Source organism: Macaca nemestrina, chromosome 8 (assembly GCF_043159975.1).
Source record: "Macaca nemestrina isolate mMacNem1 chromosome 8, mMacNem.hap1, whole genome shotgun sequence".
Classification (NCBI taxonomy): domain Eukaryota; kingdom Metazoa; phylum Chordata; class Mammalia; order Primates; family Cercopithecidae; genus Macaca; species Macaca nemestrina.
This window is the reverse complement of record NC_092132.1, coordinates 17,055,035-17,127,123: the sequence shown is the minus strand read 5'-3', so window position 1 is coordinate 17,127,123 and position 72,089 is coordinate 17,055,035. Positions and strand designations below refer to the sequence as shown.

At 42.1% G+C, this 72,089-nt stretch overlaps 1 long non-coding RNA gene across 1 annotated transcript; it reads left to right on the top strand.

Annotated features, from left to right (window-relative positions):
• The first annotated feature begins 20,327 nt into the window (after nt 1-20,327).
• Nucleotides 20,328-58,496, top strand: LOC139355749 (uncharacterized). The gene is made up of 3 exons (XR_011606741.1): nt 20,328-21,092; nt 23,949-24,048; nt 53,257-58,496. It is a non-coding gene; the product is annotated as an uncharacterized lncRNA (long non-coding RNA).
• Nucleotides 58,497-72,089: the final 13,593 nt, after the last annotated feature.

The following is a 72,089-nucleotide window of genomic DNA, read 5'->3' as shown; positions in this document are numbered from 1 at the left end:
GGGGTTTCACCATGTTGGCCAGGCTGGTCTCGAACTCCTGACCTCAGGTGATCCACCCACCTTGGCCTCCCGAAGTGCTGGGATTACAGGTGCGAGCCACCACGCCCAACCCCCTATTTCTTTTCAACCATCTCCATGGATGTCTTTCTGCCTCTTCACCATACTAATTTCTCTCATCCGCATTTCTCTGTTTCTGTCTCAGGTCTCACAACACATCTTCCACTGACTGTTTGTCATGAGAAAATAATGTTTCTTTCAAGTCTACAGGTAATTGCCAAACTCATTAGCTTTTCTTGTCTCCTAAATTGTGATAAATGCATCAAGTTTTTATTTCCTCTCCTACTGCAAAAGGGCCATCTGGTTATATCAAGTTTTATTCTGTAAAATAAAGTTTTATTCTGAGCAAGGTCAGCAAACTCTTTCTGTAAAGGATCAGATAGTAATTACTTTTTGGCTTTGTTGGTCATACATAGATCTCTGTTACAATTACTGACCTTTGCCATTGCAATGAGCAAAACAGCCATAGGCAATGTGCAAGCACACAATGTGTCTGTGTTTCCAATAAAACTTTATTTGTAAAGATAAAGTAGTTTGCCAGTGTCTGTTCTAGAATATTCCTTGTGAATGATGAGGTGACTCAGTGTATTTCTGATTTTCTTACTTGGTTTTACCCTCTTGGTGTGGTTGCCCAAGATTGCACAGTTAAAAGTGTGACTAGATTTGAACCAGGTCTGCCTGAATCCCAGATCATGCTTATTCCTCCTTCGTCACACTTCTTCTCCAGGGAGACAAGTATTTGCTGAGGCAGAGTGGAGTCATTTTTCCTTTACAAACAATTTTAATGGCTTTTCCTTGCCCATTTAATAAGGAGTTGTTTCCTTAGCCTGGAATCTAAGTCTCACTAAAGTAGGGTTCCAACCTCTTTTTTCAAGCTTCTGGTCCACTGGGCCTTTCCCCAGAACTTCCACTGTGTCTGTTCCCATTTGCCCACTGACTCTTCTCCAGCAGCTGAAGTGCATTTTCACTGCTGCTCCAAGGACTGCATGGCCCCCCTGCCAGGAACACCTCCCCCTGTTCCTACATCTGTCTTTCTCTACTTTCAAGACAAGTTGAATTCCACTTAGGGAATCTGGGTTAGATACTCTCCTAGGTATTCTAGTACAACACTCGTCTACCTAAAACTCTCCAACACCTTTCCATCATACTCACCATGGCTTGTAAAGTCCTCTGTGCTCTGTCCACTGGTGACCATAGCTTCCCCTACAACCAGACCCCCTCACCTCCACTTACCCAGCTCTACATGTACCTGGCTTTGTGGCTGTATGTGAAACATTCTCCCACCTCAGTGAATGCTCTTCTTCTTTTTGTCCTGATAGTTGTATAACTCACTTCCTTCCACCATTCAGGTCTCTCCTTAAATGTCATCCCCTTCAATATCCCTTCCCTGGCTACGTGATCAAACACAGCATACCCCAAAGCTGTTATGGGGCCTTGTTTCAATTTACTACCCCGTATGCAAAACCTGATGATACAGTGTATGTTCATTTATTTATTGCCTTCTCCCCAACTAAATGGAAAGCCCCTCAAAAAGAAGGCTCTTCATGTTTAATTCACCAAATTGATCAACTGCTTAATCAACATTTGTGGACTGAATGAGGCCACCAGCAGAATAAAACTCATTCTGGGAAAAACATAAACAAAAGATAGAGCAATTCCAGCATCAGATACGTGGTTGAACCAAATCCCTTCACAACCCTTCTGATTCTAAGATTTGATGATTTGAGGTGATACCATCTCTCTCTGAAAATCAGATCATTCCCTTGACTTCTGCGTTTCTGTTGATGGGTCCACTGTCCTTTCAGTCATTCAAGGTTTAAAACACATCATCTGTCAGAGCATGTTGTCAGGCCCCTTCTCCATCCTTCAGCCTGGCTTCCTCTGTGTGTTGGCTTCATGCCACCTGGCTGACTTTCTCTCTGGGGTAGAGAACATTTCTGTATAGATTTCCAACTTGTTTCCTCCTAGTTTAGCAACATCAGCTGAGAAAAGACTTCTCTTTCCCAATATCTGTGTATTGATCCAGAAAAATATTCTAAGTGGCTCTTGAGGAATCTGCTCACCACTGGACTGGTCATTATGGATTGGATGGGTTTTTATGATGGACCTTCTTGCATCCACTCCTGAGACTGTGAGACTACCCTAACTGAAGACCTATTAGACCCATTTGGAATGGAAAAGGCTGTGGTTCCTTCAAGGAAGTAGAAGGACTGGGAAGACAGTAGCAGCACATGTCTCCTGCATAGTTGCCTATAAATGTTCTTAAGATGCACTTTTGATTGTGTTACTTCCTTGCTGAAGGAAGCAGAAAGGGCCAGTGCCTCCGTGTGGAAGTCGTGGCCAGATCCATGATGCTCTAGCACTGTGGGTGTAAGAGGTTTCTGGAAGAGCTGGTGAGTTTGCTGAACACTTGAGGTTAGACTCTTTCCGCTCCTGAGCACTGTCTTTAGATGGCTGTCTAACTAAGCTTTTCTGAAATGCACCACCCATTTTCTGTCTTTCTTTCTGTTTGCTTCAAATGCTTCTTCTTCCTGGAATGATTTCTTCCTCTGTCTCCATCTGAACCCACACAGAAGTGCTTTACTCCAGTGTTTTCTAAACACTTTCTGAAATCTTTTCTGGTGCCCCTCCTTTGAATATTCATAGTCTTTTTTTTTTTTTGTAGTGCATTTGTATTGGCTCTTTTACGTTAACAGGTTGAGTGTAAGGACTTCTTTTTTTTCTGATTTATTTTTGTATCCCCTCCTGTTCCTTTACTGTTCCTGGAAGGCACAATTAATATTCGTTGGACTGAATTTAATGAAACAGAGTTAAATATATCAGTCTACCTAACATCTACAGTCTGTATCATTCATTTAGCATTTACATTTGCCAACCTCTATTGTTAATTACTTCTTTATGCATATTTGTCTAGGCAGGATTACTATTATCTAGCATGGAGCCTTCACTTTAGGTTGCCAAAAGATGTTTCGTTCAATGTGATACATATTGATCGTGTGCCTTTTATATGCTGGGCACTAATGTCGGGGCTACGGCTACAACAGAGAACATGGCAGACCTGCTTGCTGCCTTTATCGAGAGCCGAGTCTATTCTGGGAGTAAGATACTGAAATGTGCATTTGTAGAACTGTGTGCTGAGAGCTGAGATGGGAGAGGGGAGCTGCCGGAGAATATGGGTGGGTTGGGGAAACGTTGCTTAATCTGTGTTTGTGAGATGAATGACTAGGGAAGTTATGGGTGAGAAATAGCCATTTTCTTTCTTGACTTTCTTTCTTGAAGATGTCCTCTTCTTCAACTTATACTAAATCCCTCACATAGGGCTAAGCCCCCTCTTCTATTCTTCTGGGTTTCCATGCTGCTGTCTTTTTTCCTTTCTTATTGCATTTAACACATTATATTGAAATGTAGGTGTACATTTGTAGTCTGCTTACACACAGAAAACAGATTGTATCATACTCAACAGGTCTGTCCCTGGCATCTAGCACTATGCTTGGTACATAATGAATGTTCAAGAAGTATCTACTGGGTGCAAAAAAAAAAAAATGAGCTAAACAAGGTGAATCTGAGTTGTGTTGGGGAAAATGAGAGGTTTATCAGAAAGGTGCGTTGATGGGGGCACCTTAAGGCCAGGGTAATAAACTCTAAGAGTTTATGGAACATGACTCTTTATTACAGAAGAAGGGGTAAAGGTGACTGGGGACAGTGACAAAGACTGATGTTCTGATGTTGTTTGAAGCGAGATAATTTCGTAACTTCAAATAGGGAAGCACATGACCCTTTGTGCTAGACCAGAGGACAATAGACCTTGACTCACAACCACAGAGGTGGGAGAGATGCAGTTATTATCTTCTGTCAAGAGGTTACTCAAAATTAAACCTTCCTCCCAACTCCCAAAAGCCAGGGCCATGGCCTTGTCTGGGACTTGCCTTGTTTTGAAGAAGTTTATTCTTTGGCACATGGGTTTGTTTTCGTTCTTCAAAAACAAAAATAGACTCAGTCCTTGAGTAAACTATTCTCAGGGTAAGGGTGGGGGTTTTGAAGTGCAGTCAGAAAAATGGGTACTGAATGAACATATGCCCTTGGGCACTGTCAGGAGTGCCCCAGGCGGGGGAAGTGGGGAGAAGTGAGAGTTGTGGTGGTTATCTGATACCACCAGGGATGTGATAACTGCCAATCATTATTATTGTTATTTTCTCACATTCATTATGGTATAACCATATGCCAGGCACCATGCTGAGCCCATGACGTGGACATTGTCATTTGTTTCAGAAAACAACCTCCTGTTGTAGAGACTACCAGTATCCTCATTTTGCAGATAGGCAATTGAGGCAGGGAGTAATTTACTGGACATTAATTTGTGCCAAATAGAATACTGAGTGGCACATAGAGGCCATGAAATTCTCCCAACAGCTTTGTAAAGTAGGTACCATGTAATACTTCTTGGTGAGAGGATAACTGGTATCAAGTTTCTGTTATGCTAGTTATCTGTCAGATAACTGAGACCCTAAGATGTGAAGTCACTTGCTCAGAGTCACACAGTACATAGTGTTGAAATTGGAACCTGTGTTCCAATAAGTGGACCTGGAAGCCCCCCTAACCTTCCACTCCGTGGCACAAATCTGCCTCCTAGACCAGGCATGTGGCTATGGGTAACAAGGAGGCGGTTCTGGGGAGTGACTGCGGGCACTAAGAGTGATCGGGACACCTGAAGTTCAGAGACCTGAACTTAAACATAGTACTAATTGTTAATTTTCTGCTTCCTCTGTTCAGGGACTTGATCTAGATTGTGTTGAGTTCTGGCAGCCCTTCTTTAATAGGGCAGCCATCATCCCCATTTTACAACATAGGAAAGTGAGACTTCAGATGGCTAAATCACCTGCTAAATGTTACTAAGCAACTCACTGGGGAAGCTGGGCTTTGAATAGAGGTCCACCAAGAACTTAAGCCAGTGTGGACTCTTTTAAGAGACCTTCCCTCTGGTTCTCAAGTCTATACACATAAACCCTACTTTATCTGCCAAAACAAAATATATCTGCAGAACAAAATATATCTGCATGTACAGGGCAAAAGCCTCTAGGAAGGTGAAATCAGATTCAGAAAGCTGAAATAGTTTATGAGGGTCAAAACATAATTGGTAACACAAAGCACATATAGTCAGAATTACTACCCAGAATTACTTCCCCTACTACTTGCAGGTTTCATGTGGGTGTGGCAAGGGCAGGCACACATGGCACCTTGCTCAGAAGAGCCCCAGGCTTGGTTTAATGCTCTGCTGTCACTAGCTTGAAACTCTCACAGATTTTATCTTTGAATTTGAGTTTTATAAGTAAAGTCTGATGGGGTAATGCGGCATGTAAGTGATGAGAGGAGATAGGCACTGTATCACATTTCTTGTGAGGACAGAATTCTGGTGGACCCACAGAGCCCAGAAGTTCGATGGAACTCACGGCCAGTACGAAGTAAGTGTGTAATGAAAGCCGCCAGCCATTTTGACTGTTGGTATAAAGTGTGAGTATTGAAAGGTAAAATCAAAATAACTGAGTTTGTTTTGGGCAGTGTTTTTACTCTTTTGGTAAGAACAAAATATTTGCGTGTATAGGCTAGAAAATACAAATTGGGTCATTCTCGTGATTCTTTATATGGATTCAATGCTCTTATACTTGCACTTAAAACTGGAATTGTACAATATAAAGATGAATGATAAAATTTATGCTGATGATTTAAAATATTTATAATGCTTTACTTATATTTATATTAAATAAAAAATTTAAAAGAGCATGACAAGTCAAAAGAGAGACTGACAGAAAGGAAATAGTTTTATATTTTATTAATAGTACTTTGAATGATAATTTCCCCATGCTTTTCCAAGAAGGGGGCCCTCAATTTTATTACGTTGTCAGCTCTGCTCTCTTGTGAGAACAGCAAGGTCAGAGAGGTCAGTGGCTTGTCTTAGGTCTAGGAGTTGATAATCATCTAAGTGTTCACAGTCTGATTTTACTGGCCTGCTGGGTGTGGCTGGACTCGGAAGCTCTGAACAGTTGGGTGGTGACACTTCTGTTTCAACACCCCTTTTTACAGACTAGCTCGCCCGTATCTATCGACTGGTTCTCCCTAGTGGTAAGGAGAACAGAAATAGTCAGGAACTTGGATTCTTCTCATTTGTCCTACTTCTGTTCCTATCTGTAGACAAACTTATCTCTAGACCAACTTGAAATATGATGAAGAAACACTGGATGAAGAAACTTAGAAAATATGCACGTGTAAGTTAGTTATTGTTAGTTGTGGGTTCAAGTCGCTGTTATATCCCTTCTAGCTGGGAGACTTTGGGTATCTGCTGAAAAACCTCTAACCTGGAACCATTTGTCTTCTGATTCTCCATCTTTGCATCTTCTCATACTGAGGCCAAGTGTACCTCCTCCCTGAATCCTTACCTGATTCTACCTGAGAATACTGAGATGGAGAATTGAAGTATAGACTTCAGGTCCCACAGCTTAATCGGGGATTCACATCTATCTATGATGTATATTGTTTCATCTTCCTGACTATCTTATTCTTTTTCCTGCCTCAGAACCTTTGCACATGCTGTTTCCCAGAAAAATCCCTCACCCCACACCCAGCTGGGCCTTGAAGGCAGCCTCCTGCTGATCCTTCAGTCCTCAATCTCATTGCCCCTGCTACAAGCAACCTTTCCTATCCTCCTATCTGGAGGTTGCCATTTTACTCTCTCTTCTCTTCTCTGGCACCCTGTTCTCTTTTCTTCATGATGCCACCACAACTTTTAATCCTATACCAGCATCTTCATTTGTTAGTTAATGTCTATGTCCTCTATCAATTCTACAAAGACAGGGACAGTGGTGTTTTTATAACTTGATCACCATTACCTGGCCCTTTATCATATCACAGAATTGTGCATGCACAATTAGTTAACTTTTTTTATTTTTATTTTTGGTGGGGGTCAGGATTGAACAAATTAAGAAGTTGTAAGTACAGCGAGAAAAAGGAGGACAACTTGGGGAATGCAGAAAAGCTTATTCTCTCTGATGGAGTTTGGTGATGGAGGCAAGACAGCAAGGTACCTGGGCACACCTGTGATGCTGTTGTGTGCTCTGTGGCTTGGCTATTCTGCAATCACAGGTTCCTAAGGGTGCTGCTGTGGCGACCAGGGAGTGTCTCTGGCGTGGGTGGCCCTCCCTGCAGTGTGCAGCTGCTGTGCAGGCCAAGGCCCAGCAAGAGCTCGTCTGAGGCCCGATAGATGGAGCAGCCCACAGCATTTTTCTTGCCTGGTTGCTGGCAGCTCTCTGACTTCAAAGCTGGGACATGCTGACCCAGAACATTGTGACCTTTGGCACAATTTCCTCTATCCTCTCCCCTGCTCACCCAGCAAGGAGGAGGGAGCCCAGCTCCCTTGCACTGGTTTTTGCTGCCTGGAGGGCAAGTTTTCCTTTGATTCAGAGACTGAAGAAAGGGAGACATAAGGGAGGACCCGAGGCAGTTGCCTTCTGAGTATCTGGGAAGCCAGACTGGGTTCCACTGTGCTTGGAATTTGGCACTTTGGTAAACTGGGTGGCAGCCCGGGAGATTTTCTCTTTCTCAGCTTGAAGTGGGACCTGTTGTTGGAAGTACCTGTCCAGACTCTGGAAAAAGTAGGGCAGGGCCACTTCTTATCTACCAGCCCTTGCCATCCACCCTCCCAAGTGCCACCTGATTAGATGAGTCAAATTGCATCCTGATTTAGCTGAGAGTTACTAAGGGTTCCCTGAGTAACTGTTCTGTCATCTTTGAGATGTAGATAGTAACAGAAACTTTCTAGAACCAACATGAGGATTGGAGCTGTGGGCATAAAGTGCTTAAGCACAGTGTCTGGCATGAGGCAGAAGGGAGTTGATAAGTAGTAGCTTCCATCACCATCATCAGGGATGCCATATTTTCTCTTAGGCTGCCCTATCACACATTAGCTCTTTTATCCTTACGGATTGACACAACCCCTTCTTAGCAGAGGAAATTGAGGTTGGGAAGTGATCAAATTACTCTCCCACAGTCACACTGCTAATATATGTTAAAATAAAGGCCACAAATCCAAGTCTGTCCCACTCCATTTTGGGTCTCCCTTGCCTTCCCTTCTCTTCTTCCCTTCTTTCCTCCTTCCCTCCTTCCCTCCCTCCCTTCCTTCCTTTTTTCCTTCCTTCCTTCCTTCCTTCCTTCCTTCCTTCCTTCCTTCCTTCCTTCCTTCCTTCCTTCCTTCCTTCCCGCCTTCCTCCTTCCTTCCTTCTCTCTCTTTTTTCTTTCTTCTTTCTCTTTTTCTTTCTTTCTTTCTTTCTTTCTTTCTTTCTTTCTTTCTTTCTTTCTTTCTTTCTTTCTTTCTTTCTTTCTTTCTTTCTTTCTCTCCTTCTTTCTTTCTTTCTTTCTTCTTTCCTCTCTCTCTTTTATTATGTATTTATCTATTTATTGCCTTGGCTTATCTCCTTGAGCCATGCAAGTAGAATCTAGTTTATGTTGTTGGCATCTGCTGAAGACATATGATTGTCACTAAAACCATCACTATCAATAACAGAGAGCAGACAGAGCTGCCAACACTAGCAGAAGACTTAATAGTTTATGAGGTACTTTCACCTACACTGCCATTTTGGCATCCACAATCTTGCCTTTGTAGATGGAAAAATGAAGAAAGTATTAAGACAGTGACTTCATAGAGTTACATCCTTCTACATAGTTAAGGCTTTATTTGCCTATGCCAAGGAGTGATTAGCTAATTCCTGGGTTATGTACTTATGTGACCTCTTTTAATCTCAACTCTACCATTCAGGAGCTCTGTGACCTCAATCATTCTGTGTGCCTTTCTTCATCTATAAAATGAAGATAATTATAGCAATATGAGACAATATATAACAACTGCTTATCACAGTGTCCAGAACATACAAAAGCTTGATAAATAATAGATACATACTACTATCGGGTTGGAAAAAAACACATTCTGTTGCTAGAATTTTTTATTTCTTTTGCAGTGATAGTAGCTGGGTAAAATTAGACTTAAAAATATTAAATTCCACAAAAGCAAAAACTGACAAATGGAATCTAATTAAAGAGTTCCTACAATGCAAAAGAAACTATTAACAGAATAAACAGACAACCTACAGAATAGAAGAATATTTTTGCAAACTATGCATCTGACAAAGGTCTAATATCCAGCATCTAGAATACACTTAAATTTACAAGAAAAAACCCCAAACAACCCCATAAACAGGTGGCAAAGGACATAAACAGACACTTTCCTAAAGAGGGCATACATGCAGCCAACAATCATACAAAAAAAAGCTCAACATCAGTGATCATTAGAGAAATGCATCAAAACCACAGTGAGACACTGTCTAACATCAGGCAAAATTGCTACTATTAAAAAGTAAAAAAGTGCCTGGGCACGGTGGCTCATGCCTGTAATCCCAGCACTTTGGGAAGCTGAGATGGATCACCAGAGGTCAGGAGTTTGAGACCAGCCTGACCAACAGGAAGAAACCTCATCTCTATTAAAAATACACAATTAGCTTGGCATGATGGCGCATGCCTGTGATCCCAGCTACTCGGGAGCCTGAGGCAGGAGAGCCGCTTGAACCTGGGAGGCAGAGGTTATGGTGAGCCGAGATGGTGCCATTGAACTCCAGCCTGGACAACAAGAGTGAAACTCCATTTTTTTTTTAAAGTAAAAATGTAACAGATCTGGCAAGGTTGTGGAGGGAAAAAAACCACATTCACTGTTGATGGAAGTGTAAATTAGTTCAGCCACTGTGGAAGACACTGTAGTGATTCCTCAAAGACGTAAGGACAGAAATACCGTTCAATTAAGCAATCTCTTTACAGGGTATACACCCAAAGGAATATAAATTGTTCTATTACAAAGATACATGCACTTGTATGTTCACTACAACACAATTCACAATAGCAAAGACATGGAATCAACCTAAATAAAGACTGAAGAAAGAAAATGTGGTACATATACACCATGGAATACTATACAGCCATAAGAAAGAATGAGCTCATGTCCTTTGCAGGGACATGGATGGAGCTGGAGTCCATTATTCTTAGCAAACTAATGCAAGAACAGAAAACCAAATACTGCATGTTCTCACTTAGAAGTGGGAGCTAAGTGATGAGAACACATTGACACATAAAGAGGGACAACACACACTGCAGCCTTTCAGAGGGTGAAGAGTGAGAGAAAGGAGAGGATCAGGAAAAACAACTAACAGGTACTAGGCTTAATTACTGGGTGATGAAATAATCTGTACAAAAAACAACCATGATACAAATTTACCTATGTTACCTGCACTTGTATGCATAAACTTAAAATAAGTTAAAAAATTAAGTTAAAGAATACTAAGGAAACCTCTGAGCACTGGGGGGATTAGGCAGAAACCCACTGCTTTAGGGTAACTAGAAATAGCAATGCTCAATGGTGTGGTTTTGGTTCAGGACCAAGGACAGCACCATGCTTGCTCCCCTGACCCTCACTTGGGACTTGGCCTGTGGGACCTGAGTAAGAAATCTACCTCAAAGCTTCCTGTTCTGTATTTGCCACATGTCTCCTGACTTCTCTGCACCTGCCTGTGGCATACTTCCCACCTGAAATGCTTTTTCCTCTCTTGTCATGAAATATTTTCAACATAACAAGAAGCATAGGGAATACACTAATTACCTTTGCACCTACCACTCGTATTTAACAGATGTTGACATTTGCCACAGTTACTTCTGATCTTTTCTCCTTTAAAATGAAACTTGGCAGAGGCCATTGTAGCTTTTTTACACACCTCCTCGTCAATATTTCTCCTTCCTCTCTAGAGATGACTGTGGACCTTCACTATCTCCCTCTTTTCTCTACCCCAGTTATCTTCCATTCATCTAAGTCCTCCACCTTTGAAAGAGCTAGGTCAAGGCCTCTGTCCTCCATCTTATGATGACCTTTCTTGCACAGCATTATTGCACTCGATTTTGGAGGGCTTATTGTGATTTATTATTTATCATCCTAGTCATTCATTCAACCTGTGCTGAACAGACCCTACTTTGATGCAGCACTCTTCTACTTGCTGGGGTTGCAAAAATGAGTCCCACGTGGTCTCTGCTTCCAAGAGCTCACAGAACATGGCATGTGGGTGAACATTATCTTGCAGTGAGAAGGAAAGCATGTTGGGAGAAGGACTTGTCTTTAGAAGTCTGCCACGGCTTTTACACAGGAATTTGATCTCACATAAACACTTGTGGCCTTGTGATCATAAGACTGGAAATGGTGTGAGAATCAGAAGCAAGGTAGAGGTGTCTGCCCCATGTCAGGCCTTATGCAAGGCTCTTGAAATATAATATTTCATTAAATGTTCCACAAACCAGCAAGATGAGTGTTATACCTTTCTTTAACAGATGTAAAATCAAGGGTTGGAGAGACTCCAAATCTGGTCAGAAGTACAGTTCACATTTGAACTGAAGCTCTTTAATGTCAATGCCTGTATTGATCTGTCTCCCTCTTTAGGCCATAATCAACTCAAGACAGACTGAACCTAATTCATCTTTGTTTCCCAGACCCAGCACTGTCTCTGAGCAGATATTTGATGTGTGAACATATATGCTGCAGTAGATCTCTGGAATTAAAAGGAAACAAGGACACATGGGCCTTGCCCCCAAGGAGCTTACCATTTAGGTGGGAGGGCAGACTTTGGTAACAGATGCAAGAAAGCAGTACCTAAATGTCTGTCACACAGCAAGGGCTTTCTACTCTAAATGGGAGGGGGGATGATATTCTCTTTGCTGATCTAGCCTTTTAATTGAATCACGCCAAATCACTTGGGTTTACAGAATTTTCTCAGGACCCCTGTTTTACTGCAGCTAAGGTTGCCTCTTTTCCCCCAAACTCTGACATTCCTGGCTCTATCCCTGTGTTCTCAATCTTCCCCATTGCTCTGTCACTCTTCAGACTTTGGGCTCAAACTTGCCACACAGATTCTCCGCTCTCTTCTTTCCCTTTGGTGTCTCTTGCTGTCTGGATGAGAATCTACTGCTCCAACCTCAGGGTCCCCATCAGCTGGACCAAACTCCACTTCACCACCTCCAAAGTCAGGAAAATGTGGTATGCATACGTGCGTGCACATGCACACACACACACACACACACACACATATACCCCATTTATATAGTAGTAATAATAATAATATATAATATATATAATCCGTCTTCCAAGAACCCATGTGTTCTTCAGAACAGAGTCTGGGGCAGCGGCTCTTCTGGGTGGCATAGACCTTCTTGGCAGATTGGTGAAACCTATGATCTCTTCTCAGAATAATGGCTTTAAATAAATTAAATAAAGATACATGGGATTTCAAAGGAAACTAATTATAGCAAAAAACTGTTACAAAACAGTACACACACACACACACACACACAAATATATTAATTATTCATCGCTGAGCAACAAACAGCATATTAGAGCAACAGGCATTTATTATCTCCCAGTCTCTGCAGGTCAGGGTCTTGGGCATGGCTTAAACAGATCCTCTTGCTCGAGGTATCTCATGAGGCTGCAATTCAGGTGTCTGCCAGAGCTGTAGTCATCTTGAGATGGTCTAAGGATGAGCCTGCTTCCAAGCTCACTCACAGGCTTGTGGGCAGAATTTGGTTTCTCACAGGACATCTAACTGAGGGCCTCATTTCCTCATTGATTCTTGGCCAGAAGCTGCCCTCAGTTTTCTTCCTGCGTGGACCTCTCTGCGAACAGCTCACAACGTGGCCTCTGGCTCTGTCAGAGTGAGTAGCTAAGAGGGAAAGTGAGTATGAGCAAGACCGAAGTCATAATCTTTTCTAATCTCCTCATGGATGTGACACGTGACACCTCCTCATCTTTGCCCTGTTCTATCCTTGAGAAGCAAGTCACTAGGTTCAGCTCACAGTCAAGGGAGAGCTGAATACGAATTGTGAAAGCCAGAAGGCGGAGTCATTGAAGGTCATCTTAAAGGCCTGACTACCACAAGTGCTCTATATGCTATTTAAAGGCATCAAGGAAGATCTAGCAGAAGTCCAGTAACTAATGTAACTTTGAAATAGACATGAGGGCAATATTTCATGATCTCTGCCACAGCTGACATATGATATGAGATTATCTGTCATTTCTGTGGGTGATAAAAATCACAGCTATTGCTAATAAACTATGTGTTGTCTACATACACAAGTGATAGAAATAGTAAATTTCAATTAGAGATGAGTGCAAATCAAGCTGTATTTTTTCATTATTCTTCACAGGCCTCCAGGCATCTACCTTCTGATCCTTGAAGAGTTCATGGACCTAAGTTAAGAACCTCCCCTCAAGAGACTGAATGTAGGCAGAGATGGCTTATTGGTTCATCACAGATTATGCAAACTACCTACTGTAAGATCCCCAGATTCCGTGGGGCTAAAAGGTGTCCCAAGAGGGTTTACAACACGGCCAGAAGTTAGTGGGGTCACTTCTGTCCAAGTTCTTGTTTTCAGCCTTGTGTGTCTAAAAAATATATTTTTTCTTCTATATTCTAAGGTGAGCAGGGTTTAAGATTAGACTCACATTAACTAGATTTGTAAGAGGCAGATGTATAATACGTAGTTTATTCACTCAATCACTAATCTAGTCAATCATTCATATAGTCTTCCATTCCTTCAGAGCACATTGTTAGGTGCACACTGATTGACCACTACTGTGTGCCAGGCACAAGATATGTGCTAGGATCAGTGGTCTCTGAATAGTAGTTGACATAATCCCTGATCTCTAGGACCTCATGGTGGTTTACAGTAGTCCTTGACTTCCCTTTTCACCCATGACACATGCATGACCACGATATTTACTCTAGGGAAAACCATTTTACTTCCACCCATTTCTGGATTAGCTCACTTCCAAATAGAAATTCTTGTAGTCTCAGAAGAATTGGGGAGGAAGCTTCTATCCTGGTCTGCTCTTCCCCATGAAAGAATGGCTTTCAGAGTCACGGGTGTGTTCTGTCAGCTTCTACCTCTTCTGTAAGGTCAGTTCCCTGGGACAACCCTTGCCCTGAGTCAGGGTGATAGGAGGGGTGGAGAAGAGAAGCAGGGAGGAAAGGAAGAGAGAAGATTACAGTTTTCTAGCTGTAACTGTGTAAGTCATCTCTATCAGAAGAGGCAGGAGTGGGAAACCTGTTTTTGACTCATTTTTAAGCCATGTGTTCTAATCCATATTTACCAGCATAGGGAAACAGTTCATCCCCACCTTACTCTCAGGTCTACGGCTCATTTGAGGGGGAAAAAAGTATAATTATCACCAAACATTTTACACCTTTCTATGGCCATGTCCAGGATGACACCCAATTCTCCATGTCCTAATTACAACTCCACACTTTTTTTCCCCAATGCATGAATGGCATTATTAAGTCTATAATTCACTTTAATGGGTCTTCATTCAACAAATATGTATTAAACAATGGGCTAGATGCTAAGGATTGAGGCAGGAATAACGTCAAGGAGAAGGTGCTGCTCTCGTGGAGCTTACATTCTGGGGGACAGAGACAGGTTACAAACAAGTAAACCAAGATATGGATGAGATCCTGAAAAGTTCTTTAGAAAAAATAGTCCACAGGCTGGAGAGAGAATAACCAGATGACGTTTATGTTGACAAGGTGGCCAGGGAAGTCTTCGCTGAGAGGAAGGCATTTGACCTGAGACCTGTAGGACAAGAAGCTGGGCAGGAGAAGGATGGGCAGAGAACATTCCAAGCAGAGAAAACTGCATGAGGCCTGAGTTTCAGCTGAAGCTTGGCATGTCTGGAGAAAGAAAAGGTTTGCATATTTTTACTTAATTGTGTTCAAAGAAAAATACATGTGATAATCTTGGTTTGATGTACAAGTGGTATGAATGCACAGATTACTTCTAAAATATTTTTTCTTTATGTGTATATACATTAATAATTTTACCTATCACACTTTGGGAAAACTAACCACTTTTAGGCCCATACTAGAGAACTTATGGATAATTCTAGAGACTTGAATATCTACCAACCTCAGTGACTGTCTTTCTAGAACAGCACTGGATAACGCCTGCCTTAGTCTTCCTTTTATCCTAGACTCTACAAATATTCTCTTCAAGTTGATCCATTGACATACCTTAGACTTCTAAACAATCCTTTCAAGTAGCAACCATCATGCAATGTCATCCAAAAAGATGTCTGATTTCTATAAAGTTTTGGCCCTTCTTCCTGTCCTTGGTGAGATTCCTTCACCTCTAAGGACCTCTGCAATATTATAAATATTCAGCATTTATTATATATAATTTTTTCCTCTACCTGTTTTCAAGTTCCACTCTGGGAGCAAGCCGTACCCAGCACTTCCTCTTCTCCCTCCCTGTGTCCCCTGCCACTGAGTGAGGCCACACTTAGTCCAGCTGGCAGATCTTTCTACCCTCCCTTCCCTCTAAATATCCTTGGCCTCAAATGCTAATTGAAGAGCTCAGAAAGAGGACATTAAGAAGGGGGCTTTCTGGTGGGCAACAATGAATCACCGGCAGAATCACTGTTCAGACAGGCGGAGACGGGTCTTTCTTGCCATCTGATGAGTCATCACTGTGGTGTGGGGGAGTGAACGGTCAGCCAGACAGATAATGTGTCAGTCTCTCTCCTCGGCCTGACCCTGGACATCAAAATAGGCTGCAGTTCCCTCCTTCTGGGCCCGTTGCTGGCATTTGACCTAACGCTATAGAAATTTAAACCAACAAGGACGGTAGTCAAGTTCAGCTTTCTAGGCCATTGAACTTAAGTTTAAACATTGTAACAGAGATACTTAAGAGAGGCTTGTCACCCTGGTCAGCGACTACCTAAGTAATGTCTTGCTGAGTCAGGCCATCCTCTCCACTAATATAAATGCTCTGGGCTTCATCTAAATGTTCTCATCATTGAGGTCTCGTTGCATTTGACAGTGAACAATGCAGAGCAGATGAAAACCACTTTCTACAAGGCAAACAATAACAACAGCTTCTGTGAATTAAACATCTACTGTGCCAGGCACTTGGCAAACATCATCTCATTTAATTCTCACACCTTCTCAAGTAGGTATGGCTCACTCTATGATAGAGACCATGAAACTGAGGCTCAGAAGGTTTCAGCCATTTCCCCCAAGTGCTCATGGGTAGGAAAGGGTAAAACTGACTATAGAATAAGGTGATTATAGAACTTATCATCCAAAACAGGGCACTTTTGAAAGTAAAAGGGAGAACTAGTAATAATTTCACAGCCACAGATGCAAAGGGGAAATGTCCCAGCAAGCCAGAATATAAAAATGCCTGAGTTTTGAACCAGTGTTTGTGGCTCTATACAGCCCATTCACCCAGTTGGTTGTCAGGAAGGTAATAGGAGAAATTTGTAATCAGCTCCCCTCATTCTCTTTTGACATTTTTGCTTGCTGTTTCCTTTCCCTCTCTTTTCATTATGAGATAGTAGGATGAAGCCCAAACCTCTGTGCTTTTAAGCAGCCCTGTGGATGATTCTCCTGTGCTGCCAGGCATGGGCACTCCTGAGGATATGCTCTTCGAGGACAGGCAGTTGTTCTTGTTCATCATTGTATCTTAATAAGTAACATACAGACATGCAGGAAGTGCTTAATAAATGTTCATTCAATGAATAAGTTATTGAATGAATGCAATGATCTGCAGAAGCAAGCAAGGATGAGTATCACTGTGTATCTGAGTAATAAAAATGAGTTTGGGACATCCATATAAAGAGAAATGAGAAAGAGGAAACAGTGGACGCATCTGCCAGGTTGAGCTTCAATTTCATCTTTAAGGCAGAGCCACCCATCTCTGAGTAGGAAAGTGACACAGTCTGATTTGCATTTTGGAAAGAACATGTCTGTGGTTGTGTTCCAGGTTAAGCCTGTGAGAAACTAGACACTGGAGGTATTTAAAACATGTTTTCAAAAGGGCTACTGAGTGCCTAGCATAATATAACCTTTTACATATTTGAACAATCTCCAACCTGGGGCTAGTACCACCCCTGCTTGGAGTCAGAATCTGGACACACTCTCTGGACCATAATTGGTCACCTCATTGGGACACCTAAGAGCCACTCTGTCAGGGGAATACTTTCTGTCTGTTTGTTTTCTGGCTTCTTCCTTGATATTAGCAGTTCTACCATGGGGTGGCTGGGTGGGTGGAAGGGACCCACCACATTCAGGAAAGTGAGGGGCAGTTTCTGTGATTATAGCAGACTCATTCACTGGACTTTTTCCTGACATCTCTCCCTGACCTTTATGCCTCCGAGGGCCTGGACACAGTGCAGCAGCTCTCCAGCTGGGACAGGGCACACGAGGGGTTATCATACATGAGTGTTCCACCAAGTGGGGCTGTGGCTATTATTGCCCCTGCAGAGCAACCCAGGGGACCTTGCTGTGCACAACCCTATGTCCTGGAGTTTCCCGCAAAGCTTTGCTTTGTCTGGTGAGAAGGCTGCCAGACAGTGTGAGATGAAAGACACCGTTCACGCTTAACGGTGACTGGAATGTGCGCCATGTAAATCAGATGATGTGGAGACCAATTCATAACCACTTCACAGTTCAATGATGAATGGTGGTTCCCTTGTACTGACTCTTTAACTAGCTCCCTTCCAGGGACAGGTGGCTTCTGAGATCGTCTTAAAGCAGTGTGGGATGTCCAGGCCCTGCCCAGGTCCTATCTTTTCTTCCAGCACCATCCACCTCCCTGAAATCTTCTCACAGCACCTGGTCCTCACCTCGTTCCTCTTGTTGAATTCTGTTTCCTCCTTGATCTCCACCTTGCTACATTCATTCCACAGGCATCTCTGTTCTATTAGGCAGTCCTTTCCCTAAGCATTCCCATGGATATTATAACCTAACCTTCAAGCTTTGTCAGCACTTACCAGCAGAATTCTGCTTGTATCTTGGGCCAGAATGAGTCACAGCACACCCCTAACTGCAGAGAAGGTTGGGAACTCTGATACTTGACTTCCCAGCTTCCATACAAGAGGTAGCAACGGAGAGGAGTGTTGGGAGAAGCTTTTAGTAGGGAATCAACAGTGTTGACTCCAGGGCTACCATTGTCATTCTGTTTTACAGATTATAAAACCAAGTCACATGGAAGATAAATAACATGCTCAACATCACCCAGCCAGAAGTGCCAGAGACATGACTGACCTCGCAGGGGACAACTCCTGAGTCTGTGCTAGGAACAGCCAGTCTTCCTGTGAAGGTCCTCACAGAAAGAGGAAGAAGTAGATGAATTCATGATAAAGTAAGAGGTAGAACCATGGCCAGTTGTCTTTGGCAGAAAGTGGGATCAAGGACAACTCCAGGATTCTGTCTGAGATGGGACACACTAGAGCATTACTTGGGAATGTAAATAATAATATCAAATTGCTGAATGATTTCCATGTGCTACTCTCTTTATACACCAGTTCTAATTCTGATAAGCTTGTATCGTTATCTTCTTTTTGAAAAGCGTGAAAACAGAGGCTCATAGAGATCATATTATTTTCCCCAAGTCGCAATGATGGTAAACACAGATGACAGCTGGACATCAACTGGGTCTGGGTGGCCTCCAACTCCAGTGACTCAATGCTGCTCCACACGGCCTTCTTACAAGGAAAAATGAGAACAGAGGCCGCAGGCCGGCTTCTGTGAATCGCGTGTTGTTGGAATTCCTGTCCTTCCTTGACCCAGATTTGTAAACAGAGGCTGTGGAAGCCAAGGTACACATGGGCAGATGCAAACGAGCCGTCTGATGAGGAGAAAGTCGAATGTGCTCAGGGTGGGTGCGCATCTGCCTGAAGCACGTGTCCCTGAGGCCTCCTGCTGTCTCCCCAGCCGGCTGACTTGGGCCCGGTGGTCTACAGATGGCCGCGAAGTGTCTCTGGGCTGTCCAGCTGCAGCCTGGGCGGGCTGGCGGGGATTTTTTTGTTGTTGTTGGGGAGTGATGCTGAGGGCTCTGGGTGGCCGCTGACAGAGCTTCCTTCTGCTACTTTTAGGCTTGTTGCTGAGTGCTTCTGCTACTTTTAGGCTTGTTGCTGAGTGCTTTTAAAGGGAAGGGGGGGAAATAAGCAGTGGTATTTGCTGTGACCCGGAACTGAAATGCCTCACTTTAAAAACAATTGTCATTTCCTCACTCATCCAGCAGGTTGAGCCCCTTCAGAACAACAGGCCCTGTCCTCAGTGCTGTGGACGCAGCAGGGATGCACACAGAGTACCTGTCCTCAGGGAACTTTCAGTTTATTGGATGGAGACAGACAACCCATAAAGATTTGTATAAATGTCTAATATGTGCTACAGAAAGAGAAGCAGCAAAGTAAAGGGGTGAAGATTGAAAAGGTCAGGGGATACTGCTCTGATGAAGCGACATTTGAGCAGAGACCCAAACAAAGCAAAGCAGTGGGCCCAGCAAATATCCGAGGCCAGGATGGTTTCTGGCAAAGGGAACAGAGAATTCAAACGCCCTGAGCAAGGCGGGCCTTCACAGTCCTTCACAGCCGTAGGCGTTCTACAGATGTGTAAAGAGCACCATGCTTGGGGAGGATCGGGAAGCCACGGCCTGGGAACAAGTGAGAGAACTGAGGTGTTTAGGGCAGAAAAGGGAAGCCTTGTGAGTAGCAGGCAGCTTCCCTCACATAAAGCGTTCAAATGTGGAAGAAGGATAAGACTTTTTATTACATAATGCCGGAAGTTGGAACCAAAGACCAGACCAGCTGGAAGTTGCTAGAGGCTGTTTGCAAAGGTGTGTTGAATAATGCCCAAAGCATCAACTCTAAAGATAAGGGACCCGATATTAGTGTGCTAAGGCCGCCATAATAAAATATCATAAACTGGAGGCCTTACACAACAGAAATGTATTTTCTCACAGTTCTGGAAGCCGGAAGTCTGAGATGAAGGCGTTGGCAGGGTTGGTTTCTTCTGAGGCCTCTTTCCTTGGCTTGTGGGTTACCATTTTCTCTGTATGCCTTCACATGGTCCTTTGTTGGACCATCTGTGTCCTAATCTCCTCTTCTTCTTCTTCTTCTCCTCCTCCTCCTCCTCTTCCTCCTCCTCCTCCTCCTCCTCCTCCTCCTCCTCCTCCTCCTCCTTCTCCTTCTCCTTCTCCTTCTCCTTCTCCTTCTTCTTCTTCTTCTTCTTCTTTTTTTTTTGAGACAGAGCCTGGCTTTGTCACCCAGGCTGGAGTGCAGTGGTGCGATCTCCGCTCACTGCAACCTCCGCCTGCTGGTTTCAAGCAATTCTGCCTCAGCCTCCCAAGTAGCTGGGACTACAGGTGCACGCCATCATGCCTGGCTATTTTTTTTTTTAAATTTTTTTTTAGTAGAAATGGGGTTTCACCATGCTGGCCAGGCTTGTCTCAAACTCCTGATCTAATGACCCACCTGCCTCAACCTCCCAAAGTGCTGGGATTACGGGCATCAGCCACTGCGCCTGACCCTAATCTCCTCTTCTTATAAGGACACCAGTCATACGGGATTAGAGCCCACTCACACGACCTCATTTTTACGTAGTTACTTCTTTAAAGGCCTTATCTCCAAAAACAGTCACATGCTGAAGTACTGGGGGTTATGGCTTCAACATCTTAATTTTAAAGAGGGGACACAATTTAGCTCATAACAACCTTTTCCTCACAATTTAAATTTATTGAAGAAGCTGAGTTGTTTGTTCTGCTCTGAGTTATTCATTCTGTCTGGATTTCTCAGATTGCGCCTCTGTGGTTCACTGTTTTTCTGGTAAATGGTACTTAGATCCTTGATTGAATTTAAGTTTGATTTTCAGGCAAGCATACGACATCAGGTGGTGGTGTATACTTCCATCCAGAGGCAAATGATATCTTGTTTCTCTGTAATGTACAAAACAATTTTCAACCAGAAATGAAGATTCTGAAGTACCTAGTGAGGATTCTGACATACTTAGAATATTTGGATGACTGCTGCTTGAATGGATGGCCTTGAGACACCTGAAGACCCTGATGTGCCTTCTGAATCAAACCGTGACTCAATTACATCCATCATTTAATAACAACAATTTTAGAAGGTACTTATTTTGTAGATGTCATTACATTCATTTTGAGACTGGAGTCTGGAACAGAACCCCCCAACTAACCTGTCATGCAGAAGGGCAAACATAAACAGGCTTCAGGGTGGGAAGGAAATATTCCAAGAGCTGGCTTTGGATCCTTATCCTGACCTTCCACATACTAGAATGTGATCCTAGCCAAGCGACCTAAAACTTTGAGTCCACATTCCTTATTGGTGAAATGTGTATTGCATTTCCATCTTCAAAATTTGCTTCAGGTGTCACCTCCCCCAGGTAACCTCCTCCTACCCTTCTTGCCTGACAGCTCATCCCTAGGATATCCCTCTCACTGAATGCTCATCTCCAGCATGCAGGAGGTGAGCTATTTTTGCTATTTACCTGTGTGTCTTTCCTCAAACTAGGAGTTCCTTCAGGTTCAGGGCTGTGTCCTCAAAACGGTTTTCAAGACAGTTGCTTGTTCATGGTAGCTGCTCAGCCAATAATTCAGTGACTAAAAGGGTTGTTCCTGAGTAGTGTTCTAAATCTGAAAATCCCAGGAAGTTGTTTTTTTTTTTTTTTTTTTGAGATGGAGTCTCACTCTGTCACCAGGCTGGGGTGGAGTGGCACGATCTTGGCTCACTGCAACCTCCACCTCCTGGGTTCAAGCGATTCTCCTGCCTCAGCCTCCTGAGTAGCTGGGACTACATGCATGTGCCACCACACCTGGCTAATTTTTTGTATTTTTAGTAGAGATGGGGTTTCACCATGTTGGCCAGGATGTCTCGATCTCCTGACCTCGTGATCTCTCTGTCTTGTCCTTCCAAAGTGCTGGGATTACAGGCGTGAACCACTGCGCCCGGCCAGCTTTTCAGCAATTACTGATATACCCCAGGGCTCAATGCTAGAGCTCTCCAGGTGGTTCTAATATATAGCCAGAGTTGAGAACCACTGTTGTAGGGCAGTGGTTCTTAAAGTGTGGTCCTTAGACCAGTGCATTGGCATCTACCTGGAAATTTGTTAGAAGTGCAATTCTTGAGTCCCACTCCAGACCTACCCAACAGAATTCTGGGTCTAGGGCTCAGCTACATCGTTTTAATAAGTCCTCCAGGTGATTCTGATGCAGGCTAATATTTGAGAAAAGTTGTGCTAGGGCAGGAACCAGCAATTATTTTTCTGTAGAGTGCCAGATAGTAAATATTTATGCTTTGTAAATCATACTGTCTTTGTGACAACTACTCAAGTCTGCTGTTACAGCAGGAAAGCCGCCATAGATGACATGTAAATACGTGGACTTTTTTTGTTCCAATAAAATTTTTTTTTTACAAAAACAGAACCTAGGCCCAGACCTTGGTTTGCTAATCACTGTTCTGGGAGATGGAGTTGGTCAGTCGTCGTTATATAACAAGTCACCACGTAAGTGACTTCCTATCCACTAATTTGCACCATGTATTCTTACTGAAACATCTGTGGTTAGCTGATGTAGACTAGGTTTGCCTGAGGGGAAGAAGTGGGGAAATACACCCCACCTTTAGGGACAACTATAAGTCACATGGCAAAGAATGTAAAAAAGGGAAAAATGAAAGATGAAGAACTGAAATCAATAATCCATTCTATACCAGGGAGTAAGTGAAATAACACACTAAAAGTGCCCAGAAGTATCTGAGCATATGATCCATGCCTTGTGAATGCTGGCTATTGTTATTATTATAATTATCAATTATCATTCTTTATTTCGTATAATCCAAGGCTAGAAATTGGATTCAACTGTCCATTCTTTTGGGAAGGCTGTTTCAGACATCCTCAGTGATTAGTGTCACTTATCATTAGCACTTGTGACAACAGGTGTACAGAGTTGTCCGTGCTAGCAGCCTGCTGGTTGACAGAACAGTTTGTTCTCAGTGCTGTGGGCTGTTTATTCAGAGGAGGCCCCAGGACAGGCTTGTCATGTCATGAGCAGTTGCTGCTGAAAAACAGGCAAATCATTTCTGATAGCTGATGTTCAGTAGGGATGCGCAACTTAGATCCTGGTTTGAAAGAAGAAATGACTTGTTTGGAACTCAAGTAACTGGATATTCTTAATTAAGGAGAATATGTTTTTGGTATGTCTTAGGGAAAAGAGGCACATGAAGAGGATGCAAATTGGCCTTAGAGATTTATTAGTAATGATTAACTTGGCAACGTAGGTCCTGGGCTCGGTACAACTTCCATCATCCTGGCTCCTTCACTGTGGTTCCCATGTGCTCTGTGTAGACCGCTTGCATCTGAATCACCTGGGGGATTAGCAACACATACTCATTTCTGGGGTCTAAGTCTAGAGTTTCTGATTTGGGAGTGCGAGGCGAGATGCTGGTTGTAAAATCTTTCTGTGCTGGGTGCGGTGGCTCATGCTTGTAATCCCAGCACTTTGAGAGGCTGAAGAGGACAGATCATGAGGTCAGGAGTTCAAGACCAGCCAGGCCAACAAAGTGAAACCCTGTCTCTACTAAAAATACAAAAATTAGTTGGACATGGTGGTGGGCACCTATAATCCCAGCTACTCAGGAGGCTGAGGCAGGAGAATCGCTTGAACTCAGGAGGCAGAGGTTGCAGTGAGCCGAGATTGCACCACTGCACTCCAGCCTGGGTGACAGAGCTAGATTCCATCTCAAAATAAAATAAAATAAAATAAAATAAAAATAAATAAAAGCTTTTGGTACTTGTGATGAACCATCCTCAAAGATGTCACTGATCTCCGCATTTGTACACTTACATATATTTACACAATTGGACAGAAACTGAAGTTCAAACTCACAGCTGATCAGAACTAGAGAGCTCTGACTTCCAAACTCTCAAAGTGTGAGAACCATGTCTTATTCATCCTTGTATCCCTGGCAGGGTGTCCTGAAGGAGTACCATATTGAATCCAGTGTTTATGGGGCCTTCGTTTCATGGGATTGGAGTTGGAACCCAGAATGGCAAAGTGACTCACCCACAGGTACGCCCCTGATGCACCTTAGGATTCTCTGAGTCCTCTATTGTCTCCTGCCCCTTGGAGTCTGGCCCTTCCAGGCTTCTCCTTGGGAAGGAAACTCCTGTGTATAAAACCCTCTGACATGTTAGACGTTGTGGTAGGTGATTTAAACCTGCGATTTCATTTTATTCTTCAAAAAATAAAATCTGTCAAATTGACATTATGAACTCTACTTTATGAAAGAGAAAATGTGCTGAAAGTCACATGGCCGATGAGTGGTGGAGGTTGAATCAGAATTGAGGTTTGCTTGATGTGTGCAGTGATTGAAATGGAGCATGAGGGGGTGGTCCTGGGGGCCTGATAATGTCCTGATTCTTGATCTGGATGTGGGCAGCTCAGGAGAGAGCTTCAGTGTGTAAAAATTCATCACCATATACTTGGGCTTCCTGCACTCGTCTGTGGGTATTGCTCTTCAGTGACGAGGTAGATAAACAAATCCAGGTGTGTCTGGTTTGCAAACTCATGCTCTCCATTATTTCCTCCTGCTTTTTAAAAATAAGAGCTTGGTTCCTTCCCAACCAAGTTTTGGGACAGCTCCATGTGAAGTTACACGGTGTGTAAAAGAACAGTCTGAGCTAGAACCCAGGTCTCTTTCTTCCTCAACCAATGTCAACTGATACTCTTTTTTCCCCACTAGTCACCTCTGGGGAAGCTCCAGCAGATGCCTCAATGTGCCTGTTTCTGGGATAGTACAGGAGCCCATTTTGCACAAGACTAAGAAGTTTTCATTAGAGGCCAGGAGCAGTGGTTCACATCTGTAATCCCAGCATTTTGGGAGGCTGAGACAGGTGGATCACTTGAGGTCTGGAGGTCAAGACCAGCCTGGCCAACATGGTGAAACCCCGTCTCTAGTAAAAATCCAAAAAATTACCTGGGGATGGTGGCATGCATGTGTAATCCCAGCTACTGGGGAGGCTGAGGCAGGAGAATCACTTGAACCCAGGAGGCAGAGGTTGTAGTGAGCCAAGATCATGTCACTGCACTCTAGTCTGCATGACAGTGCGAGATCGTGTCTTGAAAAAAAAAAAAGATGCTTTTATTACAATTGACACCTATATCTCTATGTCCTTTAATCCCAGGGTTTTCTTAAAACAAACACTTCATTTAAGTGTGTATATTATATACTTATATTTAAAGTGTGTAGTTTGGTAAGTTCTGACATATATCTACACACATGAAATTAAGGTAATGAACATGCCAATCACCCCCAGAATTTTATTGTGACCCTTTATAATCCCTTCTTTCAGGCTGTCCCTGTTAACCCTCCTGTCCCCCCCATCCCCAAGGCACCAACGATCTGCTTTCTTTTTTTTTTTTTTTTTTGAGACGGAGTCTCACTCTGCTGCCCAGGCTAGAGTGCAGTGGCCGGATCTCAGCTCACTGCAAGCTCTGCCTCCCGGGTTTACGCCATTCTCCTGCCTCAGCCTCCCGAGTAGCTGGGACTACAGGCGCCCGCCACGTCGCCCGGCTAGTTTTTTGTATTTTTTTAGTAGAGACGGGGTTTCACCGTGTTAGCCAGGATGGTCTCGATCTCCCGACCTCGTGATCCGCCCGTCTCGGCCTCCCAAAGTGCTGGGATTATAGGCTTGAGCCACCGCGCCCGGCCCACGATCTGCTTTCTATCATTGTGATATTAGTGATATTAATTGTCACTTCCTAGAATTTTGTATACAAAGAATTAGCCATCATATACTCTTTAGCATGTGGCTTCGTTCATTCTGCATAATTATTTTGCAATGCATCCATGTTGTAGCATATACCAATCATTCATTCCTTTTTGTTACTATGTGGTATTCCATTGTATGTATGTACCATGATTTGTAGATCCATTTGTTTGTTGATGGACATATGGATTGTTCCCAGTTCTTGGTTATTTCAAACAAAGTTGCTATGAGCCTTCTTGTATACATTTTTGTTGGACATATGCATTCATTTGTGAAAACACCCAAAAGTAGAGTGGCTGGATCATGTGGTAGGTGGATGTGTAACTATTTAAGAAGCTGCCAAGCTGTTTTCCAAAGTGGTTGTACCATTTTACATTTCCACTCACAGTGTAGGAGAGTTGTAGTTCCTCCACACCCTTGCCAATGCTGAATATGGTCGGTCAGTCTTTCCCACATTAGCTCTTCTAATAGGTATGTAGTGCAGACTTCTGCAGTTCTTTGTGCAGCTCTTTTCTGTTTGGTTCTGGGTTCTGTGAGCTCCAACTACATTGTTCTACTTGGACTCACCTTCATCTCCCCAACTCAGCCTGCCTGCTGGGCTCTGCCTAGATCCCCCTCCCTGTGTTGAGACCTGGAAAACTTCTCAAAGTGGTCATCTGGTGCAATCATAGGACCCACCTGAGCTAGAACCCCAGCCTTTGCCTCTCCATTCAATATTCTTTATATTTCCGTAGCATGCCTCAGGTATGTGTTATTGTCCTTTGTTGCCTGATGTCAAGTGTTTTCCAAACTATTGTTCATATTTGGTCCTTTTTTTTTCTTTTTTTGTTAAGTGAGAAGGCAGATCTCATCCCTGTTACTCTAACTTGGCCAGAAGTAGAAGTTTCCTCTACTTCCAGGGTTTTCAAATCTCTCAGGCTCTCAGTGGATATGACTCCATGGGTATCCATGACTCACAAATTTTAGAGCCCTTTGTATGTAATGAGAGTTCAAAGCTTATACTATAATTATACTCTTAGGATGAAATGTAAGCATCCACCTGTGGGTATGGTAATTCTTGCCCAATCTGGTTTATGAAAACGAACAAATAAACAAACAAACAATAACAACAACCACAACAACAACAAAAAAAAAAAAACAAGAAGTGGCTCATGAATTTAACAGAGACAGCTAACACTGATGATTAAGTAAAGCTGTACTGGGTACCACTTTTTTTCCCAGACGTCGTATTAGGCTATGAAGATCTAAACACGAATAATGACTATATTCAGTGAGCTCATAGTCCATTGGCTACAAAAATTCATGGACAAGTAATTACAATCTAGTTTTAGAAGTATAAGGATTTGAGTAGGTGTTAGGGTGGTTCTGTGTCTGTGGACTAAGAGCTGAGCAATCTGCTCATGGTGGTCAGTCAGAGACCCTAACTGATGGTGCTGATGATGCCTACCTCCCAAAGGCGGCTCCAGAGACCACCCTGATAACTATTTCAGTGACCTAGAAGGAATAGAACATGAAGGAGGTCACCCAAGGGAGGTTTATAAGGGCCAGTCCAGGAGGTGGTGCTTATCTTACCTGCTCCGTTCCCACTGGCTAGAGCCCAGCCACGTGACCACACCTAACTACAAGGAAGACTGGGAAATGTAGTCAATCTCTTGCCTGGGAAGAAGAGGAAACAGATTTCAGTAACCTGTTCACAGAGTCTGTCAGATTATGGATTTCTCTAATATCAGTTTGAAAATTTACTTTTTTCTAAGCTATTGGTTGCAGTGACTCTTACTCGCATTTGATGGGGGGGGAACCATCACTGTCATGTGCATTTGACATTGCCATGTGGCATTTCTGAACTCAGAGGTGTGAGGAAAGGAGCAAGTGGAGTATAACCCTGTGTCCAGATGAGCAGTGGAAGTAGGAATGTGAGGCACACCTGTTTCCCACCTTTCATGTGGAATTAGCAGCCTGCCACAGAGGAAGAATGAGGCCCTTTAGTGACATGGCATCGAAGCCGCATCAGGGCAAAGTAACAAAACCAGAGTCCAGAGAGACAGCAGTCCCCAAATCAGCCCTGCGCTTCAGTATATGACAAAGGCAAAGCAGCTATGTGGTTATCCCAAACTCTGACTTTAGGTCACTTTTGGGTCTTGTCCATCTAACATGTCAAACTAACATGTTATAGATGAACTTTGGAGTAAGGTAGACCCGGGTTTGAATTCCAGCTCCCCAATTGCTAAACTTAGGAGGTTACTTGACCCCTCTCTGTATCTTGGTATTATTATTTTTTTGAGACGGAGTCTCACTCTGTCACCCAGGCTGGAATGCAGTGGCGCGATCTCGGCTCACTGCAACGTCTGTCTCCTGGGGTTCAAGCGATTCTCCCTGTCTCAGCCTCCGGAGTAGCTGGGTTTACAAGCACTTACCACCAAGCCCAGCTAATTTTTGTATTTTTTAGTAGAGACAGGGTTTCGCCATGTTGGTCAGGCTGGTCTTGAACTCCTGACCTCAGGTGATCTGTCCCCCTTGGCCTCCCAAAGTGTGGGGATTACAGGCGTGAGCCACCGCACCTGGCCTGTATCTTGGTATTCTTATTTGTAAAATAGAGCTAACAAAATGCCTACTCATCACACTGTTGCATGAATGAAATATGTTTATACTTAGAAGATACCTGGTATAGTGCTGGGCACATGCTAAGCATTCACTTCATGACAGCAATTACTGTCAGTAAATTGGGAATTATAATTCCTGTCTTACAGAGGTGTTGTGAGGATCAGTGGGAGAATGTCACAGAGCCTGATCAGAGAGCAGGCATTCAATAAGTAGTTGTAATTATTATGGCAGTATTACCAGCCACATACACCAGCAAGGCCTAAGATGCCCCGGGGGACACCCAGAAAGTAGGACCCAGAGATGGTGTTCACATATGGTATGTTGGTGGCTGATTCATGGTGAGGAGAAGAGAAAACAGTTATTAATACCAAAAGGAAGAAATGAATTAAAGTGTCTTTCAATGGTGACTACTACACAGCTGAGGTCCCAGGAGGCCTAGAATGGTCCTAGCCATTTCCTCAATCAAAGTTACTCAGCTTACTATATTTTCAGATTGCCTTCTCAAAGACCAGTGCAGTGGATTTTCTTCTTTATCTTCCCATCAGCTTCCTCCAACTTGTGTTATTCTTCTGGGCCTAGCATCCTGTTACCAGCACTATTGTCACTGAAAGCAGCTCCCTGCATTGTTTGGCTCTTTATCCTCATAAAAACCCTATGCTTGTCGCTCCATATCCAGCTCAAACGCTACTGCCTTTTTGATGTCCTTCTTGGCACTCCTGCTGATAACAGTCCATTGCCATATCCCATGGTGATTTAGACATAGCCTTGTTGTGATACTTACCACCTTATATTAAAGTCATTTGTTTAGGTGCCTGTCTCCCCAATAAGCTAGTGGCCCTGCCACTTTAACTGCAGAGTTCCTAGCCCTAGCTTGATGCATTCATGCATTAGGTGCTCACTCACTGTGTATTAAAGACATTTGTGGAATGTTCCCATTGTACCTGGAGCAAGAAGAGAGTGAACCAGAGTGGTCAACACACCATGCGCAGGCAATATCAGGTCCTCCTACCCTTACCTCCAATATATACTCTACTCCACTCTCTTCTTCCCATATGTATCACTGTCATTCTATTTCAATCAATTCATTCTCCATCATCTCACACCTCCACTCATTCTTTTCTCTACAGCAGCCAGACTTAAGTACATTAAGTACATTAAGTACACAGCCAGACATAAGTACACATTATATACTTCTTGAGTTAAACCCTCCAATTGTCAACATATCATATTTGGAATGACATCCCAACATCTTTCTATTTCTCATAACGCTGAGCACTCTCTGACTTTCTGACCTCTCCAGCCACGGAGGTCTCCTTTCCCTTCATCCAACATACCAAGCTCTTTCCTCCCCTTGCTCTTGGCAAGGCTGGCTCCTCCTTGCCATTCAAGTCTCAGCTCAGATGTTGCCTTTTCAGGGACTGTCCTTGACTACCTAATCTAAAGTCATACCACACTTTTTCTATCACCTCACCCTTTTATATTTTTTTTCAGCATTTGACACTATATGTGTTCATCTTGTTCATTTTCCCGTTGAGTTGTTTATCACCTGTCTCCTCCACTTGAATCAAAGTTCATTCTGCAAGAGACTTTATTTTAATCATAGTTGTATTGCCATGAGTGTCTAGAACAATGTCTGGTGCACAGTATATATTGAGTTATTGTCGGTACTTTTCTAAGGATTTTATCATTCTACATTTCTTTACATTGGGTTCTCGGGTAAAACTATGTCTTAGGGGCTCAAAGGCTGAGTAGATGCTAGGCTTCCAAGCCAAAATGCAGAGTATCAAATTCTGTTGATGCAAGAGTTATTTTTTGAATTATCAACAGCATTAAGTCTCATAAAAATAGTGCACGAATAAACAAGCAATAACTACACCAGACAAATGTTCTAATCTTGTACGAGTTGTGTTCTAGCAGAAAATGGCTCCTTCAATGTACTGAGAATAAATTTTTCCCTGAACACTGGTCTTCAGGGAGAATTTGCAGACGGCAAACTAGTAAAGAGACAAAACCAGTGTGGCAGCTTGACTCTGTGGTTATGTTTCAACAGAGTGAGAAGTGAGGCTCATTGGTGCACTGAAACTGACTCATTGGCTCATAAGAACCAATTATGCTCACATCTTCCCAGCTCCTCATGTTGCTAACATGAAATGAACGTGGTGAAAGTGTTTATGCCCTGGAAATTGGCACTGTTACAAATCAGGGCTTTGAAGAAATTGTGTGTGTGTGTGTGTGTGTGTGTGTGTGTGTGTGTGTGTGTGTGTGTTTGAAGTGCTGTTTCACTAGTACACAATTTCAAATCTTCATTGTGTTTTGGCCCTGGGGAATGGGAAAGAATGAGGGGGCAGTGGATGGCTGGGCAGGACTCAGGATTTCTAGGTGCTGTGGTGACTGGCAATATTAGCTAAAGTGCTGTATACACACACATAAGCACCTATGCACCTATTACCTAAGAGTAATTGCAGCATTTTACTCTGAAGCAAATGCTTGACTGTCATTCTGATTAAGCCACTAAGAGGTTGTTTCTGCAGAGGCAGGCTGGGTGACAGTTCTGTAGGGCTTATAAAGAAATGAAGCTTAGAGTTTTTCAAGGAGTTGGTAATCCCTCTGGCTCCAGGATGATTTTTTTCCCCCGCTTCAGACCCAGAAAATAGAGGTTTGACAATTTTTATCCCTGTGATTGTGACAGATTGTAGTAGAAAAAGCACTGGAATGGGAGTCAGGCATCCTACAAAACACCTGGATGACATTGGACAAGTCAGTTAATTTTTCTTAGCCTCTTCTTTAGTATCTATAAAATAGAAAACATGATCTGACCTGAGAATTCATTGAATAAAGAGGAAAATTTTGCAAACGGGCATGGAGCCCATTGGGATGCCCATACACATGAAGAGATGAAATAGTGAGGGGTGGGACTGAGACTCCTAGAGAGTGTAAGAGAGATGCTGAGGGAAAGCCTTTGAGGAAGCTGGAACATGGACAGATATCAAACTGGTCTCTATAAATCTTGGTGAAGTCTCTGATAGATGACAGGCTTATCAAACAAGTTAATTCCTGCTATTTGTTGCTATAAAATAAACTACCCCAACCTTTGTGGTATAAAACAACACCCATATATTATGCTCACAGATTCTTCAGGATTCCATGGATTTGGACAAAGCACAGCAAGAATAGCCTGTCTGTGCCGCATGCTATCTGGGGCCTCAGCTAGGAAGACTTGAATGGCTGGGGATTGTTCAAATAACTGAGGGGTGGAATTTCTCTACTAGATTAACTGGAAGCCAGAAATCAACTGGAATGGGCTACCAGGTACCTACAGATGGCCCTTAGATGTGACTTGGGCATTTGATGGGGCCGGGGGGAAACCATCAAATGCTTGCTTCAAGCATGGTGGCTTCAAGATGGTCATACTTCCCACATGTCTGTTTAGAGCTCCAAGATGAAGTGTTCCAGTAAACAGGACAGAAGAACATGACCTTTTATCACCTAGCTTTAAAAGTCGCACAGTGTCTTTTATATTCTACGCTACTAGTCAAAGCTATCCTAAACCTGCCCAGAGTCAAGGAGAGAGAATATAGACTCCACTTCTCCATGGGAAGAGAGTTTAAGAATTTGCAGCCATTGTTTTAAAATCAATGAGCTAAAAAAGTCTTCTTGAAACAATAGGATTATAAAAGTAAGTTGTGTGCAAAAAGTAGTAATAAAAATAATGACAATGATAGCTCACACTGTAGTGCTTATGTATGCCAGGCACTGTTTTATATACTTTAATTTACCCAATCCTCATAGTAATCCTAAAAGATAGAAGCATGGAGAGGTGAAGTCACTTGGTCAAACTCACACTGCGAGTGACTGACAGAGTAGGAATAGCAGCAACTAACGTGTATCAGGCACTTACCATGTGCAGGCACTCTGCCACACACTTTTTATGGATTGTCTTACTTAATTCTCAAAAGAATCCCATAACATAGATATATTGTTTCTACTACCTTATGGGTGAGAAAACCGAGGCCCAGTGAGTTTAAATCATACGGTTAGGAAGAATTTAGTTCTCGACTCTGCCTTCCCCCAAAGCCTTGTGCTCGGCATGTATGCAATGTAAGAACCCACAAAGGAGAGCAAGTGAAGGGCCTGGGAGCAATGCTGCTGGGGCTGCTGGTGGAGCGGGGTTTATACAGAGGAGTTCAGTGCTTTGATGGAAATGAAGGAGGAGAGTATTCTGAGGTGAGATGATAATAACTGTATGTCTCTGAGTGTGTGTTGTGTGTGTGAGAAAGAAAGCTCAACTCAATGCAGCACATGTTGATGATACTCATCTGGTGTGTCCATCCTTGTTCCAGTCTCCACGACGAAGGCAGAGGAGCATCGTCCAGGAGAGAACTGACCTGCACCTACTCATCCCTTCCCAGGGCTCAGCATGTTTGTATTTCTGTATATTCTCCTGTGAAATCTTCTAGAGTCTCAAGGTTTGGTTATTAGCATCTTAATTTTACAGACAAGGAAATGGAAGCCTGGAGATGTGAGATGAGCAATATGAAGTTAATATGAAGTCACTCAATATGAAGATCAGAGCTCAGGCAAGAGAGACCTTGGTCGTTGTGACACTCCAGCCCCCTCATGAGATCCAAAGAGATGAGATAACTTGCTCCAAGCTTTCACAGACAGAGGTGGAGTATGCACCAGAACCCAGGTTTCTTGATTCCAGCTGTTCATTCATCTCACTCATCATTCCAAACACATATAGATTGCAACCTGCTTTTGGAAGCCTTCTTACCCCTCGATCGACCGGAGAAGTTAAACATTTCTATAACAGGGAAGCATCTTCCAAGCTCTTATTGTTACTCTTATTACCCTCTATTGCCATGTATTTCTTACTCTTCTGTGGCAATGAGGACAGGGGATGAGTAGCTGCAGGTCAAGTCTCCTCTGGACAATGCTCCTCTGCCTTCTTCATGGGGACTAGAACCAGGATGGACACACAAAGTGAGCATCATAAACACTTACTTGATTGAGATGAGCTTTCTTTTAAACACTGCATCCCAACATCTCCACAGAACCCAAGAACAGAAGGTGCTTAGCACATATTGGCTAAATGAATGATAGGATGAATCCATGAGTAAACAGAGTAGGGTAAACAAATCTGGTCGAACAAAAGGGAATCGAGGGGGTCATCTTTGAAATATGACTCAGAGTCAGGGAGGCAGAGAAGAGCAAGAACATTCCCAATGGGGACCAATTCAGGAGCAAAGTCCAAAGGTCACGTGGGGCTCCTGATAAGGGCATCCTAGAACAAGACTGCAGCCGTTTGCATCTTAGTTTGAAACGAGGCCGGAGATGGAAGCAGGAAGTCACGGTGGGTCTGGGAAATGTCAGATAGCATGGGCACTGTTCTTGTATCTGGAGCTGCTGTTGGTTTAGGCTTCCTCTTTGATTTGGAAGTCGCCATGCTGAATCATGCCTCAGTCACTGGCAGTCTGGATTCCCCTTCATAAGCACTGGTATTCTAGAAACCCCCACTCTTTCAAGGCAGACACCTCAGCTGCCATTCCCTGCTTAATTAAGGGAGTGAGTCAGGGTGGTGGCTTAAGACACAATTTCCACTGTTCTCCATGCTCCCTTCCTCTTCTCTCCGTCCGATGTTATTTCAAGCACATAAACTCACAAGACTTTGTGAGGAGTGGAAAGAATGTGGACTCTGAGCTACCAGACCTCCTGGGAAATCCCAGCTCTGTAGTTCACTTGCTATGGGACCCTGAGCAGAGACCACATCTACTCTGGGTCTCAGTTTCCTCAACATAATGTAGGATTGTTGTGAGAATGGATTGGTGTTAAACATAAAGGACTTTGCAGAAAATTTGGGGTACGGTGATGTGCAGTAAGGACCAAGAGTGCCTTTGGTTTGAGTCTGTGTGCCCACGTTCTCACCCTTCAAGATGTAGATGGCAGGGCCATTTCGATAGAGGTCTCCAGCAGGATTCTGGGAATAGTTTTCTCCTTCCTTCTTTCTGATTGGCCATTGTGGATCATTCCTGCAAAATTACTTTCTGTGGTTCTCCAGGGCTGGAGGGCGTAGCTCAACTGCTCTTGAAACTAAACCCTTTCACAACCTCCTGGGCAGCTGCCAGACCCTGGTGCTAGCAGGGCCATATGGGCCAGGTTTCTGCTTTGAGGATTTTACTGAATTGTCCAAACACAGTCTCAGGTCTTTTCTCTTATCAACTCTTTGGTGACGTGAACAGGCACCAGAGTAAGGTCCCTTTACCTGAATGCTCCTGCTCAGAGTTGGTGAAGCTGTGGAATTTGTTTTTGCTTCCTGACTTTTGGATGGGCCTTCAGACTCGGCTGAAGGACTCACCGACCGGAGGCCCCCAGATTCTTGTGTGGAGTGCCTACTCTTCCTTCCTCACTCCATTCCTCACCTAATGTAATCTCCTTGGGTTCAGACAAGTGCTAGTGGTTTCCTGCCTCTGGTACATCCAGCCTGCCCCAGACTGGGCATGCATTGAGTGTGCACACTCTTTTTATGAGTATCCTTTGCTCAATCCATTCAAAACTGTCCTGTTTTGTACCTCCACCAAAACAGCTATAACACATAGAGCTGATACACTGAACTGAGAGTCATAAAACTCTCATTCCCAGCCCCACTACTCACCAGTTTTATAATCTTGGGCAAATCACTTATTCTCTCTGAGCCACAAGTGTTCATATTTGGAAGGGTGGGGCTATTGATAATTGCCCTATTTCCCCCACCTACCTCCCCACAGTTCAATTTACTGTGAGAAACAAATGAGATAATGTCTGTGAAAGTACTCTGTAAGCCAGAGCTGTTATTATACAGAGGCGACCTATTATTATTAAGAACTGGTTTTCCTGATTCTTCCAGCTCCCGCATCCTCTCCATCCCCTGAACTGACTTGAGGCTGGAGATCTGTAGAAGCACAACTTTGGGATCAGAGCCTAGAAATCATTCTGCTTTGCTTATGAAGGAATCGTCTTAATTCCTCGTATTTAAACATGTGGAACCAAAGAAGAGTTGAAAAAGTCTGACACCAAAATCTTTCTTTCTTTGGTTTTTTAAAATCCTAGTGCAAGCTACCACGTTAAGCCCCACACGAAACCCAGACAGAAAACTCTGTTCACGCAGATGCTCTAGGTTTACATCCAGAATGAATGTGCTTGGCCGACACTGCTCCTAATGGTTTCCCCAATCTGACCACTTTCTGGGTCCCATTGCCACTCTCTTTTTGGGGCCACTACTATTTTCCAGAAGCCTCTGCTTCCGGGCTTGCTCCCTTCATCCATTCTTACACCCATGTGAGCTCTCTAAATGCTTGTCTCTTCATATTACTTCTTTGCTTAAGCCTCTGCACCATGAGTCCACATTCTCCTCACAGTAAAGTGTACTTGCTGTAAAAGGGGCTCCTGATGATCTTTCCAGAGTTGCTCCATGACCTCTCACCCCCTTGTGCTTGATCCTTAAGTAATTCTGCTCACCCAGCACCTTGTTCTTTGTTCTACCTCTTCTTCCTGTAGGGCCCAGCTTAGATATCACTCACTTATGGAGCCTGCTTGAACTCCCCTTGACAAAGTGAGGAGCCCTGCAAATTGCTTCCATAGCATCCCTCTTTTTGCCTGTAGTACCCTTCTCATCCTTGATCATGGTCATGTGTTAAAATCTGTCTTCTCCAGGAAGCTGGAAGCTCCATGAGGGTAGACGCTATAATTGTCTTGCTCATTCATTTCATAGTCATGGCACCTAGCCCAGTGCCCAGCCATGAACAAATGAATGGCATAAGTCAATGTTTAAGATTTTTGCTGTGGAAGTCAGGGCACTTAAAAACTTCATGGATAAACACAGATGAACTCATTTTAGAGAAGGATGAACGCGTTATGGAACAAAGTACGCAACGCTTAATTTTCTTCTCCTAAACCTCTCAGCACATGCCAACTAGCTAATGTTGCCTAACATTTATTGAGTGCTTCATTTGTGCTAGGCACGCTAATGAGCATTTTACATAAGTCAACTCCTTCAACCTTCATCGCCATACTCAGAAGTGAGTGTTATTATCCTGCAGCCACCAATGAGACACTGTGATTCAGAGAGGCTGAATCACTCGCTTAAGGTCACCCAGCCAACAAGTGAAGGATAACTGTTGACCTGAGTCTGTTCTCCTCTAAAATCCATGCTTTTAATCACTGGTCCAAACTGCATGGGCTTTGGCACCAGAAATATATAGGTTTAAGTTCTCAAGAGTTACTAGCTGTGTTCATTGAAATAAGTTAGGTTTCCTTCTTGTGCCTCATTCTTTATTAAAGTGTCTGTGAATGAAGTGAAATAATGTTGTAGAGTGCTTGGTGTTTAGTAGGTTCCCAACTTTCATTGCAAGTCAGTAAGTTAGAGATAGAGCTTAGATGCTTAAAATTCAGGCAGTCCTAAGAATTAAGACTGATTGCTTTCTTCTTTAACATCCCTGTACAGTGGGGAGGTCAGCATATAATTGAGCTTCTTGCATCCTGGGGCATTTATCACTCCTTGAGGCACATTAATCTGTCCTTTGACAATTGAGTCTGTGAGAAAATGCTTTTCATCAGAAGCCTGCTGCCTTCTTGTCCTACTTGCTCAGAGCCTTTGGAGAAAGTCTAGTCACTGTGTCACCAACACCTTCCTGGCCATCTGAGGGCAGCTGTCATGCCACCACTTCAGCCTACGGACTCTCACTTTTCTAGAGAGGAGGATGCCAGTTTTTCCACATTTTTTTCTCATGGAATGAGTCTTAAACTCTCATCATCCACCCAATTGCTAGTTTAGAACAAACTCCAATGTATCAACATTGTCTTAACCTATAATAGATAAGACAAAGACTTAGCAACAAGGATTTTCACTGCAGTATTGATTACCTTGTGAACAAATGCCCAGCAACAGAGAACTGGCTGAACAGGTTACAGCTTATCCAGATGAACTAATGGCCATCAAAAATGACTATGGGAATGAACATTTATTGATCTAAAAGATGGTTACAATGTAATAGTAAATGTAAAAACCACGTTATAAAATAGAATGTAATGCATGATCTCCAATTTTGAATAATAGTATTCATTTATATATGGAAGATAAATCTGAAAGTGTTTAAAAGAGTAAAAGTGTTTATCTCAGGGTCACAAGATTATGAGGGATTTTCTTGTTCTAAATTTTCTATTAAGGGAGGAAGTAATAACTTGGTGGTTATGAAAATGGACTTCAAAATCGGGTAGACTTGGTTTTAGTCTATTTTCTGCCACTTAGCTTCATCACCTGAGTTTCATAATTTGTAAAGTAAGGCATATAATAGAGTTTGCTTTAGTATTGTGGAGAGATTGATAAAACTAGCTTTGTTTTTGGAGTGCTTGCTATGGGCTAGGCACTTTGTGAAGCAATTTACATGCTGCTTTTTATCATTATTCCCATTCTCTATATGAGAATGAGGCTCAGAGAGGCTAAGGAACTTGTCCCAGTCCTACATCCAAGGGGTTGGTGACTTTCCCTATTCTTGGCACTTGAGTTATTTCAATGTTGTTAAAGTGGAAATCTGTTTTCCTGTCATCCACATCTCCCTGCTGACTCATTCTGGAACCACTTTGACTAAAACCCCCAGATATTTTCATACTGGCCATGTCTCCTCTATTCTCCGGTTGTGCTTTGTCTTATGTTTTTGGACTTAAGTGAACTTATTATTGAGCAGACAGGTGGATGACTATGAGGAAGTCCAAGAATAAGCCTTGTAATTTGTCAGTAAAAAGTTGCTGATTAAATTCTACTATAATTTGGCAGTGAAAGGTGCCAATCATACTGTAGAGCCACAGGAGTAGTAAAATGCAGGAGCTTTGCATTTTCTGTTTTTTGCTCATCTGGAAAGAGTGACACTTCTGATGGAAGAATGAATAGGGGAAGGTGCCAGGATGGATCCAGCAAGGAAGTCATTGGCCAGGGCTCCCAGGAGAAGCTGGAGGATGGGGTCCTTGGAACGGAATGTGGGGTACATTTGTGAGAGTGGGAGCCAGATCCCTGGCAGACCACGATTCTAATTCCTGCTCTTACTCACCTGTTATGTGTCCCTGAGCACCTCACTAAATTCTCTGAACTTCATTTTCTTATCCTCAAAATGTGATAGGGACTTGGCTGAGTAGATTTCAGCATATCCATATGAACAAATGCTAGGCAGCCATCAAGAATGACTACAGGAATGAAATTCATTTACTTAAAAAGATGGTTATGATGTACCGGTAAAGGCAAAAAGCAGGTTGGAAAATAGAAGGACATATATAGTACTCATTTATAGATGAAAGAAAATCTGAAAATCAGTGGTATAATTTGGATGTTCAGCTTTCTATAGCCAGTAGTACTTTTTTGTGGGGATTTTAGGAGGATGAAAATGAGATTGTGCAAGGAAATGGCTCAGACAGTGCTGGGACCAGTTTCAGTCTCATCTCTTCCCTGTGAGCCCTTCACTCCCTCCTGAGAGACCTGATAAGTGTTGAAGAGCAAGGGAATAAATTCATGTATCAAGAGGCTCCACGACAAAGGTGGGAAAATTACTGTTAGAAGTATAAGGGAGCTGGCCCAAACTCATCCTGTGTTCTCATTTTGATAAACTTATTACTATTTTAAATTTCCAATGTGTTGGCCCAAACTCATCCTCTGTTCTCATTTTGATAAATTTATTACTATTTTTAAATTTCCAATGTGTTCACAGTACAAAAAAATCAAACTATACAGGAACACTTAGAGAAAATAGTAAAAATTCCTCTTTATGGCTCTTCTAGTCTCTTTTGTCTCTCCAAAGATAATCACAGTGAAGAGTTCTCTGTGTATCTTTCTAGACATTTTATTAGGGATTTGAAACATGGGTGTTCAAATGTACAGACTTCCTCACCAACAGTATGAATGGTCCGTGACTTGAATGTTCATGAAACTTTTGTGATGAAAATAAAATGTTGGCTAGAGAGAACAGTCGAATGGGCTCCACATCTTAATTGTTTTTCCATGACTTTTTGGCCTGGGTTTGATATTAACAAATCCAGATGCCTACCAAATTTAGAAATGGCGGGAATCCTCTTGACATTCTAATATTTCCATATGGCCAAAGATTTTAGCTCTAGTTACTATGTTTCTGCTTTGGAAGCCGTGGTCTCAAACCAGATCTCTCTCCTGAAGGATTGCCTCCTTTAGCCAGACTGATCCTTCCCCATTCAAGGAGAAAGGGGACAGGCCCAGGAGGAAATATGTGCCTGAATGACAAATTGCATGAGTCAAAGACATTTATGAAAATGACAAACGCTATTTCAGAGGAGGAAGGTGGTTGCTTCTGCTTTCTTTTTTCTTTTGAGAATGGGTGGAAGGCCTTCAGAGATGGTGCTGAACACAGCACTTTGCAATGAGTAACATTTCAGGGATAATATTAGCATTAATGCTTCCTTTGGTTCCTCAGTTTTGGAGAATATTAGTAACTGGGGCCAATCCAAAGCACTGTGTGGATTACTGAGGCATAGCAAAAGCTACAAGGATTTTCATTGCATAGATTCTTTACCTCCCTGCCTCAAGACATTTAGTGTGATATGAGATTCTAACAAAAGGCAGAGACACAATGCCTTATACTAAGTAGGCACCTAATTGCTATTGATTGATTTATCTCAATTGTCAGCATTCTTACAGACCATTCATTTATTCATCTGCTCATTAATCAAAATGTACTGAGGTAATACTATCTGCCAGGCACTGTGTCCTTTGTATCAGTGTGGGCACAAAAGAGGAAGTGATCAGTTATCCTCAAGGCTGTGGCAGGGACAGGCTTTCAGAGGAGAAGACATCTGAGAAAAGTTTCAAAATAGGAATAGGAATTTGCTAGGCAAATGTTGGGGGAGGGTATTTCATCAATGGGGAACAGAGTTAACCAATGTAGGAAATATAGGAAGAGGGGCAAGGTTGTGAGGTTGAAAATCATGGCCCTGACTGATTGACTTGACCAAATATTCATTAGAGAAATATCTCCTTTAACTCAAGTCAAAACTGAGTTCATTGAGTTGTCAATTTACTCAACAAACATTTATTCAACAACTTTGCGCTGCGCTAGATGCTAGCAATATAATGCTGACAAGTTTCTAGTGGCAATTTTCCTAAAGGCTCAGTAGACACTATTAGAGCTTAACCTGACAGTGATTACCATTATATTGGACACATGTCAAAGCACACCTCTATTTACGGGACATCTACTGTGGGGACAACATTCTTCTGCATGTCCTGCACAATGCAAAGGAGAATTTTTTTTTTTTAGACAGAATCTTGCTGTGTCTTCAGTGACACGATCTCAGCTCACTGCAAGCTCTGCCTCCTGGGTTCAAGTGATTCTCCTGCCCCAGCCTCCGAAGTAGGTGGGATTACAGGCACCCGCCACCATGCCCAGCAAATTTTTGTATTTTTAGTAGAGATGGGGTTTTGCCATGTTGGCCAGGCTGGTCTTGAACTCCTGACCTCAGATGATCCGTCCACCTCGGCCTCCTAAAGTGCTGGGATTACAGGTGAGAGCCACTGCGCCTGGCCGCAAAGGAGAATTTGACATACTCTTTTGCTACCTTCTCAAAATACAAATTTAGATTTCAAAGTGACTCATTGTTTTATCTATTGCCATATACTCTGATTAAACTCTGTGTTCTGAGAGATAACTTATAAATGCCTTTGTAGGAATTATAGTCATGGCTTTAAGTGTAATCTTGGGTTCAACTGTTTTGTCCCATGAGGAAGAAGTGACTTGCCTGATGTTACATGATGAGAGTTATCAGATTGTGAAGGAGAACTAAGGCTGCTGATATATATGACACTACATTGTATTGCCTCCATGAATAAAATATTAATGTCACCCAATCAGTTCGTAACCAAAACCACACTGGGATCGGCTCTGAGCTCACAGTTACTGTGATTGTATCTTCTGTCCCCACCTACCTCTACCTCCTCCCTAATTCTAGAGTTTAAAGGGCAGTAAACTCAATTTTGAACACGTTACCTTTGGACTCCCTCAGTTGACTGTCTGATCTTTTGTGCAGCTGTCACTTTTCCAAAAAGACACACTCAACCTCACTCTAGAATCTTCATTGGACAGTCCTTTCACTTGCTACTCTATGTGTCTTTTTCGGTAGACAAAAACCACAAACCCAGATAGGCAATTGGGGATTAAGGGCAACAGTGGTTTGGGATTATTTCGGCTAATTGCTATCCTATGTGAAAGATTGCATCATCTCTGACAGCTGGCATGAGTAATCATCACTGTTTTAGCAGTAAGTTTACACCTTCTGTGTGGTAGGGACTGCCAATGTTATTTTGACTGGTTTATCATCAGAGTGGTGAATGTGAAAAGCTTTTGTATGTATCCCATTGGTGGTTGTGACAATTAAATACAACAAAGCCATCACATTCTTACTATCTGCCTGTTTATAGTATGCATTTGATTTAGCTTGGCTGTTTTTACTTTTTAGACTGTGTATTTCTGACCCTTGCAAACATCACACCCTGTGCCATTATTTTCTGCTGTTAATGGCAGATTGGCTGTGATGCCTTCCTTTCTTCTGTACTGGGGTGGAGGGTTGATGTGATTTGCATATAGTTACCCAGAATGCTCTGCCAATGATCAGTTCTCTGCTGGCTGGGAGACTGAGCTCGGGAACAAGCTGCAAGGTCTAAATGGGCTTTTGGATATGCTGATTTATGTTCTCATTTATACTCATGTGACAAGGATTGACCCCTGATTGTCTTAGCTGGAGTGGAAAAGGTCCCTGGACAGGGGCAGGATGGGGAATTTGATGTCCATATATATCCACTTTTAGAGTTTTAGAGTTCTTTGGAAATAGGGATTTTTTTTTTTTTTTTTTTTTTTTTTTTTTTTGTCTGTCTCAGACTGCCAAGTAGAAACCCAGAGAAGGAGGAAGTTAATTCACATTCTTACTTTTTTCTAAGGGCAAAAAAAAAAAAAAAAAAAATGCACCGACTCATTTTCCATCTCTGCTTGGGTCATCAGTGTGCATTGTGAGCCTGTACAAAGGCCTTGGAGGGGGAATGCTGCCGAGAGCATCACCTTTTGTGTCTTCCTTTATATGAAATGTGCCACTTCCTCACTAACCCCAGCTCTGGGCTCTGCCTCTGCTCTCCTCATGGTGTGTTTATGGTGGATTCAGCATTCTGGGCCACACAGGGAAGCTACGGGGGGTGTCCAAGTTCACACATCCCTGCATTCCAGGCGAATGTTTCTGACATTGAGCAATGGTATGGCTCTGCCAGATTTAGGTCTGTCTGATTGGAATGCAACCCAAAAGGAAAGTCCCGGAATGATTCAAACACTCACCTCCCCACAACCCCTTCTTTTTTTTTTTTAATTCCTTTTTAATTCTCCAATGACAAACTCAGCCCAGCACTCTCACTGACCGCATGGCACTTGTTGGTGCTGATAAGTGCAACTTCCCAAGAGATAGGAATGCAAATGGTAATATTTTGTTGAGTCATGTGTACTCTGCGGCTCTTTCCCAAACATTGCATCAGACCTGTAATTGGCAGCTCCCAGTACTCTGCTGGATGACATCGAACGTCCAGGAAAAGCTCAGTCCATTTCTCGAAAAATGTAGTCTCACTCTCTCCATCTGACTAGCTGTAATATCCTGTTCCTAAGGAAGTAGAACCCCTTGGGGGAGCAAGGGCAAAACCGGTTTTGCAGATAAGTTTGAAAAATATGACCACCAGAGTGGTCTCTTAGCAACAAGACAGCTGATGGTATCCACTAGGAAAAAAAATAAAAACAAAAAACAAAAACACAAAACAAAACAAAGAAAACATAGAACATGTCGGGGAGCCTGTCTGAATTGTTGCCTACAGCGTGATTTATTTAAACCTCCACTACATTCTTGGATGTGAAGACCTAGGAGTCAAGTCATGGGAGCTTTCCCTTGCCCTTCTCTTGACCTCCATGAGGCAGATAGAGGAAAATCTCGGAATGAGAGGAACTTTCTTCCTCTTCAAGAGTCTGCGTTATCCGGGATGGCCATTTCCTTTGACCTCAGGAGTAACCACTTGAAAACTTGGACACATTTATAGAAAATTTGAACTCCTGGGATGCAGTGCTGGGAAAAGCACAGGGCTGAGGGGCTGGAGCTTGGGGTAACATGGTAACAGTCTCTCCCTCCCTGTGGGAGCACTGGCAGGAAATCCACTGTGCCCTCGTCCCCACCCAGGGTTGATTTTCTCCACTGCAAAGTAAGGAGATTGAATTAGATCTTCTCCGTCTTCTCTTAAGGTACCTTTCACAGTGAGCCTATGGGGGTAGTGGTATGTGCATGTATGTGTGTGTGTTTGTGTGTGTATGGTGTGTGTGTATGTATTTATGTAAACTTTATATTATATCATGTTTCAATTCAATTCTCCCTCTCTCTTTCTCTTTCTCTCTCTCTCTCCACAGAGCTAAGTGGTACCACAAGAATTCAAACCTAGATCTAACCAAGTTTGAAATCCATGTTCTCAGTTCCTACCCTATGCTGTTATGATCTACACAGAGAGACACTACATAGCTAGTATTTTGTTATATCTGGTGAACTTTCTATGTTTATCAATTCATAGGAGTAGAATTGGGAGTGTTGGCATTTAGAACATGATATCCCAAAGTATGGCACCATGGTCTGCTGAGTATTTTGAGCTGAAGGACATAGGGAGTTCATAGAAGTGAGATCCTTTTGAACTTCTGCTCCCACTCCTCTTTTTTGCCCAGAACCAGCCACAAAAACTAGAAAAAAACTTTCTCCCACCTTACTGGGGAGGAGCTGGCCAAAAAGAAATTCTCCGCCCTACCTTACTGGATAGTAGGTCATCAGACTCCCATTTCGGAGGAATCCTACCCGATACCTGGGAGGAAGAAATGCCACACAGCGAGGCCAAGAAGAATAGGAGCAGACAGATCATGCTGAGTTGCCCTCTGTTACCAACAGATCATACCCTCTTGCCCGATCACATTTCTACATGGCGGTCCATTCTTCACTGAATCTAAGCATAAAACTGGATAGTTTTCTGTAGGTCATTGGGTCTTCATTTCTGAAGGTTCCTATGTCACATCAAACTTTCATTTTAAAAAATTGTCATGCTTTTCTCTTGTCATCCTGTCTTGTTATAGAGGTGCCATCCTTATGACGAGGAAGGACGAGGAAAGGTATCACACCTTTGTGCTCCTACAGGAAGTTATAGAGGACCTAGGGGTTAATAGAGAAACCTGAGTTCACATTCTTGCTCTGCCCCTGAACAGTTATGTGGCCTTAGGATTCTTTACTATGAAATGCGAATAACAGAGCCTATCTGATCAGGTTGCTATGAGAATTAGGTGAAATGATGTAAAATACCTGGCACAGTGCCTATAACCTAGTAAGTGCTAAATAAAGAGGAGAGAGCTTCAGAGAGACAGAGAGGGAGATGAAATATTGATAAAGTATAGGTTTCCTGATGACAGGAACTTGCCTTATTTATCCTGTAGCCTCAGCACATTGTGTGGTACACTGAAGATGATTGTGTTTTCTGAGTCAAACAGATGACACACACACACACACACACACACACACACACACACACACGATAGAGTGATGAATTCCACAACTCTATGTTGCTGGAACTTCTTAGTAGAGCTCTGCATTTTAGAGCAATGCATCACAGTTAAAATAACCAATGTGATCTGACTGTGGTTATTTCTTTAATTATTTAAAAATATCAACAGTTGCTTTTCAAAGCACTTTGATTTTTTTTTTTTTGGCCAGATTTTGTTAGGGTGTTTCTCTCTACCACCACTCTTTTTCTTGAGCACTTACTGTATATCAAGTCCTGGATCAGGTGTCTTATATTGATTGTTTTATCATTATTCCTAATATCCTCCTAGCAACTTTATCAGATAGGTTTTGTAATTTCCATTTCACAACTGAGGATCTTGAAGCTCAGAAAGTGTGAGTCATCTAAGATCACACACCTGGTCAGTGGCAGAGAAAGAATTTGAACCTACATCTCCCTGCTTATTAAAGCTGGGGGTGGGGGAGGGGCATTATTTATACATCTTTGGTCTTGATAATTAAGCTCACTCCTTTGGAAAAAACTATTTACTTCCCATAAATACTAGAGAACCTGGAGCACTTCACGTTTTTCTGTCACTGAACTAATTCATTATACCCTATCTTATTTAATCCTATTAATGACCCTGCAAGGTAGGTATGAATTATTAGGCATAAATTTCAGAGAAGGTAATTACTGATAAGGAGGTTAAGTAAAAAGCCTAAGTAACTGGGATTTAAACTTAGGTAGCCTGACTCGGGAGTGAGCTTTCCTCATAAGAGTGATCCATTGATTTTATTCATGCCCATGAGATTATGTGGTCTTCATGCACTTGGGGAGTGTGATTGTGGCTTATCTAGAACTTAACTTCTGCTCTTTTTGGAGGTGCCCATCACCTCCTTCTCTGCCCTGAGAATAAACAATAGAAATTGAGAATACAGAAGCTGTAGAACCATAGGCCAATAGAGTTTAAAACTTGAAAGGCTTCTTCAAGAGATCATCTAGTCTAATAGTTTCCAACTACGAGGCATTGCTTATTTAGTGGCTTATAAAATCAATTTAGTAGTTCATGGCTGACATTCAAAAAATAAGGTGAGTAGAATAGAAAACATGAGATTGTGTTGTACTTAGGGTGAAGTAGTCTTGAGAGCAGTAGTTTCAATTATCTATATGTTAGTGTGTCCTGGGTCACTATGTAAAATGCATTTCTTCCTGAGGGTTATGTTTGCGAAAGTTTGAAAAATGTTGACTTCATCCAGTGTTTTTCAAATTTTATTCCATGGCATCTGAGGAGGCTTCCGATATCTTATGTGAGATAAGGATGGAAAAAGTTAAGTAGAAAGAATTTCAGAAATGTCTTCTTATGTTTATCTGCCTTTCATGTTGGATTTTCATAAAGTATTTTATCTTAAAAAGAAGAACTTTACTGAAAAAAAGAAAAAAAAAAGTTCAAGAGCCACTGATTTACCCCATTGGAATTGTGTTGTTTTGCGTATTGATTCATTCTTATATAACTTCATGAGGTAACCAGGGACCAGCTATGTGCTGGTGGCTGCCATAGTATATGCAGGAAGGCTAGAAAATGTGTATATCCCTGTTCTTAAACTGTTGATAGAACCAATCTGATATCAATTTTTTGCTTACATCAGCTATGATAAGAAAATACATGAAGAGGTTATTCAGAATATGGCAATTGATTTAAAAAGAAATCAAAAGATTGCTACAAGAAGAGATGTGAAGGGATCAAAGCTGGCTGAAGCAATGGAGATGAAATTGAACTTGAAGGGTTGCAATTTGGTTCTAATCAGCTGCATAAATACAAGTGTAATATGAATTTAGTTGACAACAGTTCATGATTAAAAGTCTTAAGGTTGTGGCTGGGCGTGGTGGCTCACGCCTATAATCCCAGGATTCTGGGAGGCTGATGCAGGCGGATCATGAGGTCAGGAGATCGAGATCATCCTGGCCAACACGGTGAAATCCCGTCTCTACTAAAATACAAAAAATTAGCTGGGCGTGGTGGTGCACACCTGTAGTCCCAGGTATTCTGGAGGCTGAGGCAGGGAAATCGTTTGAACCCGGGAGGTAGAGATTGCAGTGAGCTGAGACCATGCCACTGCATTCCAGCCTGGCGACAGAGCGAGACTCTATCTCAAAAAAAAAAAAAAAAAAAAAAAAAAAAAAGAAAACGAAAAAGAAAAAAAAAGTCCAAGGTTGTTTATTGACTTCTCTGTGAGTTAACAGTGTGGCATGGGCCAAAACCCAAGGCAAGCTTGGTTACATTCAATGCATTCATGAACATACAGTACAGAATACTCCTGTTGTGGAATTGCAGAAATGATCACTGTACTTTCCAGCTTCTCCTATATGAGGTTCAGTCTGTTTTTCATTCTGGTTTGGCCCCATGACTTGCTTTGGCCATTAGAATATGGTAGAAGTGAGGTTGTGTGTCACTTGAGCCCATTTGTCAAACATGCAGTCTCCATTCTCAAACCCGTGGAACCCTGATACAGCCATGTGAGTAAGTCCTGGTTAGCCTTCTGGAGGAAGACAAACAGTGTTGAGAGAGATCCCACCTGTCCTAGCCCAGGTCACCCTAGACCAGCCAATCTCTAGCTGATATGCAGCTGATGCAGACGCATGAATGATTCCAGCTGAAATCACCAAGCCCAATCCAGACCAGAATAATTGCCTAGCTGACTTCTAGGAGTGTGAGCTAACTTTTGGAATGTTTTGTTAGGCATCGAATCCTAACAGATGGGCCCATTGTCTTGCGCTGGCAAGGCCACTCTGGAAGACAATACCATGACCACATCTGATTGCTAAAAGCAGTCACAAATATTGGCTACAAATGTTTACAAACTAAAATGTGTTCAGATCAGGGTGGGGAGAAAGGTGCTGAAAACCAAGGAGTTGAGAAAACTTAACTTGAAAAGTAAAGATGTTTTTAGGAACATGAACTCCACCTGCTGAGATCCAAAATTAGTAGGAAAAGTGAGTTGAATAATTTGTAACTTCTGTGGTTGGCTGAATATTTCACTGCAATTCTTGCCCCATTGCATCCATTTTGTCATAGCCTTGTAACAGGCAGCATGTACTTTCCTTCTCCTTTACTTTGGGATTAGATGTGTGGCTTGCTTTGGCCAATGAAATGTAGGTATATGTTACAGAGTGCCAGTTCTGACCCTATAAGGAACATCTCATGTTTCCACTCATCCTCCTATACTTCTGCTATCACTGTGATAACCTAGCCCACTTGGCCCACTGGTCCCAGATAAGGTGAGAAATGTGGAGCAGAGCTACCTCCCACCACCCTTCAGCATACTCCAGAGCCTTCCCAGCTAGCCCATACCTTCGTAAGTGAGAAATTAATGCTTATTGTACATGCCTCTGAGGTTGTGATAATGATTCTTAACCAGAAATAGTTGGCCAACATACTGCTGAGATTAAAATTAGGATTAAAAAAATATAAAATAATTAGGATCAAAGAATAGCTGCACCAAGAAAGCAGACTTCTGTTGCTTTTAAGGAGGAATCTCTTTGCCAAGGAAGAAGAACTGGTAAAATTAGGAAATCTGTATCCCGAGGGATGTTCAACCATCAGCAAGATGTACATAGTCTTTGTAGCTGGAATGAGAATCAGACCTTCATTTCCCAGTGACCAAGATATCAAGTAATCTGGGGGATGAATAGTAGGTCATTTCAGCTGTGTTTCAGCAGAGAGGGAGGATGAGCATAGGAGCTTATGTGTGTGTGAAGGGAAGGTGTTGCTTAGAAGAAGCAGAGGCTGGGGGAGTTTTGTATGCTTCACCAAGGTGCTGGCCTTTGATTTAAACCTGTGTGCATTTGTTATTCAATCTCGAATTCCTCCCTCTTACCAACAAGTTCTCCTCCTGAAGATCCAGTTTAAGTCTAATTTTCTCTGTGACAATTTTCTCTGACCTTTCTAGCCTACAGAGACCAATGCATTTCTGAGGTTTTTTTTTTTTTCTTTTTTTTAATCTTGGCTGTAACTTATACGCTGTCTTTGCTTTTCTTTGACTTCTTTTCCAGGCTGAGTTAGATGTTTTCCATGTACTCACATAGTGTTTCCTCAAATTAAAAAACCTGTTACTCTGATCATGATCTTGTCTCTTTCCTTAAACATGTGAACTGGTAGAAGGCCAGGAGTATGGCTTATTCACTCTGGTGCCCCTGTATCAACCACAATGCCCAGCATGCCATAGGGCCTCAGGAAATAGTTCTCGAATGAGTGGACATGGATTTCTTTTGTCTTTCTGACTCAAGTATAAATTCCTTAAAAGGCTACTGGTACTCACATTCTTATAGTGTTCCAAGGCCTGTGCATTTATTCATTCAACACATATTTGATGAATGATCCTTACTGTGGCTTACAAAGTCCTATGTCACCTGGCTCCTAACCATCTCTTTGACATCATCTTGTGTAACTCTCTCTCTGAATCACTGACCTTTGCTAGCCACATTCATTTTTCTCAGTTTTTTAAGCTCTTAAAGTTCTTTCCCATCTCAGGGTTTTGTAGTTTCTTTGGCTACAATATCTTCCCCTTGATTTTCTGTGGCTTCCTCTTTCTTGTCATTCAGGTTCAGTTTGAAGGGCTCTTTTTTTTTTTTGAGAATCCTGTTCTGAATACCCAATTTGAAGTATCATTCTGCCTCTCTCCATTACCTCTTTCAGTCTCAGTTTTCTGCATGATATGCCTCACTTTCTGATAATTTCGCTTTTTCCTTCTTTTATTTCTTTCTCTCTTGCTCCCTCCCTCCCTCTCTCCCTTCCTTCTTTTCTTCCTTCCATCCTTTCTTTCTTCTAACTTGCTTATTTATTTAATTGATTGTCTTTCTCTGTTAAAATGTAAGCTTTATAATAACAGGCACCTTTTTGGTTTTGTTCACCGCTGTGTCCCTATTGTCTTATAAACATGTTTTGAATGAATAAATGAATGAATATGAATCTAGCACTTAGATGAATGCTAAGTGCTAGCATTGGGAATAGAGAGGAAAGAATTTAGACAAAGTTATCGTCTTTGAGTATTTTACAATTTTTGCTGAATGATCAGTGTGCAAATGATAAAGCAAAATGAGCAAAAACAAAATAAAAACAAACAAACAAAAGCAACCAACCAACCAAACAGCAAAACAAAACAGACTGGATTGCATGTAGCCCATCTGATGTACTTAAGCCTCAGCTTCCTGTGCAAAATAGGAATAATAACACATAGTTTGCAGGGTTGCCGTGAGGATTAAATGGGGAGTGAACAGGCAGCAGCATATCATTCCTAGAATATCATACCTGGAATTCAGCAGGTGCTCCCAGAATGGTATTCTTCACTCCCCTGCCTCATCTACCTTCTGATATGTGAAATAAAGTAATTAAGAAGCTCATATTGGTCTCCCATCTGAACCACTTCAGAGAATTGCACTCCAATTCCAAGTATGACTCCTAGATTTAAATCCAGTTATGAAAATCTCTCTATCCCAAGTTCTTCAGAGTGTTAACAGTGGAGGTGGAACTGATTATAGTTCATTTGTGTGGTATGTACTTTGATTCTTTCAAAGCCTTTGTGTGACCTGGGAAGTCTTGTCAGTTGCTGTTCCACCGCAATGTGGTGGGGAACTATGTGATAATTGGCTAAAAGCCACTGAAAAAGCATAAAGTGTCTGGAAATGCTACAGACAGGGCTGGTCTTCTGCAGAGGTGCAGTTGACAATGCTGGCGTTTCCTGAAACACCACCATTGAAGAGTCAGTCCTTTAGGTTATATCATTGCTAGATAAAACAAAACACATTTTAGTAGTGATTTGCATGTTAATACAAGTTTGCTAAATAGCAGGGTTTAGTTCTAGACTTTTAAATAGATCTTGTTCAGCCCTGACATTCAAGACAATTGAAATATTCTGTGAGCAGAACTCTGACCACGACTATAATAAGGTTAAGTGAATCCATATTTTGGGATAGTTCTTTCTGAGGCTGGGTGGCTGTGTCTAGTGAAGAGTTCCCACAGAAGCCCTGGAGAACGGCAAGTTTAGCCACTGGGAGGGGCAAGGTCAAGGGCAGTTACACAACAGAACTCCCAAAGTTAACTCATATCTGTTCCTACTGTTCCTAATCTATTTCCCTCCCTCCTCCACCTACACGGATGTGCCCTTTAAGTATTTATTTGCCCACCTTTGTAGTGTGTGGTAGACTCTGTCTCAGAAGTCAGCTCGATCCCTTTGAAGGTGTTTACTAATTGAATCAGGCTGGGAGGTTAGGAAAGTTCAGATATATTTATCCTGTGTAAAGTAGTCCCTGGACCCAGGACCCTAAACAGCCCCAGGGAGGTCAGCTACAGTTTCCCTCCTTACTTTTTTTGGTGGAGGAAGTCCTAGTCATTGCCCAATTAAGCTGATGCTGCTTCTTTTTCTGTCATTGGCTCCTGATACAGTTCTAAGACAGACATCAGAATGGCTGGAGCCAGAAAGCTAAATGCTCTTAACAAGTATGTTTATGGACCAGTTTCCCACACAACCGTATGAAATTCTCACTCAGTGACACAGCATCTGAGCCACAGACACTGACTCAAATACAATTTTGGCTTGGAAGGAAAAGTGCTGCTGTAGCAATTCACAGGTCATTTCCCTCTAATATTTTAAAATAATATTTGTTTCAGGAGAATCTGTGCATATGCATGGATGTACGTGTCTGAGTGTATGTGAGTAGTGCCTGTGTGTATGTGTTTGTATACATCTTCAGAAAAGGCAAAACACAATGTGAGGGGGAGAACTCCGTTGTGTTGGGTCTTAGGGCAGCCTCTACCTCAATGCAACTCCATTGTATTAAGTTCAGGCTCATTTGACTCTCTTCATCTGCTTTGTTCATTTTTACCGGTCTGATAGAGAGTGAGAAATAGCTGATCATGATTACATGAAATGTCTGGTTTTGGTCTCAGGGAATCCCCTTAGAGATTCTTGTCTTAAAGGTCTTAACTAGTTCCAACAGCAAGGCCAACCACTTCCCATTTCTGGAACAGTGGCATGAAGCACTTGGGGGTTCCTGAAAGCACCCTGAGAATCATGCAGTTAGCACTGTGACAAAGCTGTGGGTGCCCATGGGCTTTTCTAGGCATGGCCTTCCTCTCATGGACAGAGTCTGGAGCATTCTGCTTTCTGTATCTATGGGTCATCATTCACAGGGCTGCCATGTCCATAATCCGCAGTCTCTTGGTATTTTTACCATGAAGCTGGGAGCACCTTAACCCTGTAACCTCAATCCCTAGCTCTGTGCCCATTAATATAGAATAAATAGCTAATGGTGGTGTTTCTGGTTTAAAGGGCCTGCACTTTTTAAGGTTTTAATGAATACTCCCTAATTATTCTACAAAAAAGCTTTAACAAGTTCAAGTTTCTTTCCCAATAATCTATGGCAATAATTTCAATCTCCCCCTTCCCTTTTTTTAACTTTTATATGGTGAACTTGGCTAAAGAGAAGAATGACATCTCTGGGAACTTCTGCTGCTTATAGGAATGAGAGCAAAATCCTGGCATGACCATGATCCTTCAATGAGCACCACTGTGTTGCTCCATTCTCTCTGGCCACTCTAGTCTATAATAGTTTTTCTGTTTTTTTTTTTTTTGTGTGTGTGTATGTGTGTGTGTGTGTATGTGTGTGTGTGTTTTAAATTTTAGATGGAGTTTTGCTCTTATTGCGCAGGCTGGAGTGCAATGGCATGAACTCAGCTCCCTGCAACCTCCTCATCCCAGGTTCACTAGCTCAGCTCCCCAAGTACCTAGAATTACAGGCACCCACCACCACACCCAGCTAATTTTTGTATTTTTGGTAGAGATGAGGTTTCACCATGTTGGCCAGGCTTGTCCGGAACTCCAGACCTCAGGTGATCCACCTGCCTCGGACTCCCAAAGTGCTGGGATTATAGGTGTGAGCCATTGTGTTCAGCTATAATAGTTTTTGTGCATCATATTAACTCTGGGTTTTTGTTTTAAAAAGAAGCCTTTTTTTTTTTTTTTGTAGGAGAATAAGGCTGGATGGTGGGTTAGCAGGGTACTGGAGAAAAGGCAGTCAGTGCTACAGGTGAAGAGATATTCACCTCAGGAGTGCCCAGTGGGATGCAACCAGCAGTTGGGGCTTAAAACTCAAGCACATTTCTCAGGTGATAATTTCCAAGAAGTAACTACTTCTGGTTGAGGCTGCCTCTGGACTATCCCCAGTTTCTCAGTGGAACTCGGTAGTCCTGAATGAATCATAATAAAGAAGCATTACTTGTGGGATGTGGCCAACCTTTCTGTTCGGCTTTTATTGCAGAGCTGATGGCAGCAGCTGGACTTTACGAAAGTGATGGTGGCTCAAAGCCCTTCTGCTCCAGTGTGTCTCATAAAGCTTTTATGAAGCCTCAATCATCTCTTCAGCAGATCCTGTGTCATGAAGAAGGATGCAGAGAACATAAGGAGCACCCCATCGATGGTGCACCCCAGGTTTCTAAACCTTCCAGGGAGGGGAAATCAGCATTTTTGGCTCTGGCCAGAAAACCAAATTGCTGAAGCTATGGGACTTGTTCCGAACTGCAAGATCTTGTTTGATGGGAATGATTGTAGCTTTAGGTAATTCTGGGGCTTATTGGCCTGGGTGAGAGCTCCCTAGTGTCTGCTGGAATGTGATGGCTGTAAGATGCAGGGAGGAGAAATGGGAAAGTAGGGTCTTTATTGACTCAACAGAGCCTTGTAAAGAAGTACCAACTACATATATGCCGTCTGTGCATTTCGAAAGCAACAAACAAACAAAATCAATTTATCAACTCTTGGGAGAGAAAATGGATTATTATTCACTGCAAATTCTAGGTAAGCAGGAGAGTGCTATACCTTTGCAGAGAGAAAAGTTTTATATACGCTCAACTGTAGGTCCTTACTATAATACAGTCCCATCATGTATTTCCTGAGACATCTACTAAGGAGACTTCCTAGAATTGAATCTTTCTCATCTTTTTTTCTCTTTTCTTCCTCGAGTCTTCTGTGACATGCAATAATACAAAACAAAATACAGGTCTTAGAATAAATTTACCTGGAATCAAGTCACTGTGGAAAGTTGGGCTTCTTTGACCCCCAGTATTCCCGTCTGCAAACGAGGAATAATAAGACCTGCATTTCTCCAGTGACCAATAGTAAACTGAGCTTCAATTATCTAGTTAGAGAAAAAGTTAAATATTGCTTCCAAAGTTTAACACATGTTTTAATATTTTTACTTTCTGCTTTAAAAATATGCTTCTCATTTTCTTCCCCTGACTAGATCTTTGACTGCCAGAGAGATGTATAAGTATCTTGAGCTCCACTGGTAGAGTTATGAGTTCTTGAATTTAGAGGTTATTAGAAGAATTTTTTTCTACTGTTTTCATGTAAATTACTACTCAGGAAACAATGGTGGAATATGATCTTTATTTCTCTTTTATAGTGCCTTTTTCATTGCTTCCAAACTTTTCATAACTTTTCTACAGTTACCAATACCATCTTATGTCATCCAGACTGCCATTGCAATACACTCTTAACTCTTTCCATGCCAGCACATCTTATACATAGCATTCATTCATTCATTTGCTCACTTAGCAAACATGCTTGGTAGAGCTCGAACATTCAAGTAGGTGCTAGACATATTAATGAGCTCAAATATCTTCTTCAGATTCCCATCACTTGTCATATAAATGTCAAGGCCCATTGCCTATCATTCAGAAACCTCTGCATTTACTTATTTAAACCTGCTTTGATACCTTTAACCTATTTTTTTTTTCCTTTTTTTTCTTTCCTTTAAGAAATAAGGTCTTGCAATGTTACCCAGGATAGATTTTAACCCCTAGGCTTAAGGGATCTTCTGGCCTCAGCCTCCTGGTTAGTTGGAACTATAGGTGTGTGCCACTGTACCTGGCTCGACCTGCTTTTTAATTCTTTCTCTCACTACATGGTATTATGAACTCTCAACTCCAGGTGGACAAGTCTCCTCTTGTGTCTGTGCCTTTGCTTTGGTGGTCCTCTTCCAGGTGTGCCTGCCCATCTCGATTTCACTTGTTCAAACCTAATACTCAGTGGGAAGTTCACGTATTACTGCTTTTGTGAAACTCCCCTGACAACAAAGGTCCATAAGACCCTTGTTTAATATCTGAATTGATATAATTCAAACTACTAGTTATCTAAGCATATAGGAAAACAACAAGATTTCAAGATACTTAAATGAAAAGAGAGAAAGATACTGGTTTATCTGTTCTCTTACCCTCCATAGAATCTAATACAGTCTTACTCAACAAATACTTGCCTATTTATTGTTTAAGCCACCTAATAACACATAAAAATGGAAAGTGATTCGCTGTTGGGGCTATTCCAGTAGTTTATGGCTTCCCTCTTATTTATTTATTTTTTGGATGACTTCAGATACCAAGTTGGTTCAAACCCTTATCAAAAATGACATTTCCAACTTGGCTCCTGTGGAGTCTTCAATCCTTCTTCTGTCGTTGCTATAGAAATACAGGATTGCCTAGTCTAGTCTGGAGAGCACAGTGTCAGGTAGTGGAAAGAGTTGCAGCTTTGCACAGAAAAACTAGATTTGAGTTCTAATTCTCCCTGCAAATTGTTTGACTCTAGAAATAGCTTGCCTCTCTGAACCTCAAGTCCCTCTTCTATAAAGCAGAATTAATAAAACCTATTGCACGGCTGTTGTGAAAATAAAATGTGATAATATATGAATATAGTACCTATTTTGCTCACTTCACAGTAGGTGATTGCTAAATTATAGCTATTATTTGTATCCACCATGAATGCTATAGTGTTCTGCATCTTCTAGGGCTCTGGAAGAACCACTGAACTTACAGGGATGCATACCAGCCTCCTGTGTAGTGAGCTCTCCTAGATTGTAATTTTGAGAGCTGTCCAGCATGCAGACTCCTTCCTTGTTGGTACAGAGCCTCTTTCTTTTTGTAGTATGGTTGGAGAATAGTGGCCTCTACTTATCACAGATGTCAGAAACTTTAAATCCTCCCTCTTTTCATCCCTAGGTTGATAGAGTATAGCAAATGTCCAGAGTTTGGCCCATTATGTCCCTCTGCCACCTTATCTCCGCGATTTTGAATCCTGACTGTGTGACTCTTGCTTCTGGGATTTTGAAACCTGAGCGTATGTCCTAAAGCTAAATACTCATGTATAATTTATTCACAGCTCAGGCAGCTGCAGTGGTGGTATTCAGCTATGTTCTTCCTACGAGATCATTGTTGAGCTTCCTCGTCTTTAATCATCCAGACTGCTACGATTCTTGTTTTCTAAGTCTCCCGTTGCTGTGAACCTCTGATAAACTTCCAATAAATCACTAACCCCTCTTCCCCAATTTTTCTCCATATGTTATTGAAACCAAGAACTCAGAGTGATATACTACATGTCCCAGGTGCTTCATTCAATGACAGAGGATCCATGGTGCATTGGCCTACCCTTTGATCTCATCCCCATGACTGGCTGTAAGGCTTCGTGTGGTCTTCTGCTGTCATCATCTTTGTATCATAGTTTCCAGGGAATCCTGGTTTTTAAGGAATCCTGGAATCCTGGAGCCAGAAAGAATGTTGAGCTGCCCTCTAGCTAAGCCACTGGCTTTCCAGTCACCTCCTATTTTCACAGGATGGCATTTCTCGCCTTGAATTGTTTCCATGTTCCAGTTTTCCCCTCCTTCTTTAGAAGAATGGTTCAACCAATGGAATTCTGGCAACTTCTCTTTTCAACACCTGAACATGTTATCAGGAGACACAAATTCTCTTGTAACCTTTGCTGTCGATAGTCATTGTGTCAGCCGGTTCATCTCTTTGTCCTTCAGTCTTCTCACCTATAAACTAGGCTAAGTAGCAACAGAAGGTCATTGTGAGGGGAAAATTAAAAAATTGTCATGGTGGAATATTTTAACATTTTTTTAATTTAAAAAAATTAAATTACTGGAAGTAACAAGCAGATGATGTCCTGAATATTTTTCACAGAACAATGATAATAAAATGAACGGTAACAACATTAGGAAAGATGGGGTGACTTTTTGGTTTAACTATTAGCCATGGAGAATTGTGCGTGGAGTGGCAGTGAGGGGCTGGGGGCTGGATGAAAGCTACTGTTTTTCTAATCAGGTAGTGACCTCTTCTGGGGAAAGAAAGAGTCTAGCAGGGCCTCAGCATTAGGAGACATGTACAACGTTTGTACCAAGGCAACCAATGATAGAGAGGATGGTCGCCAGAGGAAGAAGCTCTTGTGGTAGATGTTTGCCCTGGGCAGCCAGGTGGAAAACAAAAATAAATGAACTGAAACTAAAAATCACTTTCTGGGTAGCCTTACCCAAAAGAGCCCTTACTGAGAGAGCTAATGAAACCTTGTGGACCTGTATATGCATTGTGGTGAGGTTACTATCTGTGCAAGCTGGCCATATTCAAGAACCCAAGATTGGTTTTTATGGAGAATAGTTCAAAAAAGGTCCAGATGGGAAATATATTTGTGTGCATTCCTAACTGGAAGAGAAAAGCACTCTTTCAGAGGGACAAACCAAGGTTCGAATGAATGGTGAGGTCTAGAGTGGCGAGTGACTTTTGCCCAGTGGTCCTTTAGGGGGTAGGAAAGGGGCAAGTTCCTATTGCGATCTTGTCAATTGAACTAGAGTAGTACAAACTGTAAGTTTTTTTTCTCTCTACTACACACCACTATATTCATCTGCTACTTAAAGATCTTGGAAGGAGGAAGAAAGAAAATCTCCAGGAAGTCTTCTGGGTGACTTCAGCAATAATTGCATTCCCCATTTCCAGGTACCTAAAGGACTTAAATTGTGCTAGAGAATGGAACATTAAATCAGACAGATTCTGCATTGAAAAGTGCTGCACGACATTACTGATTACTGAAGATACAAGCTATTGCTTCCACTTACACCAGTGGACAGCGAGGTGCAGGGCTGATGAAAATCATATTGTCTTATCTATTTTTGAATAGCATTAGAAGAATGGGTCTCAAAAGGTGATGGGACTTGCCCAAGGCCAACTCAGAAACGTATGGGCATAACTCAAGTTAGATCTGGGGTTTCTGACCATCTTTTTTTTGTTTGTTTTCTGTTAGCAGTCATTCCTCTTCCACCTTTCTCCAGGCCCACATTGCATATTAAATTGATTAGTCATATTAATATTAATATCACTTGGATATTAGATTGATTAATAGTATGGTAGGTATAATTTAAACAACTACCACATGTTAGTCTCTGTCCATTCATTCATTCAACAAATATTTATTGCATGCCTACAATGTGCTAGGCACTGGAGATACAATAGCAAGCAAAAATGATAAACTCAGCCATTGTCAAAAATGTCATCAACAAAGATATAACTGGCCGGGCGCGGTGGCTCAAGCCTGTAATCCCAGCACTTTGGGAGGCCGAGACGGGTGGATCACGAGGTCAGGAGATCGAGACCATCCTGGCTAACACGGTGAAACCCTGTCTCTACTAAAAAAAATACAAAAAAAAAACTAGCCGGGCGAGGTGGCGGGCGCCTGTAGTCCCAGCTACTCGGGATGCTGAGGCAGGAGAATGGCTTGAACCCGGGAGGTGGAGCTTGCAGTGAGCTGAGATCCGGCCACTGCACTTCAGCCTGGGCGACAGAGCGAGACTCCATCTCAAAAAACAAAACAAAACAAAACAAAACAAAACAAAACAACCCAAAGATATAACTAAAACTGTGCAATCTCTGAAGGCAAGAGATTTGACGTGGTAAGAGACTATGATGGTAGGGGTGGGGCTATTAGTCTAGGGAGAGCTTCCTGAAGGAAGTGAAAATTTTGTTCATGTGTTGATCAGGTCTAAAAATCTCAGCATCATCCTTGACTTCTCTCATTTTCTTACACCCTATATCCTATCCACCAGCAAATCTGGTTGGCTTTGCATTTTAAATATGTTCAGAATCCAGTTGCTTCTTACCACCTCTGCTGTCATCCTCCTTTGCCCAAACACTTCTTGTCTCTTGCCTGTATTGTTGAAATATGGTGTCTCTGCTTTCACTCTTGTCTATCCACGCTCAAATATATTTGGACAATGCTGGGTCAAAATAAATTTCCAAGTCTTGTTCTGCCACAGGACTTCTCAGAGGCTTTCACATAGTAACCAATGTACTGACTCTCCAAGAAGTGGGTGCAGTATACAGCATATTACACACATTCACCACAGGGACTCTTTTCTTATAGTGCATTTCACACAACTGCTGTTCCATGGAAGACATCCTGAAAAATACAGAAAATGTTTATGAAAATATTAATACATCACATAAAGGATTATTATTATTCCACAGGAGTACATGATGGGGAATGGAGCCACCTACAGCAGTTTCACGGAACAGGGAGTTGGGTTTACTGAGTCCTAGTTGCAGTTACCTTTTTCTGAGCTGTGTGGCGTTCAACAAATTATTTAATGTCTCTGGGTTTCCTCATCTGTGAAATGCAGACAATAATTCCTGTCCTGTCTACTTTTCCAGGCTATTGGAAGAATCAAATAAAATTAAAAATGTTAAAGAAAGAGCACCCCTTCCCTCCACTATACCAAGCATGAACTAAACCCAACACCATTACTGTGCTAGTGTGGACACTTAGAAAATCATTAGTATTTTCAGTTACACGATCTCTGCACTTAATCAATGAGCAACACATTAACATTTGGTTTATTTGTTTAAGCATCCAGGAGCAAAACCTAAAGAGTTGCTAGCTGTTGGCTGGAAATCAAACAAAACAAATAATTAATTGGAGCTAAGGCTGTGGAAAGTGCCAGCCTGTGACATGCATGGAAGACAGCAAGGAAAGCCTGGAGTGACCTGGACTGCATAGCAGAAAGAAAAATTCCTGCAGGGACAATGTGAAAAAGACTAGGGAGGTAAGAGAACCTGAAAATACAGCACTGTAGGTAGAAGGCTGTAAAACTGGAATGATGCTAACAAATACTTTATTATTATGTTAGCTGATAGCAGTGACATAATGGCCCACACAGAATCATTGAATAGCATTGGGTATGGTAATTCAGGGAGAGCCAATGGGGCAATGTGGAAACTCTAAGCTGGCAAAATTCTGTGGTTTTTGTAAAGTGCTTATCCAGAGTACATGGTTCATTCATGCCAGGTCAGCAAGAAGCAGCTGCAGATGTGATGCTGATTTCCCCTTTGGGCTAAACCTCTACAGAGTTCCCTTTTTCTCTAAGGCTTTTGGCTGTGACTGATGAAGTAGCCTTAGGCTCAGGATTCTAACACCCCACAAAAACAAAAATTGACAAACGAGATCTAATTAAACTTAAGAGCTTCTGCACAGTAAAATAAACTATCAACAGAGTAAGCAACCTACAGAACAAGGGAAAATGTTTGCAAGCTATGTATCCAACAAAGGTCTAGTATCCAGTATCTATAAAGAACTTAAACAAATTTACAAGAAAAAACCAAACAACCCCATTAAAAATGGGCAAAGGACATGAACAGACACTTCAAAAGAAAACATATATGAGGTCAACAGGCATATGAAAAAAAGCTTAATATTACTGATCATTAGAGAAATGCAAATGAAAGCACAATGAGATACCACCTTACACCAGTCAGAATGGCTATTATTAAACATTTTTTAAATGACAAATGATGGCAAGGTTGCAGAGAAAAGAGAAAAATTATACACTGTTAGTGGAAGTGTGAATTAGCTCAATCATTGTGGAAAGCAGTGTGGTGATTCCTCAAAGACCAAAACACAGAACTATCATTTGGCTCAGTGATCCCATTACTGGGTATATACCCAAAGGAATAGAAATCATTCTGCCATGAAGACACACCCACACATATGTTCATTGCAACACTATTCACAATAGCAAAGACATGGAATCAACCTAGGTGCCCACCAATGGTAGACTGGATAAAGAAAATATGGCATATATACACCATGGAATACTATGTGGCCATAAAAAGAATGAGATCATGTCCTTTGCAGGAACACGGAAGGAGGTGGCAGCCATCGTCCGTAGCAAACTAACACAGGAACAGAAAACCAAATACAGCATGTTCTCACTGATAAGTGGGAGCTAAATGATGAGAACACATGGACACAAATGGGAACGGCAGACACTGGGGCGTACTTGAAGGTGAAAGGTGGGAGGAGGAAGAAGATTAGAAGAAATAACTATTGAGTACTATGCTTGGTACCTAGCTGATGAAATAATCTGCACAACAAACTCCTGTGACAAGAGATTGCCTATATAACAAATGTGCACATGTTTCCTTGAATCTAAAATAAAAGTTTAAAAAAATAATAAAAATAAAAAGGATTCTGACGCCCCAGACTAACTTACACTCAGTAAATACATTTTGATGTATTTGTGGGCCAAAGCTCCTCATGGAGATGACAATGATGATGATGATGATGATGATGACTGTATTGATAACGGTAATAAAAAACATAGCTTTCATATGGAGTCAGGTTACATGAGATATAATACTCTTTCAGAGGGACAAAGCACGATTCAGAGGATGGTGCTGGTGAGGTCTAGAGGAGCAAGAGACTTTTGCTAGATGGTCATATAGCAGCTTAGAAACCACACTCATGGTCAGGTGCGGTGGCTCACGCCTGTAATCCCAGCACTTTGGAAGGCCAAGGTGGGCAGATCACGAGGTCAGGGGATTGAGACCATTCTGGCTAACATGGGGAAGCCCTGTCTCTACTAAAAATACAAAAAATTATCCGGGCGTGGTGGCACGTGCCCATAGTCACAGCTACTCAGGAGTCTGAGGCAGGAGAATCGCTTGAACGCAGCAAGCGGAGGTTGCAGTGAGCCGAGATTGCACCACTGCACTCCAGCCTGGGTGACAGAGTGAGAGTCCATCTCTAAATAAATAAATAAATAAATAAACAAACAAACAAACATAGTCATATCTAACCCCCTTAAATGATGGCCTGAAGTTGGTATTGAAATCCCCTTTGAATTAAAAAGGGGAACCCAAGCTCCAACAATTTACTGGAGGTCACATGGCAGAGAGAGACAGCACTGGGGCAGGAAGCAAATCTTCTGTTCTTCCATTGTCTTTGTTTTATATGATGTGCTTCTCTGGCCACCACCCGGTGGGGTCATTAAACCTTTTGGGCACTCAATCCTGGGGAAAAATATCTTGCTGGACTCTTTAATATTTGAAATGAATCCCACTGGATAAGAAGTTTCATGTTTTGCACCACATGTTCTCATTCATAGGTGGAAATTGAACAATGAGAACACTTGGACACAGGAAAGGGAACATCACACACTGGGGACTGTTGTGGGGTGGGGGGAGGGGGAGGAATAGCACTAGGAGATATACCTAATGTAAATGACGAGTTAATGGGTGCAGCACACCAACATGGCACATGTATACATATGTAGCAAACCTGTATGTTGTGCACATGTACCCTATAACTTAAAGTATAATAAAATACATATATGTGTGTGTGTGTGTGTATGTATATGTATGTATGTATGTATGTATATATATATATATAAAGAAGTTCATGTTTTGGGGCATTTGTAAGTCAAGATAGTCTAAGCTGATGGCAAAGTTAAGTTGTCATCCGACCTGTAAGTTAATGCTTAGAAGTTTTACTTGAGGAAGCAACATATGGTCATTAAAAACTACAAAGTTTTCCTCCTCAAATGTAGCACTTAAATGCTGTGTGACCTGATGTGTCCGTGGTTCAATTTCCCAGCTGTAAAGTGGCGTTCGTAATACTTCCCACCTTTGTAGGATTGTTGAGATGGTTACACAAACATGTGTAAGGTACCTGGGATTGTGCGAATATATGTGAGCCACCTTGTCAGGCACACACAGGCTTTACGATTCTTGTGTATTTTGTAGCTGTTAGTTTTGCTTTCCTACAGTTCACCATTCTGAATGGTAATTATCTGGCCCTAATAGACTAACAGGTCTTGGAGGGCAGGGAGCATCTCATTCACTGCTGTATTTCTAGTATCTGGTGGGTAAAAAGTCTCAGAAAACAATTGTTGATTGAATGAGGGAATAAATAAACATATGAACAGCTGTTTAATGCAGCCAATTAAAATAATAGGTAAAATATTTTACATTACTTGTTTAATTATTTGTGAAGGGTCACAATTTTTTCTGACACAGTAAAAAAAAAAATTAAAAAGCAAGAGGTAGATAACTTCTTAAAGTCTTGTCTTTCCTGTACTCATACATTGGCCAATATAAATTAAACTACTGAAGGTGACAGAGCCAGTGCTTATTGGCCAAATACTCTGCTGTTAATTATTTGTATCATCTAGCATATTCCTTGATTGTGTATTAACAAAAGAGGACAGAGCCTATGCTATATTCTCTGTTATAGTCTGAGCAGCTAAGAACTGTGCCTGCCACCCAGTACGCACTCAATATTTATTTAAATGCATAAAGAAATTACTGCTAAGTGTTCTTTCAATATTGTTATAAGCTCATTTGTAAGGTAGTTTAAATCCAAAGCACTTTTTCCACCTACCCCTGGACCTTAACATTGAGCCTCTAGTGTCACAGGCAAGAACCCAATAGAATTAAAAGGTTTTTGTTTGCACAAAACTATTTGCCAGGATTACTAAGCAAACAGGAGAAATGGAACAAAAATGATAAAAACAATTTGTGGTGCTTTCCTGTGGGATTTTTGGAGGTTTTTCAAAGCATGACTAGTGAGTAATGTAATTGACTTTTGGAGGAGAAGGGGAAGAAAAATGGGCACATGATTATGGACTTTGTCTCCTATGAGCTTTGTGGCTCTATCCAGCCTTTGCAAAACATCACTTTTTTGGAGTGGTCTATAGCTAGGTACATAGGCCAATGGCATTCACTGGAAACACAGGGAGACTGGTCTTCCTCAGAAATGAGGGTTCATGACATAACAGAATCCAGGTGGCAGCACAGTCAAGGGACAGGGAGCAGTGACTGAACTCAGGTGATCAGTGGTGGCACCTTAATTGCCTGGTTCAGTAATGGACACAAATGTTTAGGTAGCTGTTGGATTTCTCACAACTAGAAAGACAATAGCTCACAAAACAGGCTGGCAGCTCATTTGGTTTGAGGTTAACATTATTGTTCCCATTGAACAGATGAGGAACCTGAGCCCTGGAAATTGTATTGAACGTGTTTGAGGTTACCCCACTTGGTTACCCAGGTCCAAATTTTGAGTTTTTAGTATTGTGTCATGAGCTCTTTCCTTACAGTAAAAAACTAAAAAACTTAATGTTGTCTAGCTACTAGCCCAGAAATTGGGAATGACTCATTGTCATCCTGTAATTACTGGTTTACTCGGAAGCTGGCCTGCTTCTCTGGAAAGCTCATGGTATAGAGATGCATTCAATAGTTATGATAGTTGTTTTTTTTTCTGGGCGCTGTGCAGTGCATCCTAGTGAGGGGATGCAGGATAGTTGATCCCAGGGGATTTAAAACCCCTGGAATTTTAACAACTCACAAATATTGAGCACTTGCTAAGGGCAAGGTAGAACACTGAAGGCTCTATGTACAGGAGCTCCTCCAGTCATTGTAATAACGTTTTGAGATATGCATTGTTATCATCTCCACTTAATGTTGACTGAGACTGAGGCTCAGAGAAATTGACCTGTCCAAGTTTGCTCAGCTAGAAAGTAGAAGAGCTGAACAGCAACTTCAGGTAGGTTGACCAATTCATCCTGGCTGTGCAGGTGCTTGTTCAATAACAAAAGACTATACCAGTCGTTCTCAAAATGGTATTAGGACCAGCAGCATTGGCATCAATGGGTAAATTGTTACAGATGCAAAGTCTTGGTCCCACTCCAGACCTACTGAATCGGAAAATCTGGCAGTGGAGCCCAGAAATCGGAGTTTTAACAGTTTTCCTGTAGGTCTTGCTGCATACTCAAGTTTGAGAACTTCTGGACCATACTAAATCACTGTGCTATCAGGAAAGAAAGGACTTACACAGAGCACTGAGCACACCAGAGGGGCCTAGAGCCTTGGGAAGATGTTCTTCCAAAAGATGCTGTTATTTTGGGCTTCTGGACCATAACTGAGGGAGTACAGTGGAAGCAGAATATCTTAAGAAAGAGTATGTGATGGGAGGAGATGGTAGAAAGAGGTGACATCACAGCCACCTTCTGAGAATATGATGTGTTTGTAGAACAGGTGTTGATTATCCACTAAGTCTCACTGAAGTCAAGTGACTTGGTCAAGGTTGGGTAATCAGTGACAAATGAATGGACTCAAACCCAGTCCCCTGGCTCCTTAGAGAGTATGTTAAAGCTACATTTCCTCACTAGAGGAGGGTGAGGCATAGAGGTTCAGTGAGCCTCTGAATCATGAGAACCTCTCCTCAGTAACTGTCACAACTTCTCCTGACTAGGTGAGCTAGAATCAAAAGAAGAATTAAAAAGATAGTAATTTGGTGGTCCCAGGAGGGAGGGAAGACTAAGGGAAGAATTCAGAGACAGGCAGTAAGGAGACGAGGATGTCTTCAAGGTATCGCTCTGGAACCCATGACTGTCTCCTTATCTTGATCATCATTGTTACCATTTATTGGGTTGCACATGCTCTAGTACGTTACCAATCAGAAAATGCAACACAGGTGACCTTGAGTTTAATTCCCAATTTTGCCAGTGACCCCAAGCAGGTTATTGAGCTTCTCTGAGATTATTTCCTTATGTACAAAATGAAGATTATCAGAGTTCCAACCTTATGAGATTTGAGGGAAGTTTTAAAAGAAAGAATGTATGTAAAACCCCTAGATTGTCTAGCTCATAACAGGTGCTAAATAAACATTCACTGTGTTGTTATTATCTTATCCAAAGGCTGGTTCACAGGACAAGTCAGCCATGGACATAAAAGGATGCCTCAGTGAGTGAGGATGATCATTTAGCTGTTTGTGGACACATAAATCTCCCACTACTTGTCCGTTGCCATTCTTATGTTTACTCCCTCATCCACCACTTCAGTCCTCTCAGACCCTCACTCAGAGAGAGTGGTCTTAAGAAAGGACACCTTCAATTTCTTGTTCCCAGAGAGGCCATGGGTCCATCTCATCTGCTTCACTGTATCACCCAACATTGTGTACAGCGTCCAGGGCATCAGAAGCTCACTCACCTGGACACCAGCTGCCAGGAGGTGGCAGGTAGACAGGAATGTTTTCAAGGGATCTCATCTGGACATTCCTTCTGATTGATTGCTTAGCAGATTCCTGGCAAAACAAAGTTTTCTGGACCCTCTTACCTCCTTTGTCTACTTAAATGACAATAATATTTATTGATCGATTGCAATAGGCCAACCATTTTATGATACTTTAGAAATGTGATTTCATGCAAATGATGCCATGATATTTGTAAAGTGAGTATAATTATTTCTACTCTTACATCTTAAATGATGTAAACAGTAATAGATTTTGGAATCAGGATTTAAATCAGATTTCTGGCTCCAATTTAGTCTTTTATCAGTTGATGTCTTAAATGGCTGCTTCCTCTTAAACAAAATGAATACCTTGATAAGGAGGCCCCTTGGCAAGGCATGTGGAGGAATGTTTTGTAGGGAAGGGGCTTGATTCCCTTTAAATTAAAGCCATCTTTGTGTTCATGCTGGTATGTGATTTGGCTCCTCTCCACTCTCTGGCCATATCTGTGTGATTATGCCTTTTAACTTAGCCTTGAAAATGGGCAATAACTCTACTCAGAGTCAAATTAAGGGGTGGACTAGACAGGAAGTTGCCAGAGGATTGATTCTATAATAGGCTCTGAGACATCACTGGAAATTTAATGACATGGAACACAGTTTATTTATTAATATTCCTTCCATGGAGAATTTTGCTTGGAAAAAATGTTTGATAAGACACTGAACGTGGAAAGAGGTACCAACAGAGTTATCTTCTAGGGATGGTGGATCAGGTCAGTGCCAGGAAGGTATGCAAGTCTGGGCCAGAGCTGAATTGTCTGAGAGGACAGAGGGGAGGCTGAGGCTGCTACCAAAAAGCTATTTTCTCTGATTTCCCCATACAGAATAGATGGCTAAACAGTTAAAAACATATTTCCTTGAAGGAGCACTGAATCATTCCCCTGCCCAGGGTGCTCCCACCCCTGAGTGAAGCCCTGATGCTGCTCAGAATGCTCCATGGGCCCTCATGCCCTCATACTCTTTTCTCTTTTTTCTTCTCTTTCTCCTTCTCTGGACATTTCTGTGCAGTGTTCCATTCTGATCTCCAGCTCTGGGTCATTTTCCACTACAGAACAACACCTGCAGCCTGGACAAGAACAACAGAGCATGTGAAGGGCAGTGGTAAGACCTGAGAGGCAGAGACAGAGGGCTGGGTTCCAGGACATTTCTAGCATTAAGAAGAGGAGGCTGGAATTTGGAATCTCTTGCTCTGCCTCTGCCTACATGCCTTGACCAAGGTTCTTGGGCTCATCCACAAAACAATATGAAAAGCAAACATTGTTTGAGCACTTAACTATATTCCAGGCACTATTCTCAGTGCTTCATGTGTTTATGCAAATCACTCTCATAATAATCCCACAATATAATTACTGTTAAAATCCTCACTTTAAACATGAGAAAATGGAGGCACAGAGAGGCTGAGTAACTTGTTCAAGTTCACACATCTAGCAAACAGGGCTCAAATGCCAGTATTTTGGTGCCAGAAGTTTCATTCTTAATCACTTTGTGATACTGCCTCCCTGAAGGGGACAGAAAGCATTGGTGAAGGTGAAATGAAGTCATGTATCTAAAATCTTTTTGGAAATTGAAGTTGTTTGAATGTGAATATTATTATTATTCACCCCCTAAATCTTGAAGAACGGAAGAACAGAAAGATGCCAGAAGTTTCATTCTTAACCACTAAATCTCTGCTATTGGCAGAAATCCCCCTAAATCTCTGCTACTGGCAGAAATAAAAATGTGAATCTAGAGATGCCTAGAAGGGAACGGAACTCACCCAGGTGGTGTATGTAGATGGAGAAGGGGCTGCCCCTTTTGCCAAAGAGTGAAGAGAAATTCGAGTTGTTGCTCACGATTGTGTTTTCTGTACTTAGCCCATGCCCAATGCACAGTAGAGCATCAGGTAATATTCATTAAATAAGTCTGGGTTTGAATCCTTTCTCTGTCCATTACCTTGGGTGAGTTATTGAAGTTTTCTAAGCTTCACTTTCCTTTCATTTTGGAAATAAGGGTTTGGGTACCTACTTCAGAGGTCGTGAGGCCTAAATCTAGATAAATGTGGATTTTGAATAACTGATAATTGCTGACATTATTATACTAGACCAGTGGCCAACAATCTTTTCCTGCAAATGACCAGGTATAAAAAATATTTTAGACTTTGCAGAGTAGACTGTCCCTGTCACAGAAACTCAATGCTGCCATTGTAGTGTGAACATGGTCATAGACAATTCATAAGCAAATAGACATGGCTGTGCTGCAATGAAGCTTTATTTACAAAAAGAGGTGGCAGATGGGATGTGGCCCTTGGTCTGTAGTTTGCTGACCTCTGTATTCTATGGTCTGAGCAGTGTGAATCTGAAAGGTGCTAAGCCATATTAACAGACTGAAAATGTTCTTGAACTTCCTAGGCCGATCTTGTCTCTTCATTCCTTTCCAGCGTTAAGGAATGAGCAACATTTTCCTGGCAGAGACAGTGTGCTTGCAGGGGAATCTGTTCTCAGAGTTTGTGTTTGTTTGTAATATTTCTTTAACAAGTGTGAGTGGTGACAGCCCTTCCTCCCACATATTTTCCTTCTAACTCCTTGTTTCCTGGTAACTGTGCACCTTCTCCACATACCTCTAGAGCTAGTCTGTAGAGAACACATAGAATTTGGGAGTCTGGAACTTTGCTTGACTCCCAGATAGAACCTTAGTAATACAGTATATTTATCTAGAATAAGTTGATGTGCTGAAAAATATATTAAAAAGATGGTCATTAAAAAATGTGGTGGGGTCTTGGAAAAAGAACAAGGTAAAAATACTATATTTTATATGTTAAAGAGAATGAGCCAAATGTGCTTTGGGGTGTGGAGAGAGAGAGAACATCAGTAGTAGTTCAGTGTTTACTGTTTCTCAATTATCTAAAAGGGGCCTGAGACACCACAGTTGATGGTTCATCCAGAACCACATGGGATGGGTAACCATGGCTCCACATGGGAACATGAAGGGGCTGTTAACACAAGAAGAGGGAAAGATGACAGAGACTTAAAAACTGCATTTAGTCTGGATAAATATGAGGTGGCTGCCCAATCTCACTCTTTTGAGCATCTGTTTGCTCTCCTGTGCAGATGAAAACAGATAATGTGAAAAGCACTTTGCCCATTGCTTGGCACAAAATAGATCTAGAATAAGTGGATACTATAAGTTTTCATTTTGTTCATTGATATTATTAATAAAACCTGACATTTCTTTTTTTTTTTTGAGACGGAGTCTTGCTCTGTCGCCCAGGCTGGAGCGCAGTGACCAGATCTCGGCTCACTGCAAGCTCCGCCTCCCGGGTTCCCGCCATTCTCCTGCCTCAGCCTCCCGAGTAGCTGGGACTACAGGCGCCTGCCACCTCGCCCGGCTAGTTTTTTGTATTTTTTAGTAGAGACGGGGTTTCACCATGTTAGCCAGGATGGTCTCGATCTCCTGACCTCGTGATCCACCCGTCTCGGCCTCCCAAAGTGCTGGGATTACAGGCTTGAGCCACCGCGCCCGGCCAAACCTGACATTTCTTAAATCTTCACAAGCGTTAGGCCTATCTGAGCTGATCACATACTTGCTGGACTCTGATGCATGTCACCTTTCGATGTCATCGAGGACCTTCTTCCTGTACATCTTTCTGTTCTTCCATTCTTCAAGTTTCAGCAATGTTTCTCCTTATGGTTGCAATATGGCTGCTTCACCCCCAAGCATTTTATCCTCTCAGAACATCATGTCTGACAAGAAGAAAGGGGGAGGGCTGGCAAAAGGACCTCTTCTCCTGTGCTTTTCTTTCTATCTGGGAGGCAAATATTTCCAAGAAGGCCCCTTTCAGACTTTCTCTTACATACCATTGACCAGAAGTGTGTCACATATCCAGCTGTAAACAAATGGCTGGCAAAGCAAGTGGGTTGGTTGAGAAGACTCAGGATTGATCCATGGGATTGAATCAAGGAAGGCGATTTGGTACGCGGGGTCTGATGAAAAAGGTACTTCCTTTCTCATCCCTCCCTTTTCCTTGAGAAACAAGTATGCTGTTTTCGTCAGTTCCTAACACAGTGCCTGGCCTAAAATGGCACTCAATATGTATTTGTTGGGGATAAATAATGACTAAATAAGTCATGAATAGAATGTTCTTCTTTTTGCCTTTTTTCCATCTAGAATTCTGGTTTCCTCTTTCCCGAGTCTGGGGTAGGCAGCCATGGAGCTATTCTTTCAGTCTGACAATGACTCTTTCTAAATTTGGTAATGTGGAAAGAACTGAATATGGCTTGTCACACTGTCTGCATTCAGCCTTTGATATGAGTTGGTCAGTGTGGTCAAAGTCAGGCCAGCATGGGTGAGGTTGACGGTACACTCAAAGGTTGCATGCACAGACATGACCCAGCCCTTTCTAAGCAAGACTGGAAGTCAAGATAAGCTTGTTCCCTTTAGTCATCTCTTTGGGCAGTTTCCTATGGCTTTTCAAGGTCCCCTGTTAGAATGTGAACAAAATAACAGGGATCTGCAGAAAAAAACCTTAAGAGAAATGATTTGAAATGCACTAAGCACCTTGGAAGCATTAGTTGTCAAGCCTTTAATGAGATAATTATAAATGTCCTCTACTTAGCACATAGCTCAAATGGTCTACAACACCTTTTTAGGCATCACTTTGTTGATCTGGTCTGAATGAAGCACTGGAAAATGTTTCTTTAAATACAAGGTTATTCTGGATTATTTGTGGTTTCAGTCTTGTTTACCCGCACTGCTAGGCCAAAATGAGGATTTTTATGCTCATACCTGGAATACCCAGGGGAAGAAGACAGAATGGCAGAGTGGTTGTCTAATCTGACTTGAATCTGATCACTATCACTTATTAGTGTGATACATTGGGCAAATAGCTTAATGTCTCCAATGTCAATGTCTCAATTTCCTCATCTGCAAAATTGGGCAATAATCGAGGGTGGTTCTGGCATGGTGTATGGCACATTGTAAGGGTCAAATAAATGCTATTTTTAATTGCTTTTGACAACATGTTATATTCTTCAGTTTGTCATTGAAAGGCATACTTAACAACTATAGTTGTCATCTTTGAAAAGTAGATTACGCCATGTGGATATCCCAACTTCAGCCCATCCAACAACAGTCTGTCAATGTTGTAAGGAGGTTTCTGTAGTCTTGGAATGGTTCTAGGCACTAGGATTATATTGACCAACTGATGAGGCCTCATGCCGCTGAAGACCTTGACCAGACAATTAAAGTGGGTTAAAAACACTCAAGAAATAGATATTTCTTTACTATGCAGAAATGAGTTTCTTTAGGTTAAATGGACTGATTATGTTTCTCAAAATAGATACTTCAGGTTTCTTGATTGTGTCCTGCAGTTGGTGTGAAACATGAAGTCATGTAACACTGAAGCATGGAGTGCCTATAAAACTAGGAGCTGGGCAATGTCAGTTTACCATACCTGTTTACTAACATTATGGCACTTCACACAAGTCATCTCACTGTTCTGGGACTCGGCTCTCTGATCTCTAAAGTGAGCAAACACTCATTCGTGTCATTTGGCTGGTTATTCCAGAGTAAAAGATAAAATATTTCATTATAGCAATTATTGCAGTTACTGTGGTATTTGAGGAGTTTTTTCAGAAGCCAGAAATTTCTTGGACAAGGGGTATGAGAATCATTGTTTTTCTGTCATTAATTCTTTCCAACTCTCCGAAGGTGAGTTAAAAAAAAAAATCTTGATAATCTGAAAGTCTGAATGAATTAATGTGGAAGTTTGGGCCCTCTGAGAAGCACACACAGAGGGCAGGATTAACTGTGCAGGAGATTTATTAGAGGAAACACCCATGAAGAAAAAGAGGAAGTAGAAGGCAGGGAGAGGCTTCAGACCTGCTGCAGGTCTCACGCCTGTGAAAGGAGAGGAGGAGGAAAGAAAATTGAGTGGCAAAGAGTCTCAGATTGTAGTACAGCTCTA